At 44.9% G+C, this 72,089-nt stretch overlaps 2 protein-coding genes across 4 annotated transcripts in view; one reads left to right on the top strand and one right to left on the bottom strand.

Annotated features, from left to right (window-relative positions):
- LOC143925145 (protein mono-ADP-ribosyltransferase PARP14-like) overlaps nucleotides 1-6,061 on the top strand; it is a 316,169-nt gene extending 310,108 nt beyond the window's left edge. For 2 of the 3 annotated variants that reach the window (XM_077449763.1, XM_077449761.1), the window contains exons 8-9: nucleotides 3,041-3,183; nucleotides 5,460-6,061. In XM_077449763.1, the coding sequence (XP_077305889.1) occupies nucleotides 3,041-3,183; nucleotides 5,460-5,648 (332 nt within the window). In that variant the 3' untranslated portion in view covers nucleotides 5,649-6,061. The remainder of the gene's footprint in view (nucleotides 1-3,040; nucleotides 3,184-5,459) is intronic. The other variant, XM_077449762.1, reaches the window with a different exon arrangement.
- Nucleotides 6,062-32,539: 26,478 nt separating this feature from the next.
- On the bottom strand, nucleotides 32,540-66,222 carry MUC13 (mucin 13, cell surface associated). The gene is given in 13 exon segments (XM_077449754.1): nucleotides 32,540-35,082; nucleotides 35,531-35,729; nucleotides 38,331-38,418; nucleotides 39,561-39,598; nucleotides 41,574-41,691; nucleotides 42,991-43,128; nucleotides 43,773-43,921; nucleotides 48,175-48,233; nucleotides 49,214-49,314; nucleotides 51,236-51,358; nucleotides 56,575-56,967; nucleotides 66,097-66,178; nucleotides 66,181-66,222. Coding segments are annotated over 13 exon segments (1,557 nt in total). The 5' UTR covers nucleotides 66,208-66,222; the 3' UTR covers nucleotides 32,540-35,040.
- Nucleotides 66,223-72,089: the final 5,867 nt, after the last annotated feature.

Below are 72,089 nucleotides of genomic sequence, written 5' to 3'. Positions count from 1 at the left end.
CCTATCTCCTACTTTATTAGCTTTTAGACGATCCCTGAAAACACTTCTCTTCAGAGAAGCCTACCCTACCCCCACCCACACCTAACAACCTGATTTTTAATTTTTTCCATTGGCTCATCCCCCACAGTTATTACCATTTTTTTTTTTTTTCCAACTTGACCCTCCCTTCTAGATTGTAAGCTCTGAGGATCAGGGCCCTCTGATCCCTCCTGTATTGATTTGTATTGTAAGTGTACTGTCTGCCCTCATGTTGTAAAGTGCTGCGCAAACTGTTGGCGCTATATAAATCCTGTATAATAATAATTATAATAATAATTATAATAAATGTAATGGTTTGGCTGTTAAATCCCAGATTCTGAAGAAGTGTGGGCTGTCGGGTGCAGTGGTATTTACCTTTATTAATGCAGGGAAGCTGGATTCCGGAATCATAGATTAGAGTCTAGAAAGCATGTGTCTCCTGGTGTGAATCCAGAGGTTGGCACCCCAGGAAATACATCATAGGTAGAATCCTTGACTTTCTTCAAAGGCAAGGTTTCCACTTTCATAGTTAGTAAGGTTGAATAAAGACACCAGTCCATCCAGTTCAACCTCAGTGAGTGTCTACAATTGTCCCTATCCATGTACATTGCACACTCACATCGGTCCCTACCCTCAAGGAGCCACAATCCAAGGTCCCCATTCATATACTAGGGGCAATTTTGGACAGAAGCCAATTAACCTACCTGCATGTCTTTGTATTGTGGGAGGAAACCCACTCAGGCAACGTGCAAACTCCAGGCAGGTAGTGTCATGGTTGGGATTCGAACCAGCGACCCTTCTTACTGCTAGGTGAGAGCGCTAATCGCTACCCCACCTTGTCGGTATTATTTCCACAACCACTTTCTTCGCATTCTTTGGGTCATAGCCTATTCAGGGGGTAACTCGGCTTAATCCTCCGATTAAGTCACCCCTGAGCGTGAGTAGGTGCAGTCTACTTTCTCCATTACAGGTGGTGCTTGGCAGCAGCGGCATAGCAGGTGGAGAGAAAGTCAAGGGGAAGTTATCCAATTGGATGTTGCTGCCCCCTATGACTCTGCCAGCCATCTTGGGTCAGGCAGAGCCTATTTAAGGCCCTAGCTCCCAGGCTTGGCGCACTTTGTGAGTGGGTAGCGTAGGGACTAGTCCTCTGTCTGTGAGGGACGGTACTAGTGGCAGGGAAAGGTCCTTGACAAGGAGGGAAAACTTGGGGTTTTCAGCTTCTCTGGACATCTTCCCACTTAGGCATGAGACGGCCAGGCTGCACTCTGTCGCTCAGAGCAGGTGCTGTTAGTTCAGCTGAAACTTGCTCTCTACACATGGTTGGAATTCGTGAGCGTTCTCAGTGTGTGTGTTGTTGTCGCTGCACCCCACCTATACTCCGCAGATGCTCCAGCAGGCAGCCATCTTCCTTATCCTTCAAGTCCTAACACTGGTCTGGTGTAGATGCCTATGGCCTTGACTCGGGCCCCAAGAACTTGAGCCCTCCTCAGTGATATCCTCTATAGGCACCAACCTGACATGGATGGAAGACCTTTCTAGAAGGTTGCCCAAATATTTAACTTCTCCCCTCAACTCAAATCTCTGGAATAACACTCTGTGATTAGCCAAGGCAAAAAAATATTTACGATTGAAAGCAGTGGAAGTTCACCTCTCCAGAATAATTACCTTTCCTAAGGTCAGCTATCTCCACAGTCAAACAGGGTGCTGTCTCGGTTTACAACAGAGATAATAGAGAAAATTAATTGCTGGATAGCCGCACTCCAAATATTCACTTTTTTTTTTTTTTTTTTACCATAAATGATTTTAGTAAACAATTCACATTATACAGACGTGTGCAACAGGTAAAAATCACGTACAGAAAGTGCTGCCACGACTCTCTCGTATCGCGGAGCAGGTGTCATTATAACAAAGTTACATTGGCCGTGGTTACTAGGACACAGCTATATAAAGCTAGTCATAGCTTAACAACAAACGTATAACCGGTGTCATGATATATTAGAAGAGGCGCACTCACGGCATGTCAGGTAGTGCTAAATATGAGTGCCCAACCCGTGAGACCATTATCATCAGGTCTAACTTGGGTTCTGAAGAAGGTGTTAATCCTGGCCCTAAGCTTAGTGTGGGCATGAAGGCGGCTTCTTAAGTGCAGCTCTATGTGGTGAAAGTTTGGTTGAATATCCTAGGGGCGGGTACACTGTTTAGTTGGATAGGAGGGAAGGAATGGGGAAGGGAGGGGTTGGGGGAGGAAAGGATAGAGAAAGTATAAGGAGGGAAGAGGAAGGGAGGTGGGCGCCATGCAACCCCCCCCCCCCCCCCCCCGCCGTCACTGCACCCTTTAGTTTCGTGAATTATGCATCCCTGATTGAGGGGGGGGGGAGAATGGCTTGTATTTGTCTGTGGTTTGAAAGTGTTTCCAGCATGCCCAGATTGCCGAACATTTCTGTAGACATTCTTGAGTGGTGTAAATCAGCTCCTCCATCTCCTCTATCTTAGCAATTCTAGACAGCCATTCCCGAATAGAGGGGACATCAGTAGATCGCCAGTGAGTAGGAATACACAGTCTGGCTGCATCGATCATATGCATGGCTAACGATTTGTAGAAGGTCTGTTTAGGGAGAGTTGTATGATGGAGGAGGCATTGTGCGGGGTTATAGTTCAAAGTGTAAGTGGTGACCTGCAAGACGATGGAGTGAACTTCCTGCCAGAAAAGTTGTATTGAGGGGCACTCCCACCAAATATGTATCATAGAGCCTACCGCTGACTTGCATCTCCAGCAAGTATTGGGGATCGTGGGGAGAATTGGTGTAGCCAAATATTCACCTTTTTATTAAAAAGTTAAATCAAGGCATCAAAGGTACAGACTTACTGCACTGCCACTGACATGTTTCACACCAGGCACGGTGCTTAGTCAGGCAGTGGGCATATTCTTTCGTTTATAGCAGTCGGTTTATAGGAGATTGTGCACCAAGGTTTTACTTGTCGGGTTTCTCTTTGGGTCCTGACTGCTCATCTTATCTTTCAGATGGGAAATCTCATAAATTACCATCACACTGGACGCCAATGGATAGGACCCTTGTGATGGAAGTGGATGTTGCTCCAGGAACTCCTGAATACTCCTCTGTAGAAAAGAAATTCCAGAGAACCTGCCGAAACCAAATACTGAAGGTAACATCTCCAATACCTTGTGGTATATGTTGCCAGTGATGGCATTTTGAGTGGGAAAGATGGTGGACTGCTCACCATGTGGGGACTGGAAATACCAACATGGCACTGGAGATTGGTGCTGAATAAGTGCCATGTAGTAAGTGGACCCTCCATGCCACCAGGGAAAGATATTTGACTTGCCTGGAGAAGCAGGGTCACAGGATCATGCCACTGTTGGATGATGCCAAATAAATCCCCTGGAAGAGGCTCCTCTGGTGACTTCTGATACAGACTGAACTTTTGTAGAGTATTAGCTGTTAGAAGTTTGCCGGAGGTCCCAAGACACATCTGCAAACAAAGGACTGGAGGGCGCTTCAGCCATCTCTCAGGGAAACAATAATAGACAATATGGGAACAGAATCGGACAGGATGTACAGTTAAATAGTCAAGTAATCAGAAAAAGCTCAGCATTCAAATACTTAGTCAAAGTGTAACCATTATTAGGCAATAAGCTGGAGGTAAAACTCAGACTTAGTAGCCAGGCATGTAGGCCACATCCACTCCCTGTAGTCTAGTGCAGTGGTTCTCAACTTAAAGCGGAGGTCCACCCTAAAGTGGACCTTCCGCTCATTGGAACCCTCCCCCCTCTGGCGCCACAATTGGCACCTTTCAGGGGGGAGGAGGGTGCAGGTACCTGTACAGTACAGGTATCTGCACCCACTTCCGGCGTAGATTCTGCAGAAGCTACGCCCCTTTCCGAAGGTCCCCCGCTGCCTGCTGGTAAACGCACGGATCCCAGAGACAGCGGGGACCATCCTTATTGCGCAGCGCGACTCGCACGTGCGCAGTAGGGAACCGGGAAATGAAGCCGCAAGTTCCTGATTCCCATACCCAAGATGGCGGCGGCAGCACCCGAGAGACGATCGAGATCAGCTTCGGTTGCTGACATCACGGGTGCGCTGGGCGGGTAAGTGTTCTTATTTTAAGTCAGCAGCTGCAGTATTTGTAGCTGCTGGCTTTTAAAAAAAAATTAATGGACTCCCGCTTTAAGTCCTCAAGTACCCCCAACAGGCCTTGTTTTGGTAACTTCCCTTAGATAAAATAGCTCTTAGCAATACCATGTCATTGATATTGCTTATTGTGCAAAGTAAAGGAAAACCTAAAAACGTGGCCTGTTGGGGGTACTTGAGAACTGTAGTATGCTGCGTCTCCAGCAGGTGACAGCAGAAAGGGCAAACAACCTGCTGTAGAATGAGGAATCCACTAGAGGATGCATAATCGGGGTTTGGTTATGACAGTAGGAGGGAATACTTCATTATAACGTTAGCCGGTGGACCGAAATTATGATCTCATTACTTTTCTTCTTTCTTCTTTCTTCTTTCTTCTTTCTCTTCTTCCTTCTTTCTTCTTTCTCTTCTTCCTTCTTTCTTCTTTCTCTTCTTCCTTCTTTCTTCTTTCTCTTCTTCCTTCTTTCTTCTTTCTCTTCTTCCTTCCTTTCTTCTTCTCTTCTTCCTTCCTTCCTTCCTTCCTTCTTTCTTCTTTCTCTCCTTCCTTCCTTCCTTCCTTCTTTCTCCTTCCTTCCTTCCTTCCTTCCTTCCTTCCTTCCTTCCTTCCTTCCTTCCTTCCTTCCTTCCTTCCTTTCTTCTCTTCTCTCTCTTCTTCTTCTTCCTTCCTTCCTTCCTTCCTTCTTCTCTCCTTCTTCCTTCCTTCCTTCCTTCCTTCCCTTCTTCCCCCTTCTTCTCTCTCTTCTTCCCCCTTCTTCTCTCTCTTCTTCCCCCTTCTCTCTCTCTCTTCTTCCCCCCTTCTTCTTCTTCTCTTCTTCCCCCTTCTTCTCTCTCTTCTTCCCCCTTCTTCTCTCTCTTCTTCCCCCTTCTTCTCTCTCTTCTTCCCCCTTCTTCTCTCTCTTCTTCCCCCTTCTTCTCTCTCTTCTTCCCCCTTCTTCTCTCTCTTCTTCCCCCTTCTTCTCTCTCTTCTTCCCCCTTCTTCTCTCTCTATCTTATTCCCATCTCAGAAAGTTGGGAGGTGTGCTTTAGCATAAGCAAAGCTCATTTCCTCATCACAGTATGGTGCAAAGAACTGGGCACTCCAATTACAAAATAAAGACTGGCACTATGGACTGGGAAGACACAAACCTTCAATAGAATATTCCACCCATAATATCATGTTAGAGCTGATTGACTTGATCTGTCACTTTATTCTTCATAGACTATGTCCTGTATGGGGGGGGGGGGGGGGGGACACTCTGCAGTTTATCGGTAGAACATTGTATACATCTGAGCCTTTGTATGTCCCCCCAGATTCTGCGTGTACAGAACAGAGATCTCTGGCTCAACTACCAGATAAAGAAGCAGAAGATCGACTCCAAGAACGGTTCCACCACCAATGAGAGAGAGCTTTTCCATGGGACCGACTCCAACTCCATCCAGCGCATCAATCAAAATGGATTTAACATGAGCTACGCAGGGACAAACGGTGAGAGATTGTAGAGGAGAAATTAAAGATTACTGGTCGACTCTGTAAGGTTAAAAAAAATCTGGATGTCTTTCTAAATATAAAGAATGTAAGTGGCTGTTAATATCAAGAAGGAATAAGATGGTAGTCTGATGATCCAGGGAGTCGCAGAGAGCCTTAGGGGATTGGAAAGGATTTTCCCTGTTGTAGCAAATTGGATCCACAGAAAGGTATAAGCCCTTGTACACACGGATCGGACATTCCGACAACAAAATCCGACTAATTTTTTCCAAAACTGGTGTTGCATACACACGGTCGGACAAAGTTGATGGAAAATCCGATCGCTCAGAATGTGATGACGTTATTTCCCTACGACGGGACTACGTTCACGCTAGTAGCCAATAGCTTTGGTCTAGGAATTTGATCTGAGCATGCGTGGCACTTTGTCCGATCGGAATTCTCTACTAACGATCAGACAAAGTCTGTTGTCGGAAAATTTTATAGCCCAGCTCTAAAACTTTGTCGATCGGATATTCCAACGGAAACGGTCCGATGGAGCCCTACACACGGTCGGATTATCTGACAACACGGTCCGATCGGACATTTTCCGTCAGAATGTCCGACCGTGTGTACAAGGGCAAAGGCCTTTCTGTGGATCTTCTGCAGGTTCTGAGGATGCAGGATCTTCATTTTATTTATTTTTGTCTATTGGTTGAACTAAATGGACTTTTTTTTTTTTTTTTTTAAACCTAGCTAACTCTGTAGCTGACTTCATGCTGGGCACCATCGCTGACTTATATATATATATATATATATACACAGTCAGGTCCATAAATATTGGGACATCAACACAATTCTAATCTTTTTGTCTATATACATCACCACAATGGATTTGAAATGAAACCAACAAGATGAGCTTTAACTGCAGACTTTCAGCTTTAATTTGAGGGTATTTATATTCAAATCAGGTGAACGGTGTAGGAATTACAACAGTTTGTATATGTGCCTCACACTTTTTAAGGGACCAAAAGTAATGGGACAATTGGCTGTTCAGCTGTTCCATGGCCAGGTGTGTGTTATTCCCTCATTATCCCATTTACAAGGAGCAGATAAAAGGTCCAGAGGTCATTTCAAGTGTGCCATTTGCATTTGGAATCTGTTGCTGTCAACTCTCAATATGAGAACCAAAGAGCTGTCACTATCAGTGAAGCCATCATTAGACAAAGAAAATACAAAACAAACCCATCAGAGAGATAGCAAAAACATTAGATGTGGCCAAATCAACTGTTTGGAACATCCTTAAAAAGAGAGAACACACCGGTGAGTTCAGCAACACCAAAAGACCCGGAAGACCACGCAAAACTGTGGTGGATGACGAAGAATTCTTTCCCTGGTGAAGAAAACACCTTTCACAAGAGTTGGCCAGATCAAGAACCCTCTCCAGGAGGTAGGTGTATGTGTGTCAAAGTCAACAATCAAGAGAAGACTTCACCAGAGTGAATACAGAGGGGTCACCACAAGGTGTAAACCATTGGTGAGCCTCAAACACAGGAAGGGCAGATTAGAGTTTGCCAAACAACATCTAAAAAAGCCTTCAGAGTTCTGGAACAACATCCTCTGGACAGAGGAGACCGAGATCAACTTGTACCAGAGTGATGGGAAGAGAAGAGTATGGAGAAGGAAAGGAGCTGCTCATGATCCAAAGCATACCACCTCATCAGTGAAGCATGCTGGTGGTAGTGTCATGGCGTGGGCATGTATGGCTGCCAATGGAACTGGTTCTCTTGTATTTATTGATGATGTGACTGCTGACAAAAGCAGCAGGAGGAATTCTGAAGTGTTCCAGGGAATATTATCTTCTCATATTCAGCAAAATGCTTCAGAACTCATTGGACGGAGCTTCACAGTGCAGATGGACAATGACCCGAAGCATACTGCGAAAGCAACCAAAGAGTTTTTTTAAGGGAAAGAAGTGGAGTTATGCAATGGCCAAGTCAATCACCTGACCTGAATCCGATTGATCCTGCATTTCACTTGCTGAAGACAAAACTGAAGGGAAAATGCCCCAAGAACAAGCAGGAACTGAAGACAGTTGCAGTAGAGGCCTGGCAGAGCATCACCAGGGATGATACCCAGCGTCTGGTGATGTCTACGCGTTCCAGACTTCAGGCTGAAATTGACTGCAAAGGATTTGCAACCAAGTATTAAAAAGTGAAAGTTTGATGGATGATTGTTAATCTGTCCCATTACTTTTGGTCCCTTAAAAAGTGGGAGGCGCATATAAAAACTGTTTTTTAATTCCTACACCGTTCACCTGATTTGGATGTAAATTCCCTCAAATTAAAGCGGAAAGTCTGCAGTTAAGGCGCATCTTGTTAGTTTCATTTCAAATCCATTGTGGTGTATAGAGCCAAAAATATTAGAATTGTGTCGATGTCCCAATATTTATGGACCTGACTGTGTGTGTGTGTGTGTGTGTGTGTGTGTGTGTATATATATATATATGTGTGTGTGTGTGTGTGTGTGTGTGTGTGTGTGTGTATGTATGTATGTATGTATATATATATGTGTATATATATATATATATATATATATATATATATATATATATATATATATATATATATATATATATATATATATATATATATATATATATATATATTATTATAAATCTCATTCCATAACGTATCTCCACTAGGTTTTGTCTCTATCTGTGACCCTGTTGAGGAAGTTTGTGTCTCACTTCCAAGCATGGTGACACCGTATTACTCCTCGGACACATAGGTTTTCACCAAACGAGGGAATGGTTGCGAAATCTGCACAAGAGTGGCACAGACAGTAATATAAAATGTTGAATTGGGAAAGCAGAAAACGGCACCGTGAGACCTCTAATAGCCCAGATCGAGTTTGAGTTGTAGCGCTTTATAAGAAAAGTGCGACGCATTTCAACGGTGTAAAGATCCACTTTATCGGGACTTTATACTTTTAGCTAAAGGGGAATCTGGCTCCAAGAGAAAAAATCCTGTTACCAGTGATTGGAGCAGATTCATATTTTATTGATTTTTTTTTTTTTATTATTATTTCTGATTCAGATTCAATTTGGCTTAAAGTCTAAAGCCTTGATAAAGGGGCTCTTTAAACCCCCAAAACATGTTGGAGTGTTTTTTTTTTTTTTTTTTCAAATGAACTCTGGACGATTAAAAATCTTGTGGCTCTCTTATTTTTCTTTTTAAAGACTGCTAGACCCCTTTCACACTGGGGCGTTTTTCAGGGGCTTTAGCGTTTAAAAAAAAAAAAAAAAAAAAACCTCCTGTAAAGCGCTTGAAAGAAGCCCCATCTGCAGTCCCAATGTGAAAGCCCAAGAGCTTTAAGAGCCCTTTCACAATGTCAGCGCCCGAAAAACGCTCGTAAAGCGCCGCTTAAACTAGCAGCGGTTTTCGAGCGTTATTGGGGCGCTTTTAACGCCTGCTAGTGGCCAAATAAAGGGTTAAAAGCGCCCACAAAACGCTGCTGCCAATAGCGTTTTTCAGGCGCTTCCCATTGATTTCAATGAGAAGGGGCGCTTTAGGAGCGTTGTATTCACCGCTCCAAAAACGCAGCACTTTTTTTTGATGCCCTGCCAGCGCAGCGCCTCAGTGTGAAAGCACTCGGGGCTTTTACATTGGGATTGCAGTTGCAGCTTCTTTTCAGGCGCTTTTTTTAACGCTAAATCGCTTGAAAAACACCCCAGTGTGAAAGGTGTCTTAGAGCCCTTTCACAATGTCAGCGCCCGAAAAACGCTCGTAAAGCGCCGCTTAAACTAGCAGCGTTTTACCAGCGTTTTTCGAGCGTTATTGGGGCGCTTTTAACCCCTGCTAGTGGCCAAATAAAGGGTTAAAAGCGCCCACAAAATACTGCTGCCAATGGCATTTTACAGGCGCTTCCCATTGATTTCAATGGGAAGGGGCACTTTAGGAGCGTTGTATTCACCGCTCCAAAAGCGCTGCAAAGAAGCTGTTTGCAGGACTTTTTTTGACGCTCTGCCAGCGCAGCGCCTCAGTGTGAAAGCACTCGGGGCTTTTACATTGAGATTGCAGTTGCGGCTTCTTTCAAGCGCTTTACAGGCGCTTTTTTTAACGCTAAAGCGCCTGAAAAACACCCCAGTGTGAAAAGGGGTATAAAGGCTAATTTCCCTAGCTCACTTATATACTTACCTATACATAAAATAAATGATTAAAAACCTTTTATCTCTGTGAATCAAACCATGAAATTACGAACGAATGATACATGTGTGAAAAGGATAACAATCTAATTTATTTAAACATACTATAGTACAGAAAAGAAACGTTAGAGAGCACCCCATAGTGTGGAGGGTACAACCTTAAAAACAAGATGTTACCAAATATTGCTATAATGGTCATACACATCCTTTCAAGGGATTAATATTATATTAGAGAGAGATTTTACATGGACATCCTGTCTCCCCGATGGTCTGGAACTGAACAGGCCATCAGCTAACTCTCGTCCTATTTTATATGCATTCTCGGCCAATCAAAAGATGGAACGCACCCATTGGCTCTGAGTTTGCATTAATCTCTGGTTGATTCTGAAGTCTAAATGCTGATTGGTTCAAGATGGCTCGCACTCCGGCTAATTCTGAAGCTCCCGGAAATGTCCATGTTTCAGGTCTGAACATCCGGTGCCATTCCGTCTATTAATTACTGAACCACCTCCTTTTGATCCTTAAGCCCAAACCGTTCCGGCATTAGCATGTTAATGTCCCCTGGGGAGATGGAGCCTCAATGTCTGCAAAGATGATTGGTATTCACTTAACACCGGGGACATTCAATGGTTCCCATGAGATAGGAGACATTTCTGTATTAAAAGCTCTGCCCACATAAACCTGAAAATATGAAGTCATACATTCAGAATGGTTTCCTTTAAGCTCCTTGCTATAAATTATTATCTTTCAAAATCTCCACCACAAGACTCTAGCCCAGTGTTTCTCAACTCCAGTCCTCAGGCCCCCCCCCCCCCCCCCAACAGGTCATGTTTTCAGGATTTCCCTCAGATTAAACGGCTGTGGTAATTGCTAAGGCAGTGAAACTGATCAAATCGCCTGTAAAAAATATTGGAAAACCTGAAAACATGACCTGTTGGGGGGGGCCTGAGGACTGGATTTGAGAAACACTGCGTCTAGCCCAACAACTCAGCCTTTAGCTGTAGATTACTGCCTGGATCCTAGAAGGTTTCCCAAACCCTACAGGTATACCTACCTCTAGTATAAAAGAGTGCAGGACCTCACAACCTTGTTACCCTATCGGATATTAAAAAAAAAAAACAGATAGAGGCTATTACCATCCCCCACACTCCATCCATAACTAAGCCGGGCTCTATTATCTCCCTAATACCGGGAGTTAACACCGCGTGTAGTACAGTATGACCTCCCGATCACGTCCTGTGAGGTGCAACCTAAGGCCCGTTTTACCGTGTCCATTAGGGTTGCCACCTGTCCAGGATTCACCCGGACAGTTCGGGTTTGGAACCATGCGTCCAGGTTTCAGACTGCCTGAAACCCGGACACATTATTCAGACTGGTCTATGGCTTCCCCAGCAGGGTTACCGGCTGCAGTTATCTAAGCTGAGAGTGTCTGTTACACCCTCTTTCACACTGCCTAAAGCAGAGGGCTTGATCTGTATCTCTTACTCTCTTAATTAGAAGTCCAGCAGCCTCAGATACATCTGGGTGAGAGGTGCTGACTGCCAAGGGGTGAGTGAGCTCACCATCCATCCCTGTCTGTGACTGAAGTCTCCCCCTTCTCTCTCCTGCCTAAGAGAGTACACTTAGGTAAATCGCTCATAAAGCGCCGCTTAAACTAGCAGCGGTTTTCGAGCGTTATTGGGGCGCTTTTAACCCCTGCTAGTGGCCAAATAAAGGGTTAAAAGCGCCCACAAAATGCTGCTGCCAATGGCATTTTACAGGTGCTTCCCATTGATTTCAATGGGAAGGGGCACTTTAGGAGCGTTGTATTCACCGCTCCAAAAGCGCTGCAAAGAAGCTGTTTGCAGGACTTTTTTTGACGCTCTGCCAGCGCAGCGCCTCAGTGTGAAAGCACTCGGGGCTTTTACATTGAGATTGCAGTTGCGGCTTCTTTCAAGCGCTTTACAGGCGCTTTTTTTAACGCTAAAGCGCCTGAAAAACGCCCCAGTGTGAAAAGGGGTCTAAAGGCTAATTTCCCTAGCTCACTTATATACTTACCTATACATAAAATAAATGATTAAAAACCTTTTATCTCTGTGAATCAAACCATGAAATTACGAACGAATGATACATGTGTGAAAAGGATACCCACAAAACGCTGCTGCCAATAGCGTTTTTTCAGGCGCTTCCCATTGATTTCAATGAGAAGGGGCGCTTTAGGAGCGTTGTATTCACCGCTCCAAAAACGCAGCACTTTTTTTTTGATGCCCTGTCAGCGCAGCGCCTCAGTGTGAAAGCACTCGGGCAGCCTCCAGCAGCCTCAGATACATCTGGGTGAGAGGTGCTGACTGCCAAGGGGTGAGTGAGCTCACCATCCATCCCTGTCTGTGACTGAAGTCTCCCCCCTTCTCTCTCCTGCCTCAGAGAGTACACTTAGGTAAATCAGGGTTCTCAGATCACCCTTTACATCAGAGTTCCCCTTTTACACCAAAGGGCACAGTGTTCCTTCTTACATCAAAGTCCTCTCCTTACATCAGAGTTCTTAGTGTTCCCCCTTAAATCAGGGTTCCCAGAGCATCCCTTATGTTAGAGTCCCCAGAGTTCTCCCTTACATCAGAGTCTGCAGAGTCTCCCCTTACAGTGAAAGGGAACTCTGCAAGTTCAGATGTAAAAGGGGAACTCTTGTTGTTAATGTCATAAGAATAGAAATGTTATTTAATAGCAAAATATATCTATAGTTTATACTATAAAAAAAAAAAAAAAAAAAATGCCGTGCACCGATAAAGTGTTCGGTTTGACTTGAAGAAAAGGTGGCGACCCTAACTGTCCATAGAGCTGCATTTCACAGGACCGACACTACACCAGACTGAAACCTATTACATTCCAATTCTTCCACACCAATGTTCTACATGAAACTTGAACATTCTGAATTTAAATGCTGTGCAACACGGTGGGATTCCAATCTCCTCTCCACTCGCACCTCCTCGTCCTGCTGCGCCCCTTTCTCTGGGACTCTCCCTTTTAAGTGATATTAACGTTTTTGACTTTTTTTTTCTTTCTTTTTGAACAGCGACTGCTTATGGTAATGGAACTTCTTTTGCAGTAAATGCAAATACCGTTGCTGGTGCCACATTCTCCAAACCTGATGGAGAGGGCCACATGTACCTGGCCCGGGTTCTCACCGGACTCTACTGTGCTGGACGACAAGGGATGATGAAACCTCCAGCCAAAACTACAGCCAACCCCACCGACCTCTATGACAGCGTGACGGATGACCTCCAGAATCCATCAATGTTTGTGATATTCAATGACCTCCAGGCCTACCCCGAATATCACATCATCTTCCAGTGATGATCTATGACTGTGTCCGGGGATCACACAAATCTCCGGGACAGAGACGCCTGAGAATCCCGGTATTGGTGTCACTTGGTCTTATTGGCAGGGCTGTTAGAAATGATTGGGCCCCGCACAGCCTACCTGTCAGGGTCCCCCCCCGTAAAAATATCAATATTTGTACTAAAATGACATGAAAATCATTATTGGAGGACACAAAAATAACTTACAAAATTCCTGATAAATCCAAAAGATAAATCTGTATTGAGTAAATAAATAAAGCTCTGTGTGTGAAGGAGGTGTTGGGGCTCATTCACATGGGCACTGCGTCCTGTACAGAGGGGAATAATCTGTGTTCGTTTTTTTTTTGTGTTTTTCAAATGTGACCATTGCTCCTCCCAGGGTGAAGATGACAAACTGCCCCCCCCCCCCCAAGTGTGGGTATCTGGTCTCCGCATAAATCCCTCACACTCAAAAAAAACAAGCACACATCCTCTTCTTCCTAAATCTTCCCCCTCTCTCCCACCCCTCAAGCACAAATCCTCTCTTCCTAGCACAAACATTCCCCCCCTCAATCCCCCTTCCTGGCTCAAATCTCCAAAAAAAACCCTCCCCAGCACAAATCCCCCCCCCCAGCACAAACTTAATCCCCCCCCCTTGGCTCAAATTTCCCAAATCCCCCCTCCCGAGCACATATCCCCTTCTCCTGGCACAAACATCCCCCCCTCCCCAGCCCAGTTCCTGGCTCAAGCCTCCCAAACCCCCCTTCCAGCACAAATCCCCTCCCTCTAGCACAGACATTACTCCCAATCCCCCCTCCTGGCTCAAATTTCTCAAAAAACCCTCCCCAGCACAAATCTCCTCCTCATAGCACAAACACTCTCCTCCTTCCCAGCCCCCCCAAATTATCCCTACTGGTTTAGATTTCCCAGCCAGCACAGAAAGTTGCCCATCTCCCCACTTCCACAAAAGCACATGCTATTATTCCCCCTCTGTGTATAATTTGCCTGTAAGCTCAAACCCCCCCCCCCCCCACCCCACCCCAACTTACAGGGGGAAGCCACAAAAATGCCAGGTGGTGGTGCGCTGTGTTGTGCAAATGAGACATGAGACAGGAGCGCTCTTAGATTACAGCGGAGTTTGATTACCGCCCCCTACCCACATTTCCTGTTGCTGTGAGATGAGCAGCCTTGGAGGAAATGGGGGGCGGTAATCAAACTGTGTGTGTGTGTGTGTACAGTCCGATGCGATCTATGAGCGATCCTGTCTCATGACAGGAGGGGAGAGGCCAGAGAACATAACACAGCGCACCTCCTCCAGCTCTCTCTTCTCTGCCTCTTCTCCTTTCACTGCTCCAGGCTGCCATTCCCATTGTCCTGTTTTGAGGAGGGGAATGTCCTAGCCTCCCATTGTCTATATTCTCTGGGATCTCCATGGCTCATTGCTCCACAACTTCTCATGTGCTGCACTCATTCTCTGGGACTCCGATCCTCGTTCTCTGGGGCTCTCTGATCCTCGTTCTCTGGGGCTCTCTGATCCTCGTTCTCTGGGGCTCTCTGATCCTCGTTCTCTGGGGGGCTCTCTGATCCTCGTTCTCTGGGGGGCTCTCTGATCCTCGTTCTCTGGGGGGCTCTCTGATCCTCGTTCTCTGAGCCTCAGATAGGGGAAAGTCGTCTACTTCTGGCCGGGGAGGGGGAAGGGAAGAGGGTGGAAGTGAAGATGTAGACAATCAAGGTTGGCCCCATGGCATCACCAGTTGCACATTTCCGATAAGTTTATTATAGGTGACATGGTGGTTCAGCAGAACTTCATCCTCCTCTGGATACCATGTGACCAGGGGCAGACTGACCATTCGGGCACTCGGGCACCGCCCCATGCCACTAAGGGGCCCCATCAGGTTTGCCAGCCTCAATAAAACCAGGGACAGAATGTAAAAATCTGTTTTGTTTTTTTGTTTGTTTTTTTTAAATCCCAAGATTTTAGCTGCCCCACCTCTCCAGTACCTATTCTGTGTGGCCCCATAATCTTCTCCTATTGCCCGGGGGCCCCATGAGTTGTCAGTCCGCCCCTGCATGTGAATACACAGCACCAACTCCATGTTGCCAATATTGATAGGAAAGAATGCATGGAGGAGCCATGATGGACCATCAGTCTTCTGTAGAATAGTCATGGTTGGGGGTTGTCTCTTCTCCCAGCCAATCCGAGCCATATCAGTGATGAGATGGTTCACCAATGGACGGTGACAACAGATAAAGTGCTATTTATTTGGTTTGTGCCGTGAGTGACCACACATCGCTCTTTGGGCCCAATAGATGAAGCTCCGATGGGAGGTTCTCTCACCCTCTCAGCTCCTCCCATTATTTGGAGAACCAGTGACTCCGCCCTCAGACCTCTCCCAGCTGACATCAGCCGATGATGGTTTTCTCCTCCATGTATCCGATCTACTGAGATATATCCATCCCCCACACTGCAGACACTACACTTCTTTATTCCACTCCTCCTCTTTAGACTGTAAGCTCTTTGGTGCAAGACTCATACACCATATATAAAAAGCCTTTTCAATTTAATGGAGGGCATTACAAATAATACGTGTCCTTTAGACTAAGATTTTCTTGGATCCTCTGGAAAGAATATCCAAGTTTCGAAGTGCAATTATTGTTTGCAGCCTTCAGGGCCTTCAGGGCCTGGTCACACAATTTTGCTGCAACACAGACAGTTTGTGTGTCCAGATGCAGTGCAGCCGGTTGCATTAACCAAACTAAATATAAGGAATGGGCTGTAACCTACCCGAATGGCAGAAAAATTTGCCATGCTGCATTTTGCAATACAACACAAGCGCTGTGGTACATTCTAAAGGTGGGTTGAGGTGCCATTAAAACCAAACACGTGTGTGCTGAGCTTCTACAATGTGCCGGAGGGGGTGAGCCCTGAGAAGCATTAAGAAGGCTCCATACGGGCAGCTATTGGGGTTTTATTTATACTGAGGAAAGGGGGGGGGGGGGTGGTTCCAGGCAGTTTCTATGAGCCAATCAAATTGCAACTTTCATAATTCCCCTATCAATTTTCAGCACAGGTCTGAATTTGGTTGCCATGAGTTGTTGTCTGCAATGGCTCTTTCTATACATGACCCCTCAGTCTGCTACAATGTAACAAGATGAATGGAAATTAATAAAAGGGTTACAAAGTTGTGTTTTCTGATCATTTAATTTCATATTTACATGTCAGATTCTGATCACATTATTCTGAATATTAAAATGCAATACTAATTCTGGGGACCAACGACCAACCAACCAGATGTTTAGGATAAGATTTAACAACCCAGATTATTTAGAGTTAATGGGGGGATTGTCCAAAGAGCACTCTGCATTGTGTATATAATGGTCCTATGGGGTATATTGATACAGAATGTTACACTCACCAAATACCCCCTGGCAGTGAATCTTCCTGGTGAGTGGGTTTCCCAATACAGTGATTGATGTCTACACTGGTCTGGTGACACTGGGACTGGTCCTGCCATTATCAAGTACATTGTTGCTGGAATGAATGCACTGGTCTGATAATACTGGGACTGGTGTGGCAACAATCATGCACACTGTTGCTGGCTTGTACCAGTCTGGTGACATTAGGACTGGTGGTGACTATCAGGAATACTATTGTTGGCTTACACTGGTCTGGTGACCCAGAGACTTGTGTGGCAGTGATGTTTTACACTGGTCTCTTAACACTGGGACTGGTGTGATGGTGATCAGGAACACTGTTAATGGATTACACTGGTCTTATGCAGGGGCGGATCCAGGGGGGGGGGCAACAGGGCAATTGCACCCCCGAGAAAATAGTGAGCGGGTGAGCCAGTGGGTGACTGAACAGGCCAGGGGGTGAGCGAGCGGATGGGCAATCATGTCGGCGGGTTGGCGTGTCACAGAGCAAGCAGACAGGTGTTGTCAGGAAGCCGCTGCTCATCTGAATATGTGACTGAAGGGACATTGCGTTGCGGCCATCTTGGTATTCCCGCACTCGTCGACAGTAAGCCTAGTGTTGTAAGTCGGCAAACGGACATCTTTATACACCCACCGGAGTATTGCTTTTCCCAGGTATTTTTAAAAGTAAATTCAACTTATATTTCACTAAATAAACTGAGTTTACTGTTAAAAATAACTGTTAAAAGCAAGACTCCGGTGGGTGTATAAAGATGTCCGCTTGCTGACTTCTAACTCTAGGCTTACTGCAGACAAGTGGGGGTGTACCAAGATGGCCGCGACGCAACGTCCCTTCAGTCACATATTCAGATGAGCAGCGGCTTCCTGACAACACCTGTCTGCTTGCTCAGCCGCAAGTGACAATTCACATCTGGTGGCAGGGGATGTGGCAAGTGACAATCTGCATTTGGTGGCAGCCAATGGTGGCAAGTGACATGCTGCATCTGATGGCAGGCAACGTAGAAAGTGACATGCTGCATCTGGTGGCAGGCGACGTGGCAAGAGACACGCTGCATCTGGTGGTAGGCGACGTGGCAAGAGACACGCTGCATCTGGTGGTAGGCGACCTGGCAAGAGACACGCTGCATCTGGTGGTAGGCGACGTGGCAAGAGACACGCTGCATCTGGTGGCAGGCGACGTGAAAAGTGACACGCTGCATCTGGTGGCAGGCGACGTGGCAAGAGACACGCTGCATCTGGTGGCAGGCGACGTGAAAAGTGACACGCTCAGGGCTCCCACTGATTTTACATTATGGTGAGCTGAACTATTTAATTTTATATTACAATGTAATAATAGAAATAATACGCTTCAATCATCCTGACACTATATTAATCATGGCGCTGTGATGATTGAAGCGCCAACACCAGCCATTGCCCCAACAAATTGCCGCAAAATTTTCTGGCAGTGCCCCTCCCGAAACTAGGCTCTGGATCCGCCCCTGGTCTCATGATACTTGGACTGATGTGGTGGAAAACAGAGACCCTGTTGTTGGTGTACACTAGTCTGGTGACACTGTTACTTGTGTGGTTGCAACCAGGAACACTGTTGTTGGCTGTACTGGTCTGATGAATTTGAGACTGGAGCGGTGGTAATCAGGAACACTGTTGTTGGCTATGCTGGTTTGAGGACTTTGAGACTGGTGGGGTAGCGATCAGGAACACTGTTGCTGGCTTACACTGGTCAGGTATGGCGGGAACCAGGAACACTGTTGTTGGCTGCACTGGTCTGGTATGGTGGCAATCGGGAACACATGCTGGTTTACTCTGGTGACACTGGGACCAGTGTGGTGGTGTTTAGGGACACTGCTGTTGGATTGCACTGATCTGGCAACACTGGAACAACTGGTGTGGCAGTGATCAGGAATGTTTTATGGCTTACACTGGTCTGGTGACCCTGAAACTGATGTTGCGGTGGTCAAGAACGCTGTTTAAGGTTTGCACTAGTCTGGTGACACAGGGACTCATATGGTGGCAATCGGGAACACTGTTGATGACTGCACTGGTCCGATCACTCTGGGACTGGTGCGGTGGTGATCAGGAACACTGTTGCTGGTTTATACTGGTCTAGTGACAATGATCAGGGACACTGGCTGGTTGCACTAGCATACAGTCTCCTCATCTGTATCATGAGCCACCCTACTTAGGTGTCACCATAGTAGCAAGTGGTTAAAAAGAATTGTCACCCAATGTAAATCTAATGTCAATCACGTCTTCCAGTTGTATAGAGCAGCAACAATGACAATGAGCGGTGCCTCAACGATCTGCCACCATGACTATGCTACCCCATTGCTCTTTCTGTGGCAATTGACAGTATTGACATGTCTGGTCAATGATGTCACTTTTGATCCCCAGACACACGATCGGACATTGATCAGACATTTCGACAACCAAATCCAAGGATTTTTTTCTGACGGATGTTGGCTCAAACTTGTCTTGCATACACAGTCACACAAAGTTGTCAGAATTTACAAACGTCAAGAACGCAGTGACGTACAACGCGTACGATGGGACTAGAAAGAGTAAGTTCATTACCAAATGTGCCACTCTTTGGGCTCCTTCCGCTAATCTTGTGTTAGTAGAAGTTTGGTGACAGACTATTTGCGCTTTTCAGCCTCCTGCTTTTCCGATCGTTCCTGCTCTTCAGTTTTTGCTTGTGGGTTCGTGTTTCTATTGCGTATTTGATTTTCAGTGAATTCTTGCTCGCTCGTATCTGATTTTCAGCTCCGGCCTATATATCAGACATGAGTATATCCAAACTGTGTTGATATTGCCTTCTTCATCAGATGGGGTGATGTCACCCCTGTAAAAGCCAAATGTTGAAGATGCACACAAATCGGGATTCAAAATGGGAATTTCCCTCCTGATCCCATGCCTAATGTCAACATGTGCTAGCTCCCATCATGGGGGGATCGATGGATGTGTTTTGGGGGTGCAACCTCTTCCTTTCAGCTACTTTAGTAGCGATGAAGGGGTTGCACCCACAAAACGCATACCTTGATATCCCCTGATGGCAGATGGCACATGTTGACACACACTGTGTGCATCTTCAAAATTTGACTTTTAAAATACTTTTAAAACTTTTTTTTAAAACCAAAAATACACGACAAAAATAGAAAATTGTACCATACTTACCGTAATTTTCTTTTCCTGGTGCCGCCATGGCAGGATACCTGTGACAAGCTCCGCCTTGGCTCCTCCCTCAGGACTAGTGAATATTATAAAAGAAATGTTTAGCGCAGCCCCCGCATTCTCCGTATTGTATAATACCGAAGGTGGGATTGTATGCTGCCATGGATAGGCACAAGGAAAAGAAAATTACGGTAAGTATGGTACAATTTTCTGTTTTCCTGGTGCCTCCATGGCAGCATACCAGTGACAAATAACTAGCTGATTCGGGTGGGATGATGCTTAGAAGTTTATTTTAAAGAAATTATTATTTAGACGAAGCGAAGGCTGATTTGACCGCCTATCTGCCAAACTCCACCGATGAGAGAGCTCCTGGGTCCACTCTGTAATGTTTCAGAAATGTATGTTGGGACTACCAAGTCGCTGCCCTACAAATAGTTTCAATTGACACATTCGCTCTTGCCACCCAAGAGGCAGAAACTGCTCTGGTGGAGAGCGCCCTGACCGTCGAAGGGGGTTCCAGTCCTTTTGTTCTTTACCTTGTGGATGAGTTTAACGATCTATTAGGCAATCTTTCTTGCTGACGCCTCCTTGCCTTTTGTTTTTTACCCCAGGGAATAATAAACAACCTGGTAGAGTCCCTGAAGGATGCTGTGGCCTGCAGATAGCGTCTCAAAGTGGAGGCAATGTCCAGCTCGTGAAGAGAACCCGAGTCCTGATTTGAAAATGTTGGGAGTGCTCAAGGTTCCGACATGTTCAAGGATGATGCGACCTTGGGGATAAATCCTCGCACTGTTCTGAGTTCCACTGTGTCAGGATAGAATATGATATGATTATGATCTGCTCCTAAAGCTTGGAGCTCTGAAACCCTTCTGCCAGAAGTTATGTCTATCAATAAGGTTAGCTTCAAGGTTATATTCCAAAGCAATGCCAACTCCGAAGGGGCAAAAGGTGTATTGGCCTCTAGGTCATCAGAGGAGTCCCCCTGAGATGGCATTTTCTTCCAGATGTTTGAGAAATTTCACTTTTGGACGGCCCGGGAATGGAAGCCTCAGCCGTTTGCTCCTGAGGAGGAGATGCCGGTTGTTGCGGCGGCATTGTGGCTACCAATTCCACAAGGGAATCCTTTACTGCTTTCTTATGTAGATCTGCCACTTGCAGGCCTTCGGACTCTCTGTCCGCTGCATAGTCCCTGAGGCAACTTCGACAGATTCGTTTGTCTGGAAGTGGGGTGGCTCCACAGGCCTGACATCTTGGAGAGCTAGGTCTTGGGGAGCGTGAATGATGGAGTTTTTTGGCCGATGATTTCCTGCCACTCCTATAATCCCCATGCCTGGAGGACCTGTCCCTGCTGTAACTAGAGTCACCATTGTCTTCATGACGCCTTGAGGTCTTTTTATGCCGCATGCACACGACCGGACTTTCTGGCAGACTAGGTCCGACGGTCTTCCTACGGACTTTTCAGCAGAGTTCTGACAGACTTCAGAACTAACGGACTTGGCCACACGCGAATGGACTAAGTCCATTCGAAAGTCCGTTCATTTTGAACGTGATGACATAAGACTGGACTAAAAAAAGAAGTTCTAAAGCCAGTAGCCAATAGCTTCCCTTGCGTCGTATTTGGTCCGTTGGACCAGCATACAGACAAATGGTTTTCCCGATGGGAATTGAGTCCGTCGGACAGATTTGAAACATGTTCCAGGTCCATCTGATTTTTTATAACTAAAAACGATCGGATTAGCCCACACACGATCGGATTGTCCGGGCTGATCCCGTCGGACCTAGTCTGACGGAAAGTCTGGTCGTGTGTGCGCAGCATTAGACGTTCTGGTGTACAGGACTGAAATACATAAGCGTACCTGCCTCAGTGCACTCTTTTTTTTTTTTTTTTTTTTTTTTTTTTTAAAACATATATTAACTTACCTGGAAGTAGGTCCTTATCTCAGATGTAGAGTAGGATCTTGTATGGGAGGTGAATGGCTCATGCCAGGTGGCTTAGCAGAAGTAGCAGAAAGAATAGAGGAGAATCAACTGGCCAGGTCCTGATTTGGCTAAGGGAGATTTACCTCTAAAATTGGTGTGTTTTCTTTTTTTTCTTTTTTTTTTGGGGGTCCAAAAATATGAATATATATTTTATACATTATATATCTTTCTCCTTTTTTTTTTTTTTTCTCCTTTTTTTTTTTTTTCTCCTTTTTTTTTTTTTTCTTTTTTTTTTTAAATACCTTTTAACTAAAAATAAAAAAAAACCTTAATAAACATTTCCCCTTTCCTTTCTTTCTTTATTTTACTTACCTGAAGAGAGAGTTTTTCCTCCCTGCGGCTCTCAGAATGTGCTGTTCTTCGTGCAGCCACAGGCGTCCTACTGAGGCCACCAGGGAGATAAATAGAGAACAGGAGAGGCAAGGAACGCCCTATGCCCTGACATCGATTTGCCTTGATCCAAAATGGCCGACACGGCCGCCGGATCCGTCGCGCATACGCCGACCGGCGGGATGAGAACCCGGAAGACCCGCACCGCCGGTGCATGCGCAGAATGTGGCGGGAGATGCCATAAGTAAATAAAATGCCGGCGCTGAGTGCGCGCAGCTCCTAAGGATCTGGAAGGGTGACAGGGGCTAAAATAGAAAGGAAAAAATTAGAGGACAAGAGAAAGAAAAGCTGGAGAGGAAAAAAAAACGAAGAATAGGGTGAAGAGAGACAAAGGGAGAAAAAAAAAAGAAACGGCAGAGATAGCTGCTGCCTCCGTTGTCAGGACTGAGCTAATGCCTGAAAACAATTTTGCAGATAAAGCTAGGATAAAGATCCTACAGAAGGGACTCCCAACCTTACAAGCGTGTCCGGAAGAGGCTTGAACCCAGACGGAAGCTGCCGAATGCAGAAGGTAAGGTTAGGACGTTCATCCAGAATTCGCTGCCATGAGGTATGAGGGAAAAAAGGAAAATGCTGGGGCTGCGCTAACCATTTCTTTTATAATATTCACTAGTCCTGAGAGAGGAGCCAAGGCAGAGCTTGTCACAGGTATGCTGCCATGGAGGCACCAGGAAAAAAGGGTGATATTTTTGTGTGTTTCAGATTCTCCCTAAAACATCAATGATGTTCTTCATTTTTTGTTGAACATCATTGATGTTTTGTTTTAGATTTTCTAAATCGTGATTGCACCCCATTCTCCCCCCCCCCCCCGATGAGGATCTGGGCATTTTCGCTGGTGAAATGAGATTCTTCTTCCACAACATCCACATCACCTAAAACAAAAAAAACACACCATGTATTATAAATATGCAGGAACAGATATCTTATCTAAAACTGTGGTCTCAGACACTCACCTGTTGTGGTGATAATTTTTCACACTTCCAAAATGTCTCCCTCTTCCTCTGCTTGTGTTTTGGTGACTTCCCCTTCTTTCAGAGGTGGGGGGGTCCCTGGTGTCCTCAAACATCCCGAGTTCCAAACTGAAGACATTTTTATTTAACTTCCAAAGCTGGAATACTTCCCTATTTTGTACACACCTTTTACACATGGAGACACCCCTAGTACTCCTGGAGCCCCTGCGTGGGACACCACAAAAAGTTTGATTCTGGTGTCCCACACTAGTGCTCCTGCGTCCAGATGTGTAATCGGATGCTGAGTGTCCTCTCCTTACACTGAATCAAGTTTGCATTTCATTCTAGTTACAAACCTGTCTAGACAACAAACTTAATTGAATACAAATAGGCAGGAACAAATGTAGTTAACCTCCCTGGCGGTACGATTATTTCGGATTTTAGGTGCTAAAAGCGGTACCATTATTTTGCATGAAAATTTGGCGTTTTATATTGTAGTCCTGCAATTCTTAGGAATAACTCTCTTAAATCTGTCCAAACCAGAGTCTAGCAGACATCCCGGGTATGATAAAGTTTGAAAAATGAAATCATAAATTATAATATAAGAAATAATTATAAATAATTGTACCAAATAATAATATAACAATAATAAAAATTATTCAATAATGTAATCACATCAAAAACACTGAAATTTGCTCAGTTGCAGAATTGTCACTGTCATTACTTTTCAGTATTTGATGACGAATCTCCCCACAAATCGCTATCGCTCAATTCTGCGAGTGATTCTAATTTATTATCGCTGTTTTCTAGCTGGTGTAAAATCATTTTTGATGTACAGTGACAGTTTTGGTTGCTATGGACAATCTCCAGTTTCCAGGCATAAAGAACAGTTTTTATTATATAAAACTGCATGCAGGACACTGGGCAGACCACTAGGGACAACGGGGATGTGAAATATTTACATACAGCAATGTAATCTGTAAGATTACATTATACTGTATGTTTACTGTTTATTTCACTTTTTGAATTTGGCGCCGATCTCCGTGCCCGTGCGTCGCAACGCTCGCAGGGCACGGAGATCGACGATGTGATAGATCGAGCGAGACACGGCTCGCTCGTACAGCGGGGAGACGACGCTGGATCCGAGGGAGAAGGTGAGTATTCCTCCTCCTGGAGCCAGCGATGCAGTCCCGAGTCTGACTCGGGGATACCGCTCTTGGTATAAAAAATCCACCCCGAGTCAGACTCGGGAAAACCGTCAGGGGGGTTAACCAGTATCTGCCTAAAACATCTTATAAGTGGGCGAACGAACGATGTTTCCTATGACCAACTACTGTGCCCTTGAACATGAAAGTTGCCATTTTAAAATGTACAACAGTAAAGAAAAGCACATGGAGCAGCACGCAGGTTAAGAAGAAGAATAGCAACGCACAACAAAATACGTACTTTTTTGCAGCACTCTCTTGATTCTTCTGTACTGATCCTGCTCCCTTAATTTGAGGTCTGACCATCGTTTTCCTCAGTTGATCCTTGGATCGCCGTACCCCAAAATTCCTGTGCAGACTCTTCACAACTTTAGGCATGATCTTGGCCTTTCTCACATTTGGGTTTGAGTAAGGTACATACTTCCCATCATAGTTGGCCCTCTTGAAGATGTCCACCGTCTCCACCATCTCTATAAATGCCATAATGGAGGCCTTAAATCTCCTCCGTGATCTGGAGGTTCAGGGCCTTTTGTCTTTGCCGCTCTCCTCTGCATGCAGCTGTTGTCTCTCCGCCGTGTGCTCTCCCACTGTGCCGAAAGAGAAGGGGCGGGGAATAGACTAGAAAGAATGTCATGGGCGGGCGGAGTTTCACACATGTGCAGTGTATATAAAGCGGAACACACATGCGTCGTATGTATGATCTGTGAACGGGTGACGATCATTATAATTACATATAGTAAATATTGGTGCTACATTGGCTTTTCTACAATCAGCTGGTACCATTCCAGTCAGTAGACTGTCAGTAAAAATGAGGAACGATGGCCTGGCAATTACTTGACTGAGTTCCCTAAGTACCCTCGGGTGCAAGCCATCTGGTCCCAGTGATTTATTAATGTTAAGCTTACCAAGTCTAATTCTAATTCTGTCCTCTGATAAACATGGAGGTGCTTCCTGTGATTTGTCATGAGGATAAACACTGCAGTTTTGGTTACTGAAGCCCCCCGATTCCCTCGTGAAGACTGAGAAGAAGAATAAATTCAATACCTTCACCATCCCCCCATCCTTTGTAATCAGATGTCCTTCCTCATTCTTTATGGGACAATATGATCTGTCCTCCCTTTTTTACTATTAACATACTTAAAGAATTTCTTGGGATTTTGTTTTGCTCTCCTCCGCTATGTATCTTTCATGTTCTATCTTAGCTGTCCTTGTTGCACCCTTACATGTCTTGTTGCATTCTTTATAACGTCTGAATGCTGATGATGATCCCCTCAACCTTGTAGGCCTTCTCCTTTTGCTTTTATATGCATTTTTACATTGGAGTTAAGCCATCCAGGGCTAATGAAGGTACAATTTTAAGTTGGTGCATCAGTGGCCTATACTGCTTATAAATTGAGGATTATATTGGGTCAAGATTAGGAGAGTTTCGCCTGACATTAGGGTTTTGTCTTGTGTTGTGTCTTGCAGAGAAAATTGATCTATTGGATGATCAGGACTTTATCCCCATATTCTTTGATATGTACAGGGAGCTGCCCTGTCTGTGGCATGTAAACCACCCCTTTATAACAGTTAACCAAAGAGGAAGGCAGCGCTGGATCAAGTGCTGAAATTTGTGAAGCCGGTGATCCCCCATGGCAGACATCCCCTATTTGAAGGCCCTAATTGGTGGCATGAGGAGGACTTCTATTAGGAAGCTCAAGAAGGTGCAGGATTCCCTGAGATCAGGAGCTGCAGCAGATTGTCCCCAGTCTGTGGTACTATGACAGACTGCATTTTCTGGCAGGCCAGACTGAACCCAGGCCAGCACTCTCCAGTCTTCCTTAAAGGTCCCCCCCCCCCCCAGCTGAGGCTTCCGACGACCAACCTGGGCCTTCCAGGCAGCAATATGTGGAGGAGCTCAGCTTGAGTCCGGTATAGCATTCTTCAAAATATTTCTGTTTGTCAAATTAATGATGTTTAATATATGTTAATTTTGATAACTAATTTCTGATTTCCCAAAGTGTTTTACATATCAATAGACAGTAGTAGCCACAAATGATTGTGACAAGAATGAAAAATGTGGGGTCAGAATGATAGCATTTTCTATTTATTAAGTTCAATTTGCAACAGTCATGAGCTGAAAATTGTGTGTGATTGATGAACCAAAAACGAAAACTACAGTGCCTTGCAAAAGTATTCGGCCCCCTTAAACTTTTCAACCTTTTGCCACATTTCAGGCTTCAAACATAAAGATATAAAATTTTAATTTTTTGTGAAGAATCACCAACAAGTGGGGACACAATGTGAAGTGGAATGAAATCTATTGGATTTTTGAAAGTTTTTTTAGCAAATAAAAAACTGAAAAGTGGTGCGTGCAAAATTATTCGGCCCCTTTACTTTCAGTGCAGCAAACTCACTCCAGAAGTTCAGCGAGGATCTCTGAATGATCCAATGTTGTCCTAAATGACTGATGGTGATAAATAGAATCCACCTGTGTGTAATTAAGTCTCTGTATAAATGCACCTGCTCTGTGATAGTCTCAGGGTTCTGTTGAAAGCGCAGAGAGCATCATGAAGACCAAGGAAACACACCAGGCAGGTCCATAATACTGTTGTGGAGAAGTTTAAAGCCGGATTTGGATACAAAAAGATTTCCCAAGCTTTAAACATTCCAAGGAGCACTGTGCAAGCGATCATTTTGAAATGGAAGGAGTATCAGACCACTGCAAATCTACCAAGACCTGGCCGTCCCTCTAAACTTTCAGCTCAGACAAGGAGAAGACTGATCAGAGATGCAGCCAAGAGGCCCATGATCACTCTGGATGAACTACAGAGAACTACAGCTGAGGTGGGAGAGTCTGTCCATAGGACAACAATCAGTCGTACACTGCACAAATCTGCCCTTTATGGAAGAGTGGCAAGAAGAAAGCCATTTCTCAAAGATATCCATAAAAAGTCTCGTCTAAAGTTTGCCACAAGCCACCTGGGAGACACACCAAACATGTGGAAGAAGGTGCTCTGGTCACATGAAACCAAAATCCAACTTTTTGCCCACAATGCAAAACGATATGTTTGGCGTAAAAGCAACACAGCTCATCACCCTCAACACACCATCCCCACTGTCACACATGGTGGTGGCAGCATCATGGTTTGGGCCTGCTTTTCTTCAGCAGGGACAGGGAAGATGGTTAAAATTGAGGGGAAGATGGATGCAGCCAAATACAGGACCATTCTGGATGAAAACCTGTTGGAGTCTGCAAAAGACCTGAAACTGGGACGGAGATTTATCTTCCAACAAGACAATGATCCCAAACATACAGCAAAATCTACAAAGGAATGGTTCACAAATAAACGTATCCAGGTGTTAGAATGGCCAAGTCAAAGTCCAGACCTGAATCCAATCGAGAATCTGTGGAAAGAGCTGAAAACTGCTGTTCACAAACGCTCTCCATCCAACCTCACTGAGCTCCAGCTGTTTTTCAAGGAAGAATGGGCAAGAATTTCAGTCTCTCGATGTGCAAAACTGATAGAGACACCCCAAGAGACTTGCAGCTGTAATCGCAGCAAAATGTGGCTCTACAAAGTATTAACGCAAGGGGGCCGACTCATTTTGCACGCCCCACTTTTCATTTTTTTATTAGTTAAAAAAGTTTCAAAAATCCAATAGATTTCGTTCCACTTCACAATTGTGTCCCACTTGTTGGTGATTCTTCACAAAAAATAAACATTTTATATCTTTATGTTTGAAGCCTGAAATCTGGCAAAAGGTTGAAAAGTTCAAGGGGGGCGAATACTTTCGCAAGGCATTATATGTCCCTTTTTCATACACAGGAAGTCTCAGCCAGTAGGAGGCCGTGGAAAGTGGCAGCCAGGAGGTGGCCAGGCCCAGTAGCCTGCCTGAATCGCAGGTGACTCCCCTCGACCTTCCACAAAGTGCCAGGAAGAGGAGTAACCTGCCGGAGGCAGCAATTGGCCTATTTCTGAAATGGAGGAAGGCCAACTCCTCTTATGTGAGGAAGTGATCTTGCAAGCCCTAAAATAAGGGGTTGAGGGGCGAACTCGCAATCCAAAGCTACATTTGTGAGTTGAACCATGGTCCTCCTCCTTCGCCACCTCCTGCCACAACTCAAACACCAGAGCCACAGCCTGGAAGGAAGCGTGTAAGGAAGACCAGAGAGTGATGGCCTGGGGTTCAGTCTGGTCTGATAAAAGATGCAGGCTGTTGTATGACTACGGCCTGGGGACAGATTTTGTCATCTGCTGCTGTTCCTGATCTCTTGTAGTCCTGGACCAGATCGTGATCACTATTATAAGGACTCTTTAGGCCACCAATTTTGACTGTAAAATAATTGATGTGTGCCCTGGGGTACAAAGGCTTCGCAAAAATTTCACCAGTTTCTCCAGCGTTGCCTTCCTCTTTATTTTGTTATGACCCAGAATAAATGGATATTTATTTTTATATTTTTATTTATTATGATATTTATTTTAATACTTGCTAAAAATACTTGTTTTACTTCAAAAAGGGCAGTTTGTTTGTGAGTAGGCAGGTACATTTCAAAAATACAATGGCAAATTAACAAGGGGACACCAACCTCCTTGAGGTAAATAAAATAAAATACAATATAATTATGGTGTTGTCCCACATAATTAATTTTGTGGATTAATGAATCTGCTATTGTTTTTATTACTTTTGAGACAATGCTATTTTTTTTTATTCTCTTCTAATATATACAATTCACTTGTATTTCTATGTTTTACAACTTTATACTCAATAAAATATTATTGCAAAAAAAAATAATGGTGTTGTGGTAACTTGACACACAAAACGGAATTTCCGACAACAAGCTGCCATCGCACATTTTCTGTCGGAAAGTCCGACCGTGTGTATGGAGCATAAGTGTGTTCGTCCGATACACTAATACACTGCCCAACAAGAATTCTCCTACCTTTTGTGGCTGTGTGTGGGGAGGAGTCTGAGGATGAGCTTATATTTGGATATATATATTTCCTCTTTGGCCCCCAACAAATCCCAGAGCTCCGCTCAGGGTAAGGATTTTTACTAAATATGTATCTTCTCTTCTTTATCCCCTGAGAAATCTGGCCTTCATCACTTCTGTGGCCCCCAGGCTCTGATCAGGGCAAGGATGTTTTTGTTTTTTTTAGTCTCTCTGGGCCCCACTTGTAATTTGCCCTTATCTCTTTTGTGGCCCCCAGGCTCCAATCAGGGCAAGGATGAGCTCGGTTTTTTTAAAACATGATACATATTTATATATTCTCTTTATATAATAGTACTTATCTTATCCCCTGAGGAATCCCTGAGCGCCCCTTACTGACACTCACAAGGGTGACCTCGGGCGTGTTAACAAGTCAATGTGCCCGAGCGAGCTATGATTCTGACAGCACGCAGCGCCACTGCCAATCACCGCCGCCAATCACCGGCACTGAGTCACTGAGAGCTCTGCAGCGGTGGAAATGACTTGGTGTCTGTTATTGGCGCGGCGCGCTGTCAGCTTTCCAACGGGCTTTGGAACATGCCCCAGCAACACCTAGCAACACGCCCCAGCTTATCAGCGAGAGGCGCTCAGGATTTCTCAGGGGCTAAAAGAATATATATATATATGTATGTATGTGTGTGTGTGTGTGTGTGTGTGTATATATACACAGTGCCTTGCGAAAGTATTCGGCCCCCTTGAACTTTTCAACCTTTTGCCACATTTCAGGTCTTCAAACATAAAGATATAAAATGTTTATTTTTTGTGAAGAATCACCAACAAGTGGGACACAATTGTGAAGTGGAACGAAATCTATTGGATTTTTGAAGCTTTTTTAACTAATAAAAAAATGAAAAGTGGGGCGTGGAAAATGATTCGGCCCCCTTGCGTTAATACTTTGTAGAGCCGCCTTTTGCTGCGATTACAGCTGCAAGTCGCTTGGGGTGTCTCTATCAGTTTTGCACATCGAGAGACTGAAATTCTTGCCCATTCTTCCTTGCAAAACAGCTGGAGCTCAGTGAGGTTGGATGGAGAGCGTTTGTGAACAGCAGTTTTCAGCTCTTTCCACAGATTCTCGATTGGATTCAGGTCTGGACTTTGGCTTGGCCATTCTAACACCTGGATACGTTTATTTGTGAACCATTCCTTTGTAGATTTTGCTGTATGTTTGGGATCATTGTCTTGTTGGAAGATAAATCTCCGTCCCAGTTTCAGGTCTTTTGCAGACTCCAACAGGTTTTCATCCAGAATGGTCCTGTATTTGGCTGCATCCATCTTCCCCTCAATTTTAACCATCTTCCCTGTCCCTGCTGAAGAAAAGCAGGCCCAAACCATGATGCTGCCACCACCATGTGTGACAGTGGGGATGGTGTGTTGAGGGTGATGAGCTGTGTTGCTTTTACGCCAAACATATCGTTTTGCATTGTGGGCAAAAAGTTGGATTTTGGTTTCATGTGACCAGAGCACCTTCTTCCACATGTTTGGTGTGTCTCCCAGGTGGCTTGTGGCAAACTTTAGACAAGACTTTTTATGGATATCTTTGAGAAATGACTTTCTTCTTGCCACTCTTCCATAAAGGGCAGATTTGTGCAGTGTACGACTGATTGTTGTCCTATGGACAGACTCTCCCACCTCAGCTGTAGTTCTCTGTAGTTCATCCAGAGTGATCATGGGCCTCTTGGCTGCATCTCTGATCAGTCTTCTCCTTGTCTGAGCTGAAAGTTTAGAGGGACGGCCAGGTCTTGGTAGATTTGCAGTGGTCTGATACTCCTTCCATTTCAAAATGATGGCTTGCACAGTGCTCCTTGGGATGTTTAAAGCTTGGGAAATCTTTTTGTATCCAAATCTGGCTTTAAACTTCTCCACAACAGTATTACGGACCTGCCTGGTGTGTTCCTTGGTCTTCATGATGCTCTCTGCGCTTTCAACAGAACCCTGAGACTATCACAGAGCAGGTGCATTTATACAGAGACTTGATTACACACAGGTGGATTCTATTTATCACCATCAGTCATTTAGGACAACATTGGATCATTCAGAGATCCTCGCTGAACTTCTGGAGTGAGTTTGCTGCACTGAAAGTAAAGGGGCGGAATAATTTTGCACGCACCACTTTTCAGTTTTTTATTTGCTAAAAAAGTTTAAAATATCCAATAGATTTCGTTCCACTTCACAATTGTGTCCCACTTGTTGGTGATTCTTCACAAAAAATTAAAATTTTATATCTTTATGTTTGAAGCCTGAAATGTGGCAAAAGGTTGAAAAGTTCAAGGGGGCCGAATACTTTCACAAGGCACTGTGTATATATTATATATATATATATATATATATATATATATATATATATATATATATATATATAAAAATATATAAATAAATATATATATAATTTTTATTTATTTTAAACCTGGCTCATCCATACCCTGTGTGGAGCTTGGGGGCCACAATAGTGATAAAGGCAAACTGCAAGTGGGGGGGCCCGCATAAAACCGGGCCTGTGGGCTGGACTTTGGACATGCCTGGCCTAGATGATTTTTGGCCAGAAAATTGCATGGGGGGGAGGGGCAACCCACCCTTATGTACCGCCTAATATCTCTATATTTTTATGTGGAATATCTCTGAAATGATGTGAGATCTAACATTAAAACCACTCACCGGATCTAACGAATATCTATTAGCCTGAATGATTTTTGGCCAAAAAAAATTTTTGTTAAGGGGGGGCCAGCCCCCCCCCCCTCCTTAATCACTTAATAAGCCTCTAATTATGTTAGATTTAACGTTAAAACCACTTGATCTTACCGGATCTAACAAATAGCTTCCAAAATAGCTAACTGTTTGGTCAATTTTTTGATAGGGGGGGGGGGGGGCTGATGACGGGTTAGCCCCCCCCCCCCCCCCCCCCCCCCAGCAAATAACTGTTAATATTGCTTCTTCTGTGTGAGATCTAACGCAAACAACGGCTGATCTAACCAGATTTAACAAAGATCTAACAAACTGCATAAGATTTTTTTCAAAAATATGGGGGGCTAACCCAGCAGAGGTATTAATTCTGGATGTGTCTGCACTTCTCCTGGTTGGTATATTGGGGGTAATAGGAAGTGGTTTCTCTGTATGTATTGTACATGGTGGCCGGAGGCTGATATTTTCCAAGACTGGTGATTCCAGACCACATCATAAAGTACAACATTTTAATTTATATAATATAATATAATACATCTGGGATTGGCTCAGGATAGATGCAGGTATGGAGACCTGAGTGGAAGCGGCTGACAGCCCAGTAAATGACTCCACAGAAAACAAAATGACGAACATTCGATGTACAATAATTTATTTAGATAAATGTAAATGGCTCAGACATGAACGAGGTCTATTATTACAAGACTGAGATTCTTTATCCTTATTATATACAAACTGTAACTAAGTCATAGCAGATTTCACTATTATCGGCAGTGGTAATCTTTATGACGTCATAGAAGGAAATCTATATACAGAAGAAGGTCTGATGGGTCAGCACATCACCTTTGTCCAGGTATGGAGACACCTTGCAGGGAAATTGTCCTGAGCGGGTTCATATTTGGGACAAAATGTCAGAACTGATATATAAAAAAGTAGAAATAACAATCTGGTCTTGTATGGGTGGCCGCTGAGGCTTTGTACACACGGGGGCGCTGTACACACGGGGGCGCTGTACACACGGGGGCGCTGTACACACGGGGGTGCTGTTCACGGGGGTGCTGTTCACGGGGGCGCTGTACACATGGGGGCGCTGTACACACGGGGGTACTGTACACACGGGGGCGCTGTGCACACAGAGGCACTGTGCACATGGGCGCTGTACACACGGGGGCACTGTACACACAGGGGCGCTGTGCACACGGGCACTGTACACACAGAGGCGCCATTTTTCAAAAGGGTCAGGGACTTTTTGCCCCGTCTTGATCGCTTTGAAATGAATGGGTTGTCCTACATGCCAGAAATGAACAGTGAAGCTGTCCTGGGGACCCCCCGGTTTAGCTGATGGGGCCTTGGCCCAGTATAACAGGACCAGTTGTACTGCCTTATCAGTGGCCCAGCTCCATGTACACATAGGCTCTTATCAGACTTTAGGAGCAGCAGAGGCAGTGGTGGCTGGTGCTTAATATTTGGGGGGGCAGCAAACAAGCCTGCTCCCCTCACTCATACAGATACCCCCCCCCCCCGATGGGGGTAGTGATTAAACCATAAGGCCGCGAGCGATCAGTCTGGTCTTACCTTAAGAGGCCGCTCCCCCCCCCCCCCCCCCATGGGAGGCAGGTGGAAAAGCAGCGTTCGGACGGGAAGGTGGCAATCAGTCCAGCCTTACCTTAGGAGGTTGCTCCTCACTCCAGCTTGCCAAGGGAAGAGCCGGGGATGCTGCTCCTCCTCCCAGGCAGAACAGTAAGGAGTCCTGAGTCCCGATTGGCTGGGAGTCCTAAGATTCCCTGGCCAATCAGGTCTCAGGACCCGTTTTTTGATTGGCTGGAAGGAAAAGCAGGAAGATATTGGTGAATATTAATTTGCTATTGTCACACAACTGGGTGGGCTCAGGACGCAGTGCTCTGTGCCCTGGTCCCACCCTTTTTTGGAGCCAAATAGGGCCTCGGGCTCTAATCATGTGCTTAAGAAAAAAAAAAACATGTATGTAGATTAGGGGCCAGGCACATGGATTAGGGCGGCGGCGCCCCTGTGGCCCTAATGGAGTGGCCACCACTGAGCAGCGCTTAGGGGCAGTTAAAGGTCCCTCTCATGAATGCAGAAGAATTGCGTTTAGGAGAGGAACGGTTTGGCAAAAAACATAAATGCAACAAAAACACGATGCCTCTTTTTTGCCGCATTTAACGTTTTTCTGCTGCCAGGAGTTACATTTAGGAGTGGCCGGTGTACACGTAGTCTGACAGCAGAGGGCGATGTTTATTGTATTAAATAACTGTTTGTTTTGATTTAAGAATCAATTTGATTCTCCAAATGAAGTTCTGATACAATGTAGCGATATTCCTTCATAAGATTGCCGGGAAAATGACAAATGTATCGAATGATTTGGTGTCTCTTTTCTATCCACACGTAATGTAGATGTTTTGGATGTCCTTGATGTCTTCAGGTAGAAGTATATAAGGAAAGTTCTAAAGACATTCTGTCATTATATTCATTTTTACAAAACTACAAAGGTGATTGATAATTTGTTAAATCTTCTGGATTTCTACATTTCTGGGTTGTGATGAACGGAAGGTGAGAGGAACATAAATAATGGTGCCATGGAGTCAGGGAGTCATATTATAAAATCTATATATTATTATTATTATCATTATTAATATGAATATTATTATATTAAAGGACGTGTAATGTCAGTTACTAAAACCAGCTGCCTGTAAAATGTCTGCCACCTGACAATGAAAGTGTTTTACAAAATCTTCCTCTGAATTCCCTTCGAATGGCGGCATTGCTGCACCACGAGGCTCAGAATCACATTAACTGGAAATAATTGGTTTTATCCAAACAATGGTTGCTGCCATTTGAAATGACAAATAAAAATAAATTACTGGGAGGATCATATCAGTTCCTTTACATGTAGAAGGACTGTGGTCTTCACATTATTCGCAGTGCAGTGATTGGTCCCAGCAGAGGTGTGGAGACTTGTGCTCACATTCCCCGTACAGCAGGCTCAATTAGCGGTACTGATGTTCCTTCATGTCATACCCACTGTACGGACTTATTGTACCCGCCAATAAGCTCAGTGCACACAGAAGACCATCAGAGAACATGTTGTTATTCATGGTGGGGGGTCGTCGTCATGCTCCTAGTAGTTCCTGTCCTTCCTGTCCATCTCATACCATGGATTCTGCAGAGGAGAAAGGCAAAGATCAGAATATTCCTCCAAGAACCTTAGAATTTACACCATGTACAAAAATATCTCCAGTAACATCAAAATAGCAACCCTCCCCCCCCCCCCCCCCCCCCCTAAATGAGACCCTCAAAATGGATATTTTAGTGGTGAGAGTCTGTCTGGGGGCTCCCATGATGGACATATTCCCTTCTAGTGGACGAACGTATCCAAGATGGACTTGTGTTACACCATGAATTGTATTCTCCCAAACCTTCTACAGATTATGTGGCCAGTATGAGATCTACAATGGTGGGCCCAGGATTTGTAGAAGATACCAGCTCTATGGGTCACACAGAAGAAGAAGAATGGGGTGTTTTTAGTCTCTTTCTGGATATATGTTTAAATTTTTTCCTTGACGATTCCCCATCTGCTGTAGTTGGCGCACGCACTCTCTCCTCCTTACCTCATCGTAATCCCGTTTCGGTATGGAGCGCCTGTACTCCTCCTCCTCATCCTCATATACCTTGGAAGCTCGGTTCACCTGGCCCATATCTGACTTCATCTGGACTTTGGGGAACAAACTCCCCGGACTTGGGCTGCTTCTTCCTAGCTTGTCATCGTCAATCAGTTCTGCCCGCTCGCCACTCTTTCCTCTCCTGGACCTGCAACGCACAGGGCGAGAAATGGAATCACCATCACATGTACCATGAAAAGACTTATGATGGACATATATTACAGGAAAAGTCTCCATCCACAATTGTACGACTCCAAAGTCGTGACTTTGGAGTGCAATTTTGGTGAAACTATTTTGACACTTGTGCGACTTTTCATGCAACAGTGGACACTAAAGTCACATGACAAGTCCCACTCGTTGTTTTTCAATGACAACCATTTAAATGTGTGTGACTTAAAGCCGCAGTGACGTTAAACAGGTTCCTGCACTACTTTGTTTTGATTTGCATGCGACTTGCGTGCCATAGATTCAATGTAAACTCTCAAAAGCCGCATTAAAGTTGCACCTGAACATTATACATACAACAGTTGTTCATTATCATTGGTCAAAGCCAAAGTCGCATCCAACCAGTGACGGCCGCTGCATTAGGGGTGCCGCCCCACAAATTCATCTGCCAAGCCCCTAATCTACATGCAGGGCAGGGACACATGGATTCCAATGGAGGGGTTTTCTTTTTTGAAGCACATGAGTAGAGCCTGAGGCTATAATTGATTTAAAAAAAAGGTGGGCTCGGGTCGCAGAGCACTGAGCCCTGAGTCCACCCATTTGTGTGACATTAGCGAGTTAATATTCGCTAATGTCTTTATTCTTCTCCTCCTGGCCAATCAGGAAGCAGGTCCTGAGACCCAATTGGCCAGGGAGTCTTATGCCACGTACACACAATCTGAATTCTCGTCAGAAAAGCCTTGGATGTTTTTTTTTCAACGGCATTCCGCTCAAGCTTGTGTTGCCTACACATAGTCACACCAAATTCCGACCGTCAACAACGCGGTGACATACAACACTACGACGAGCCGCGAAAACTAAGTTCAATGCTTCTCAGCATGCATCGAATTGTTTCTGAGCATGCGTCAGAATTTTGCACGTTGGAATTGCCATAGACGATCGGAATTTCTGATAGAAACTTTTTCCGTCGGAAAACTTGAGAACGTGCTCTCAATCTTTTGCTGGCTGAAATTCCACCAGCAAAAGTCCGATGGAGCGTACACACGGTTGCATTTTCCGATGAAAAGCTCACATCGGTCTTTTGCTGGCAGAATTTCCGATCGTGTGTACGCGGCATTAGGACTCCCGGCCAATCGGGTCTCAGGACCAACTTTCTGTTTGACCGTGGGGAGTAGCAACGGCCCCTCGGCACTGATCACCTCCTTCCTGAGCCCATCCTCTTAGCAGAGTCAATATTGGCCACTGAGGAGGAGATTGCAGCAGCAGATGGGAGAATGAGCAGGAGCTGGACCAGTGTGAGTACCGAAACCACCCCGGGGGGGGGTGGTTGAGGTGGCATTATGTGCGAGTGAGGGGGGCAGGTTTGTTTGCTACCCCCCCTCAAAAAAATATTGAGTACCAGCTGCCACTGCATCCAAGTTGTACCCATCCAGGTTGTGCTCCAAAATTTGGGCAACTTTAACACAACTTTTGATGGGTGCAACTTGGATGCGACTTCAAACATATTTAAACAGTTGTCATTGGGTGACTTGTCATGTGACTTTAGTGTCCAAGTTCGCATGACAAGTCGCACAAGTGTGAGTGAAGCCTAATTGCTTCATACTATAGTTATTACATAACGACCCTAACAGGCGGGATACCACTCCCTACTCCCTAAGGGTTTATCGTTGAATCTTATGAAGGAAAGGTGTGGAGGATATTTAGGGTTGAGCAATTGGTGATGGTCAGAGAATGGGAAAGCCCATATGCTGGGCAAGGCTTGGACACAGCAGAATGGTGGAGATGGGTTGGGGGGGTTCAGGCCCACAGGAGGACCCCAAGAGAAAGACTGCTGGTAGTGCTGAGTAGGCAGTATTCAGGTCCAGATTCCCCAACAAACTACCCCCTCATTGGACCTAATGCAGAACATCACCCAGAAAGTCCTGTGAGCGTTTCAACTGGGTGGAGTCTGTCATCGGTCAGACACCCGGCCGGGGGTTACTCCAACGTTATTCTTACCCAGGATACAAGGCATAGTGTAGTAAAGAGAGCTACTGACTGGTGTCTATTGTCTATGTATTAGCCCCTGGGGAGGGCACTGTGGAGGGTAGGGGGGGCTCTCTGCTGAGATCACACAGAACTTCATCCTAACTGGAACCAATGTTGTGACAATGTGCAACAATTGCAGGTAACAGCTCATAAAAATTCTTTCTTTCAGTATGTTTCCTTTCCATAGAAATGTTATATTTTCTTGCAATGTCCTTCTGAACATGCTACATAATTTGACTACGTTAGGAAGAGTCAATTTCCTGGCACAGACCCCTCCATTCTTGGATATCATAGCCCTCTCCTCTTCTGTATGTCTAATTACTGTCTGTGCTGGCCCATCTCCTCTGTCCCTCCCCTCATTTCCCTTACAAAACCTTTTATGTAGCTGCAGGGGGGAGTGAAGAGGAATACTATAGAGTGAAATTTGTGTGACAGCCCTGCTGGGCCTTACAGGTACTGTATATAATGCAAAGAAAATATTTTGGTCATCAACTTAACATGCTTTCTGGTTGGGAAATATTAACATTTCAGTCCTTGTCATGGCTCGTCTGCTCACCTCACTGACACCCCAATAACGGCCCCCAGGAGGCCGAGCACAATGGCCCCGAGAACAGCCCCAACGATGACCAGGATCAGCAGGTAGTCTGTGGAGAAAAGGAATCACTGAATAATAAAACAATATGACACATGAGTGGCTGGTGGGGGGGGGGGGGGGGGAGTTCCTACCTAGTCCCTATCTAGGGGTGTGAGGACTAGTGGGGGTGCTGGGGACATCCAGGAGAGGACTGGAGAATGGAGCCCACAGACAGCCAGGGGTGGACTAGAAGAAAAGACTGCATACAGCTGGGGAAGGACTGGAGAAAGAGAGCTAGGGGCATTCAAGGGAGGACGGAAGAAGGGGGCGGGGGGGCATTCAAGGGAGGACTGAAGAAGAGGGGCTGAGGACATCTAGGAATGGGAGGACTAATGGGGTGGTGGGACTGGGGACATCCAGGAGAGGACTTAAGAAAGGGGGCTGCAGACATTCAGGGGGAGACTGAAGAAGGGGGGCTGGGGGCATTCAAGGGAGAACTGTAGAAGAGGGGCTGAGGACATCTAGTAGTGGGAGGACTAATGGGGGGGGGGACATCCAGGAGAGGACTTGAGAAAGGGTGCTGCAGTTCAGGGGAGGACTGAAGAAGAGGGGCTGAGGACATGCAGGAGTGGGAGGACTGATGGGGGGTGGGACTGGGGACATCCAGGAGAGGACTTGAGAAAGGGGGCTGCAGACATTCAGGGGAGGACTGAAGAAGGGGGGCTGGGGGCATTCAAGGGATAACTGGAGAAGAGAGGCTGAGGACATCTAGGAGTGGGAGGACTAGTGAGGGGGGGGACTGGGAACATCCAGGAGAGGACTTGAGGAAGGGGGCTGCAGACATTCAGGGGAGGACTCAAGAAGGGGGGCTGGGGGCATTCAAGGGATAACTGGAGAAGAGAGGCTGAGGACATCTATGGGTGTGAGGTCTAGTGTGGGGTGGGGGCTGCAGATATTTGGGAAGGACGGGAGAAGGGGGGTCGTAAAGATTTAGAGGGGAGGGCAGGAGAAAAGGGCACCCAGAGGAGGACTGGTGATTGGAGGATGGGGGACATCCAGGGGTGGGAGGACTAGATAAGGGGGAGGGCTGGGGATATCCTGGATGTGGCTGCATATAGAGGGGGCTACAGACTTCCAGTGGTGGGAGGGGACTGATGTCACTGCACTGTCACGACTGCCACCTATTATAGCATTCAGCTGATGGAAACTTACTGTCTTTGCATTCCTCTCCAGAATATCCAAAATCACATCTGTAAGAAAAGAGAATAAAGGGACATCAGACAAATGATAGGATTGGCCAAAAGAAGTTCTAAAAGACCCCAAATCTCTCCCCTACCTTTGAAAGCAAATGATCAGGAAAAAAAATGTTATCTTTTGCTTTAAGGAAAAAAAAATCAACATGTTTACATGGCCCGAGAACTAGACGTGACACCATGACGTCACTCCGGTCCTCCCAGGGCATATTAATGAGCGGTGGTCATCTTGTCATCGCTTATCTCTATGACAAGCGACCGCCGGTTCCTGGGCTCAGCAACCAGTAATGTGGGACCACTAGGAAGCGGCAGGAGGGCGGGGTTTAACCTCCCCCACTGCTTCTAAAAGTGATCACACTGGGAGTGGGGCCACTTTTATCTAAAAGCCAGCCACCTAAGGGAGAAGAAAATACTGGGGTTATGGCATCTAGCTGCAGCCCTAACCCCGGTATTTAACGTCAAAGTAATAAAGTAAATTCCCAGTTAGGTGGTCGGCAAGCATTTCTGTCCCCGGCTCCCAGTTTTGGTGTGCGTTCTATGAGTGGGCAGAGTTGGGAGAGGTACCCTGCCTCTTAGGGACAGTGTTAGCGGTAGGGAAAGGTTCCTGATGAGCAGGTAAAGCATAGGGACTGCATCTCCCTGGCCTGGACGTCTTCCCGATTGGGCACGAGAATACCAGGCTGCATTCTGCCCTCCAGCTGAGCGTCGCTCCATTCTCATTGTTAAAAATCGTGACTGCACCCAGTTGGGTGGTCTTCCCTCTGGGTTCTGTGGTGAACTGTTTTTGCGTACTTCAATACACCCGTATTTCACCCGTTTTGCACCCATCTCCGTGAATTATTGCTGAAGAAGCGGGGCTGAGGACATCTAGTAGTGGGAGGACTAATGGGGGGGCTGGGGACATCCAGGAGAGGACTCAAGAAAGGGGGCTGCAGACATTCAGGGGAGGACTGAATAAGGGGGCAGGGGGCATTCAAGGGAGAACACACCCCACCTGCAAGACTCTTTGGCCAGCATTGCTTTTCGACAGAGTGAAGATCCAAGACAAGACACGGGTGGTGGGATGGGTGCCCGTGGTCTTCATATACAGCTTTAAGGACCCGTTCACACCTAGCGGTCTATTGTAGGCAGGGCCACTGATATGGCAGTACAGCTAGTCCTGTTGCACCAGGCCCGGGCCCTGTCAGCTCAACAAGGGGGCCGGGCACCTTCACAGTTCGTTTCTGCAAAATACAAGACAAAGCTCTCTAAAGCCCCATAGGTGCAGCAATCTCACTTTGATCAGCTGCTTTGGAGGCTAGAGGAGAGATCTAATAGACCCCAGATCTTTCCATAAAGAGGACCTGTCATGGCTTATGCTATTATATGTTCAAAGCTGGAACAAGGGAGGGGCCAGGGGTGCGGTCAAAGTTGGGTCAAAGGGGGTCTTGAAAGTGAGGGTGTATGGGGCCCCATGATTACTAACAGTGACCTTGCTTGTAGGGCATTAGCACTTGTTATGACGGCATTAATGTGCATTGTGCTAAGGCGGTCCAATCATTCAGTCGAGCTGCCAATGCACAAAAGCCGGACATGCGTTATTTTTTCTGATGCAATGCACCACAACGCAGAGTGAGGCATTGCTTTCCCTTGTGGTGCACTGCAACCGCGTGTGCATTGGAGGAGCATTGCTCTGGTATGTTAGGGTTCCGCCGAAAATGCACCACATTGGACGGGTCTGAATGGGCCCTAAAGATGTTCCTCTTCCCCATTGCAAGGAGTAGGCTGACATCTCCCTGATCACATGATTCAGATTAGTAATGCACCTTCCTGTGCACCAGGGGGTGTCAGTGTGTCAGTTAGCAGTTGTCGGGGGTCTCCCTGCTCTCCAGTATTTATATCCTCAGGTAAGTGACAGTTGGTCACAGTCATTACCCTGATGATTGGAGCACAGAGGGCCTCTCATTGCAGGTCACATGGTGTCAGGACTTACTTTTTACATCCGCCATCCTTGGATTTATAGCCCGGCAGACAGACACACTGGGGGGTGGTACCGGCGCCTCCTTGCTTGCATTGCTGCCCAGAAGATGACGTGCAGTCCGGAGCACATTCTGCAACACATGAATGAAGACATTGCGTCATGCGTGATGTCACAGTGACAGTCGGCTACAAAAGGTCCAGGATCTCTATAAATAATTTCTCCCCATTAACAAGGCCTAGGAATTCCAGAAATATGATGCCCCCATTAACAAGGTTCAGGATCTCTATAAATCATATGCCCCCATTAACAATGTTCAGGATCTCCAGAAACATGATTTCCCCATTAACAAGGTCCAGGATCTCCATAAATCAGATGTCCCCATTAACAAGGTCCAGGATCTCCAGAAATCATGTGCCCCCATTAACAAGGTCCAGGATCCCCAGAAATCACAGACTCCCGTTAACAAGGTCCAGGATCCCCAGAAATTAGACACCCCAATTTACAAGGTCCAGGATCCCCAAAAATCATACACCCCCGCTAACACAGTCCAGGATCCCTAGAAATCAGACATTCCCGTTAACAAGGTCCATGGCCCCCAGAAATCAGCCACAGCCACTAATGAGGTCCAGTATCCCCAAAAATCAGACACCCTCATTAACATGGTCCAGGATCCCCAGAAATTAGACATCCCCAATAACAAGGTCCATAACTCCCAGAAATCAGACACCCCCACAAACGAAGTGCAGGATCTCCAGAAATCAGACACCCCATTAAGGAAGTCCAGCATCTCCAGTAATCAGGCACTTCCATTAACAAGGTCCAGGATCCCCAGAAATCAGACTACCCCATTAACCAGATTCAGGATCCCTAGAAATCAGACACCCCCATTAAAGAGATCCAGTATCCCCGGAAATCAAACACCCCCATTAACAAGGTCCAGAATCCCTAAAAATCATACACCCCCGCTAACACAGTCCAGGATCCCCAGAAATGAGACACCCCAGTTAACAAGGTTCATGATCCCAGAAATTAGACACCCCCCGTTGCAAGGTCCAGCATCCCTAGAAATCAAACACCCCCATTTACACAGTCCAGGATCTCCAGAATTCAGACAACCCCATCAAGATGGTCCAGGATTCCCAGAAATCAGACACCCCCAATAAAAAGGTCCAGGATCACCAGAAATCATACACCCCCATTAACATGGTCCAGGATTCCTATAAATCAGACACCCCCATTAACACCAGGATCCCCAGAAATCAGACACCCCCATTAAAATGGCCCAGGATCCCTAGAAATCAGGCACCCCCATTAACAAGGTCCAGGATCCCCAAAAATCAGACACCCCAGCTAACATGGTCCAGGATTCCCAGACACTGTGTATAGGGTACCCCCCTGTGATAGTTTTGTATCATTACATGTATCTTACCTCTGCAGGTGGTGACGGTCAGCTGTGAGGAATATAGCCCAGTTTTACATGTACATTTAGCGTATTGTCCGGAACTGTATTCTGCACATGTCGTTGTTGCATCATCACAGTACACCCCAGAAGAGCAGATTGTTTGATCTGGGAGAAGATGAGATGAATCAGTTTATCATTCCATGATGAGCTCTGTGCAGTCTACATTATAAAGGATAATATTCTGGGTATGCATATCTTGGAACTTGCTGCATTTAACTGGAATTTAACTCTGGTTTCCAGGTCATTAACGGATTTCGTACACAAAAGGGGATGGTGGAAGCCCCATGCAGGGAGCAGGGGGATAGTTGGGGAGAAGGAGAGAACAGGATGGTCTGTGACACTCCTTTATTAAGGAGGATATCATGACCCCAACAGGAAGTCTTCGTACACTTCAGTTCAAGAGGTAGGCAAGTAGTGGTGCAAAGTCCTGAACACTTATGCCGATTAAAAGATAACATGTTTGTTGTTTTAAATAAGTTCATAAAGCTTGAGCCAACAAGTTTTAGGGATTATACTCCCTTCTTCAGGGTTTGTGCCGTATCAGTAAAAGCTTTGGATATTGTTTTATTAACTTTTATATACCAAGAATCACAATATATTGCTTTAACTTTTTTTAGATGTCTTTTCACTGCACTCCTCACTTACCTCCATAACTCATCTGGGCCCGTAGAGGTTCTCCACAGATCACCCGCCACCAACAATGTGCAGCACTACCTCACCAACCCATGACAAACATTTCTGACACTTACTAGTATATGATCCAAAATTATTGTTTTTCGCGACGTAGTCATTGACGGCTTTATCTACAATATCTTTGGTTACAGCGCCCTGTCCAAAATAGTTTGACACCTGCGTGACCACTGTGTTGGTGTTTCGAGCATTTTTTGTCGTAGTCTGCCTGGAAAATAGAATAATGATGTCAGAGGTATACGAATGATGTCAAGGTTATGTCAGAGATATATAGATGATGGTGTCAGAGATATATGGGTTATGTCAGAGATATATAGATGATGTCAGAGATATATGGGTTATGTCAGAGATATATAGATGATGTCAGAGATACATAGATGATAGTGTCAGAGATATATAGATGATGTCAGAGATATATAGATGATGTCAGAGATACTTATATGATAGTGTCAGAGATATATAGATGATGTCAGAGATATATAGATGATATCAGAGATATATGGGTTATTTCAGAGATATATAGATGATGTCAGAGATATATGGGTTATGTCAGAGATATATGGGTTATGTCAGAGATATATAGATGATGTCAGAGATATATGGGTTATATCAGAGATATATAGATGATGTCAGAGATATATGGGTTATGTCAGAGATATATAGATGATGTCAGAGATATATAGATGATGTCAGAGATATATGAATAGTGTCAGAGATACAGTGGATATAAAAAGTCTACACACCCCTGTTAAAATGTCAGGTTTCTGTGATGTATAAATAAATAATTTCAGAACTTTTTCCACCTTTTAATGTGATCTATAAACTGTACAACTTGGGGGAACAGCAAACTGAAATCTTTTAGGTGGAGGGAAGTAAAAATAAAAAAATAAAATAATCTGGGTGCATAAGTCTGCACACCTTTACACTAATACTTTGTTGAAGCCCTTTTTGATGTTATTCCAGCACTCAGTCTTTTTGGGGATGAGTCTATCGTCATGGCGCATCTTCACATGGCAATATTTGCCTGCTCCTCTTTGCAAAAACATTCCAAATCTGTCAGATTGCGAGGACATCTCCTGTGCACAGCCTTCTTCATATTACCCCACAGATTTTCCATGGGATTCAGGTCTGGGTTCTGGCTGGGCCATTCCAAAACTTTAATCTTCTTCTGGTGAAGCCATTTCTTTCTTGATTTGGATGTATGATTGGGGTCATGCTGATAGATATAGTTCCGCTTCATGCTCAACTTTCTGGCAGAAGCCTGAAGGTTTTGTGCCAATATTGACTGGTATTTGGGACTCTATCTTGACTAAAGCCCCTGTTCCAGCTGAAGAAAAACAGCCCCAAAGCATGATGCTGCAACCACCATGCTTCACGTTGGTGTATCTGGATTTTGCAAAAGCATTTGACACAGTTCCCCATAAACGTTTACTGTACAAAATAAGGTCCGTTGGCATGGACCATAGGGTGAGTACATGGATTGAGAACTGGCTACAAGGGCGAGTTCAGAGGGTGGCGATAAATGGGGAGTACTCAGAATGGTCGGGGGTGGGTAGTAGGGTCCCCCAGGGTTCTGTGCTGGGACCAATCCTATTTAATTTGTTCATAAATGACCTGGAGGATGGGGATGGGGGAAACGGCTCAATCTCTGTATTTGCGGATGATACTAAGCTAAGCAGGGCAATAACTTCTCCGCAGGATGTGGAAACCTTTCAAGAAGATCTGAACAAATGAATGGGGAGAAGGGCAACTACATGGCAAATGAGGTTCAATGTAGAAAAATTTTAAATAATGCATTTGGTTGGCAAAAATCTGAATGCAATCTATAGACTGGGGGGAGAACCACTGGGGGAATCTAGGATGGAAAAAGACCTGGGGGTCCTAGTAGATGATAGGATCAGCAATGGCATGCAATGCCAAGCTGCTGCTAACAAAGCAAACAGAATATTGGCATCAAAAAGGGATCAACTCCAGAGATAAAACAATAATTTTCCCGCTCTACAAGACTCTGGTCCGGCCGCACCTGGAGTATGCTGTCCAGTTCTGGGCACCAGTCCTCAGAAAGGATGTACTGGAAATGGAGCGACTACAAAGAAGGGCAACAAAGCTAATAAAGAGTCTGGAGGATATTAGTTATGAGGAAAGGCTGTGAGCTCTGAACTTATTCTCTCTGGAGAAGAGACGCCTGAGAGGGGATATGATTTCATTATATAAATACTGGACTGGTGACCCCACAATATATAAATACCGGACTGGTGACCTCACAATATATAAATACCGGACTGGTGACCCCCAATATATAAATACCGGACTGGTGACCCCACAATATATAAATACCGTACTGGTGACCCACAATAGGGATAAAACTTTTTCGCAAAAGGGAGTATAACAAGACTCGTGGCCACTCATTAAAATTAGAAGAAAAGAGGTTTAACCTTAAACTACGTAGAGGGTTCTTTACTGTAAGCGCGACAAGGATGTGGAATTCCCTTCCACAGGCGGTGGTCTCAGTGGGGGGCATCGATAGTTTCAAGAAACTATTAGATAAGCACCTGAACGACCACAACATACAGGGATATACAATGTAATACTGACATATAATCACGCACATAGGTTGGACTTGATGGACTTGTGTCTTTTTTCAACCTCACCTTCTATGTAACTATGTATGGTGATCTTTTGGTGATGCGCGGTGTTGTTTTTGTGCAAAACATATCTTTTGGATTTGTGGCCAAAAAGTTCAACCTTGGTTTCATCAGACCAGAACACATTTTCCCACATGGTTTTGGGAGGCTTCAGGTGTGTGTTTGCAAAATTTACCTGGGCTTCGTTGTTTTTCTTAGTAAGAAGTAAGAAAAGAAAACTCCACCCCATAGCCCAGATATATGAAGAATACAGGAGATTATTGTCACCACACAGCCAGTACTTGCCAGATATTCCTGTAGCTCCTTTAATGTTGCTGTAGGGCTCTTGGCAGCCTCCCTGATCAGTTTTCTTCTCATCTTTTCATCATTTGTGGAGGGATGTCCAGTTCTTGGTGATGTCACTGTTGTGACATATTTTCTGCACTTGATGATGACGGTCTTCACTGTGTTCCATGCTATATCTAATGCCTTAGAAATTTTTATGTACTCTTCTCCTGAGTGATACGTTCTAACTATGAGATCCCTCTGATGCTTTGGGAGCTCTCTGAGGACCGTGGCTTTAGCTGTAGGATGCGACTAAAAAAATTTCAGGAAAGACCTACTAGAACAGCTGAACTTTATTTGGGGTTAATCAGAGGCACTTTAAATGATGGCGGGTGTGTACTGACTCCTATTTACCATGAGTTTGAAGGTGATTGCTTAATTCTGAACACGGCTACATCCCCAGTTTTAAGGGTGTGCATACTTATGCAACCATTTTTTTTTTTACTTCCTTCCCCTAAAAGATTTCAGTTTGTTTTTCAACCAAGTTGTACAGTTTATAAGGTGGAAAAAGTTCTGAAATTACTTATCTTTGTCTAATTTTTTTACATCACAGAAACCTGGAATTTGACCACCCGGGGTGTGTAGCCTTTTTATATCCCCTATATATATGGGTATTGGAGATATATGGATGATGTCAGAGATATATAGACGATGTCAGGGATATAGGGATGGTGTCAGAGATATGTGCATGATGTCGTAGATATATCGATGATGTCATATATATATATAGATGGTGTCAGTAATATACGGATGGTGTCAGAGATATATGGTTGGCGTCAGAGATATTTGGATGATGTCAGAGATATATGGATGATGTCAGAGATATATGGAATGTGTCAGAGATGTGTGGATGGGCGAAATATTTTTTTTTTTTGCTAATTCAAATCATTTACATCAGATCTACCCAATCCAACAAAAGCAGATGAACAAAAATACCCCCCCCCCCCCCCCCTTGGATTCTGCATGTGCCTGCCTTTCTTAGGATCCAGAATGTGCCTGCCTGGGGACCTGCTTCCATTGACCATCCTGGTCAAGCCTTCTGTCATGCAGACCATGTCTTTAGTGTGAGTTCCTGAACCTTCCTGCATTTCCCCTTTGATGTGCACTATTGCTACTGAATGGACTGTGCTGTGCCATATTACTGCCCTGAGGGTCACTTCCCCTATACTATGCCATATTGCTGCCCTTCCACTGAACTAAACTGCTCATCCTTGCTGTACCATAATACTGCTTGGTAGACTGTGGACCCTTGCTATACCATATAGCTGCCCTGTGGGCTATCTCTCTGTGCTGTGCCCTGTCACCCCTCCTGCATACCCAAGCTCCCCAATAAACACCCACACATCGGGGCTCGCTCTATCCTAATAACCACCCTCAGTACTTTAGTACTCCTGTCCAGGAAATGCCTCACCATGCAGTGCTCTGTGTTCTACCATCCTCTAATATCCACCCTGTACAGATCAGAGAGGATTGAGGAGAAGTCCACACTCACCTCATTTCCAGGATCGTGGTGCTCAGATAGTCAGGGAAGTTCTCAAAACATGTCCGAAACTGGAGAGGGAACAGAAAGATTTCAGTATAGAGAGCCAGTACATCACTACAGGGCGACAGTGTACAGAGTCACAGTACACAGAGGTACTAGCACAGTCCAGGGTCACAGTACACAGAGGTACCGGCACAGTCTTGGGTCACAGTACACAGAGGTACCGGCACAGTCTTATGTCACAGTACACAGAGGTACCGGCACAGTCCAGGGTCACAGTACACAGAGGTACCGGCACAGTCTTAGGTCACAGTACACAGAGGTACCGGCACAGTCTTAGGTCACAGTACACAGAGGTACCGGCACAGTCTTAGGTCACAGTACACAGAGGTACCGGCACAGTCCAGGGTCACAGTACACAGAGGTACCGGCACAGTCCAGTGTCACAGTACACAGAGGTACCGGCACAGTCCAGTGTCACAGTACACAGAGGTACCGGAAAAAAGTCCAGTGTCACAGTACACAGAGTTACCGGAAAAAAGTCCAGTGTCACAGTACACAGAGGTACCGGCACAGTCCGGGGTCACACTACACAGAGGTACCGGCACAGTCCGGGGTCACACTACACAGAGGTACTGGCACAGTCCGTGGTCACAGTACACAGAGGTACCGGCACAGTCCTGGGTCACACTACACAGAGGTACCGGCACAGTCCTGGGTAACACTACACAGAGATACCGGCACAGTCCAGGGTCACAGTACACAGAGGTACCGGCACAGTCCTGGGTCGCACTACACAGAGGTACCGGCACAGTCCGGGGTCACAGTACACAGAGGTACCGGCACAGTCCGGGGTCACAGTACACAGAGGTACTGGCACAGTCTTAGGTCACAGTACACAGAGGTACCGGCACAGTCCGGGGTCACAGTACACAGAGGTACCGGCACAGTCCGGGGTCACAGTACACAGAGGTAATCCAATGTATGAAGACACCAGCATAACGGTGATATAAAGTTATATAACAAAATAGCATTAATAAATACTCACATTGTCTATCACATATTTATAGACAGCTGCGTATTGTGGAGATGTTGAGTTTGAACTGAATTCTACACCGGTAATTGTCACCTCACCATAGAAAGCGTCACCTACAACCAAACCAAATTAGATATTCAAGTTTTATGTTCTGTAAAAGAAAATCATTTCTACATCTCTGATTTGGGGATTGTTTATTCCCCCAGTTCAGATTTGCTCAATTGTGAGATGGTGAGGAGGAGGAATGAATGCACAATGTAGGGGAGTGAGGACCCCACAATGTACCACAGGGTTTCCCACTGACAGCATTCATCTTTTTAGCTATCTGTAAGGGGAGAATTCTTCCCACCGACCTCCACACTAATGTATCATGAGCTGTAGATACAGCAATTATTAGCGGGGGGTTCCCTGAGATGGGAAGGTTATTTTAAGGGTTGTAAAAGTTTGAGTAAAGCTGAGGTAAGAGGATCCCACAATATAAAGGTATGAGGATCCCACAACATAGAGGTATGAGGAACCTATGATGTAGAGGTATGAGGGCCCCACAATGTAGATGTACAGGGGCTCCACAATGTAGAGATAGGAGAGCCCCACAATGTAGATGTACAGGGGCCCCTCAATGTAGAGGTATGAGGACCCCACAATGTATAGGTATGAGGACCCCACTGTGTAGATGTACAGGGGCTCCACAATATAGAGGTATGAGGATCCCACAATGTAGAGGTATGAGGACCCCACAATGTAGAGGTATGAGGACCCCACAATGTAGAGGTATGAGGACCCCACAATGTATAGGTATGAGGACCCCACGATGTAGATGTTACATGGGCCCCACAATGTAGAGGTATGAAGACCCCATAATGTAGATGTACAGGGGCCTCACAATGTAGAGACCTGAGGACCCTGCAATGTAGATGTTACATTGTAGAGGTATGAGGCCCCACAATGTAGAGGTATGAGGACTCCATAATGTATAGGTATGAGGACCCCACAATGTAGATTTTACAGGGGCCCCACAATGAAGATGTATGAGGAACCCACAATGTAGATGTACAGGGACCCCACAATGTAGATTTACAGGGACCCCACAATGTAGATGTACAGGGGCCCCACAATGAAGATATATGAGGAACCCACAATGTAGATGTACAGGGACCCCACAATGTAGATGTACAGGGGCCCCACAATGAAGATGTATGAGGAACCCACAATGTAGATGTACAGGGACCCCACAATGTAGATGTACAGGGGCCCCACAATGAAGATGTATGAGGAACCCACAATGTAGATGTACAGGGACCCCACAATGTAGATGTACAGGGGCCCCACGATGTAGAGGTATGAGGACCCCACAATGTAGAGGTGTTAGGTTACCCACCATATCCACAGATCTTTGTGGCCACATACTGCGACTGTCCAAATAATAACATCCATTGTGAAGATTTAGGAAATAACATGTAATATGGGACAGCCGAGTACAATCTGGGCTCTGGTCATGTGTGTGGTTTAGATTTAGCCTCTTTTCAGAGTCCTTCTTTAAAGCGGAGTTCCACCCAAAAATGGAACTTCCGCTTTAAGTGTCAGTGAGCCTCTGGCATTCCTCATTTGGTATGTAATTTTTTCGGGGGGGCGGGTACCCTGTTTTTACAGGCCCCCACCTCCCACTTCCTCCCCTGGTGACAGAAGGAAGATCACCTCTCCCCCCTCCCTCCCTCCCTGCAATCTTCTAGAACACGTCACAGGTCCCAGAGGATTGCTCGACCAATCACAGCGCACAGCTCACGCATGCACAGTTAGAATGCCGACGCCGTGGAGAGGAGGAGGAGGGGAGCCAGGCTTTGTGCCCTCCCCCCCATCACTGGACACTGGGACAGGTGAGGGTCCGATTATTAAAAGTCAGCAGCTACACTTTTTGCAGCTGCTGACTTTTTAATGGGCGGAGCTCAGCTTTAAGTCGGTTGCCCCTCCGTATTGTGAGGTCACATTGGCTGGGAATGTGAGAAGTCTGATGATTCGATCGTCTGACAATCTTACCTTGACGGCACGACAAAGTCGAGTTGATAAAAGCCAAGCCCAGCGGGCAGCGGCAGACGTAATCACTGGAGAGCTGAACACACTCCACGTCCCCACAGGGTTTGGATGAGCATTCCCTGGGATCTGTACAGATAACATGGACCCGATTAATACAAAGTAACAATCTCAGGAACAATGTATATACACCAGACAACAATGCCCGGAAGAGCCCCTCCCCCTCATGTTTATTACGGATTAGTCTACGAGTGTCTAGAAATATTTAAACAATATAAAATGAAAGTGTTTGCTACCCCAGCATTTCATATTCCTGATAAGTGGCTCCTGTCCCATGTCCTGGTATGAAGAAGTCTCCTCTTCTCTTTGTATTGCTTCCTTTGATCCTGGTGATCCTGCCAGTCCCTCTGCTTTCCTATTAGAAACTGACCGCACTAAGCAGGAGAGCACATTGTGGTGAGTTCTCTAGCTATGCTGGGAACTCAGGCTGCTCTCCTCCAATGATCAGACTTGTCCTGACACCCCCCCCCCCTCTCTCCTGCACAGCCATTCATTGGGAAGCTCAGTTTGCTGCTGCTTCTCCTCCCCCCAGCTCTTATGCAGCTGAGAACAGAGGGGATGTGATCACTTATAACAAAGGAAAAAAAGCTCATTGTAATTTTTCTTCTATATATCTATACAAAAAATGTTTTGCCCCTTTATTTCAGTTTCAAACTGAATGGATTGTTTTGCAAGGCGATCGTTTACAGTCACTATAAAGATGTTGTAAAGGCAGAAGGTGCATTCTGTGCATTAAGATAAAACGCCTTCTGTGTGCAGCACCTCCCCCACCCAGCCCCCAAATACTTACCTGAGCCTGTCTTTATCCAGTGATTTCGGGGGGGAGGGGGCAGCAGATGGGCCTGACCATGGACCAGCCGTTGATCCAGCACCCCACCACGACGCACCAGACCCCCCCCTCCCCCCGTCACTGGCTCACTTACCCTGTGCAGCTCAGCAGACACACAGGGAAGGTGTGGGGGTGGGGATGCCTGCTGCTAGTGAGGAATGAAGCCAGGCAGAGCAGGGAGGAGGAGAGCGGCTCTCCCCCGTGCTTGAATCCATTGGCAGCGGCTCCCCCCCATCTCCTCCGTGTCCCCCCCTTCATCTTCTCCTCCCAGCCAATGGGGTCTCAGAAGCTGATTCCTGATTGGCCGGGAGGAGAAACAGGAAGATATTAGTGAATATTAATTTGCAAATGCCACACAAGTGGGTGGGCTTGGGGCACAGTGCTCTGCGAGTTCCGAGCCCACCTTTTTTTGAAGCCAATCACGTGCTTCTAAAAAAGCGAACAAAAAAACATTAAAATCCATGTGTTCAGCGTCCTGCATGTAGATTAGGGGACCAAATGCATAGATGGGGGCGCCCGTGCGCCCCCAATGGACGGGTTGCCACTTCTGTGAGACACTATATAAAATAATGAATAAAATAAATGTATTTTTAAAGAGCGCCCATCCCCCCCCCCCCATACTCATGTGAAAAGGTGAACACATATGTAGGTTAAGCACACATATTTACATGTAAATGATCTTCACACCACAAATATGGGGCATCGCCATGAATGTTATAGGAGGAGTGATAATTCAGACCTCCTGTGTAGCTTTAATCTGATAACCTGTACAGGCTTATAAAGCTTCCCTATGAAGAGTTTTTAGAGCCATAGTTTGGTCGCTGTTCCAGGAATGTGTGAAATGTTAAATGTCTATTTACTCGCCACAACATCATCTTTTATACTTTACCACACAATTGGCCAATATATTGTGTTTTTTTGTGTGTTAAAATTCACTAAAGTGTACTTTTTCCTTAAACAATCGCATTTGAAAAACCGCTGCACAAATACCATGTGACCAAAAAATTGCAACATCCACCATTTTATTCTCTAGGGCCTCTGCATAAAAAGTATACAATGTTTCGGGGTGTTCTAAGTAATTTTCTAGCAAAAAAAAACAAACTGTAGATTTTTACATTCATGTGAGAAGTGTCAGAACTGGCCTGACGCTGAAGGGGTAAAAGACGCAGAGGGTCAGATAAACTCTCCATGGGGCAGCATTATAATAGTGCAGGTTGTTACATTTATATTAGTGAGACAAATAAACAATGATTCACAACGGAAGTCCCTGTTCCATGCATTGTGGGTGCCAATTGTTGCAGTTTTTTTTTACGCGCTATAAAATTGGGTGGATGTTCTTTGGAGGCACAGAAAAAAGCGCATTACTGTTCCTAACAATAGGTGGCGCCAGAGTCCTTATGAACGCTAATCACTGCAACATAATAAACAACTTTATTTCTATTTTCTATTTTTTTTTTTTTCCCAACAATTTTGAGCCATAATTTCCCTGTTTCTCTCTTTGCACAATTACCGGTACAAGTTTATCAGGTCCACCGTCTTTAACCACTTCAGCTCCGGAAGATTTACCCCCCTTCATGACCGGGCACTGCGTTACTTTAACTGACAATCGCGCGGTCGTGCGACGCTGTACCCAAATAAAATTTACGTCCTTTTTTTCCCCACAAATAGAGCTTTTTTTTTGGTGGTTTTTGCGTTTTTAATTTTTTTGTACTATAAACTAAAAAAAAAAAAAAAAGACTGACAATTTTGAATAGAAAAAACAATATTTTTTACTTTCTCATATAAAACACATCCAATAAAAAAAAAAAACTAGAATAAAAAATTGAATTTCTTCATGAATTTAGGCCAATATGTATTCTGCTACATTTTTTTGGTAAAAAAAAAAAATTCCCAATAAGTGTATATTGATTGGTTTGCGCAAAAGTTATAGCGTCTACAAAATATGGGATATTTGTATTGAATTTTTATTTCTTACATTTTTTTACTAGTAATGACGAATCGGGACGTTTTAGCGGGACAGCAACATTGCAGCGGACAAATCAGAGACAAAGTGACACTTTTTGAGGACCAGTTACGCTAATATCGTGATCAGTGCTAAGAAAAAATGCACTGAATTAATTACACGGTCAGGGAAGGGGTTAACATCAGGGGCAATCAAAGGGTTAAATGTGCTCCTAGGTGCTTTCTAACTGTGGGGGAGGGGCTTTGACTGGGGGGGGAAAGCAGAGATCCATGTTCCTGCTTAGCAGAAACACAGGATCTCCATCTTCCCCTCTCACAGAACGGCGGTCTGCCTTGTTTACAAGTCTCCAGACCGAGCTCCTGAGGGTAGGGACCGATGTGAGTGTGCAATGTACAGGGATAGGGGCAATTGTAGACACTCACTCAGGTTGAACTGGATGGACTGGTGTCTTTATTCAACCTAACAAACTATGAAACTATGAAACTATGAGTCCACGAAATCCCTTACAGGTATGTGAGGAGGGCTGCTCCGCCTCAGTATATCTGCATGGGGTGGTCCATAACAGGTTAAAAGATACAGAGGGCCCTATATACTATCGGCGGTGCACCATTATAATAGCGCAGGTTGTTACATTTACACTACTGTGCCAAATAAATAACAAATCGCAATGCGAGTGCCTGCGGAATGCGGCGCGTACATCAGAAATAAGAAAATCCCTCTTTGCCACATTTTGCAGAAATGTTGCAGTTTGCATTCCATGTAATTGAAAAGATTTCATATATTTCGGACGCACAGAATAAGCGCATTCATGTGGTCAGCAGTAGGTGGCGCTGGACTCATAAATATAAACTATAATCACTGCAACATTGTAGATCATTTGTTACAATTCTTTTTTTTTTGTGACACTTTCACCCATAATTTCTCATTCTAGTCACCAATAGGCAAGTGTTACAGATTGGTTGATACAAATTCATTTTATTAAAACACAGGGAAAAAACAAAGCTTCAAAATGTCACTTCTGATTGGTTCTCGGCCATCAACAAAGGTTATATAGATGACTAAACTCTGCTCTTAAAGTGGACCTGTCATTGAATCTCACACTACCGGAGTCGATAGGTCAAGTGGCAGCAGTACGTTTTGGCCACCAACATTGCTGCTCTATCTGTCCTTTCTAGCAGTCTGCGCTCTGAAATTTGACATTTCTTAATAAATACGACTGTCATGGAGTTTAGAATGGATGAAAATCCATGTGAGAGTTTCAATGTATAAAAGCCCCAATGAGGGCAAAAAAATGCCCCCAAAACATGTCATATAATTCTTTCTATCAAAATAAAGTACCTTTGAATGAAAACCTTGCCTGCCCCTCCTGCTTATTGCTGAGTGCTTCCTCTAGTATTTTTCTTGTTTTAATTGGTCTCGGGTCACCTCTGGAGCTCATTGAGTCCTGGGCTACCTTTGGAGCTCAGTGAGTCCTGGGCTAATGCTGGAGCTCAATGAGTCCTGGGTCACCTCTGGAGCTCATTGAGTCCTGGGTAACCTCAAGAGCTCAGCAGTCCTGGGTCACCTCTGGAGCTCAAGGAGTCCTGGGCTACCTTTAGAGCTCAGTGAGTCCTGGGCTAATGCTGGAGCTCAATGAGTCCTGGGCCACCTCTGGAGCTCAGCGAGTCCTGGGTCACCTCTGGAGTTTAGTGTGTCCTGGACCACCTCTGGAGCTCAAGGAGTCCTGGGTCACCTCTGAAGCTCAAGGAGTCCTGGGTCACCTCTGGAGCTCAATGAGTCCTCGGCTAACTCTGGAGCTCAATGAGTCCTGGGCTAACTCTGGAGCTCAATAAGTCCTGGGCTAACTCAGGAGCTCAATGAGTCCTGGGCTAACTCTGGAGCTCAATAAGTCCTGGGCTAACTCTGGAGCTCAGAGAGTCCTGGGCCACCTCTGGAGCTCAGCGAGTCCTGGGTCATTTATGCAGCTCAGTGTGTTAGGAGTCACCTCTGGAGCTGAGTCCCTGGTGATTTCTGGAGCTCACTTAGTCATGGGTCACCCCTTTAGCTCGGTGAGTCCTGGGTCACCTCTGGAGCTTAGTAAATCCAGGGTCACCTCTGAAGCTCAGTGAGTCATAGAACACCTCTGAAGCTTAAGGAGTCCTGCTCACCCCTCGAGCTTTGTGAGTCCTGGGTCACCTCTGGAGCTCAATGAGTCCTTGACCACCTCTTGGGCTCTGTGAGTCCTGGCTCACCAGTAGAGCTTAGGGAGTCCTGGGTCACCTCTGGAGCTCAGCAAGTCCTGGGTCACCTCTGGAACTCAGAGAGTCCTGAATCACCTCTGGAACTTAGAGAGTCCTGAATCACCTCTGGAACTTAGAGAGTCCTGAATCACCTCTGGAACTTAGAGAGTCCTGAATCACCTCTGGAACTCAGAGAGTCCTGAGCCACCTCTGGATCTCAAAAATCTGTACCTGGTAAAGAGATATAAACACAACTCTAGTCTTTTATACTCACTGGCTGTTGTTGTGGTCACTGCCACCGGTGTGGTGCTTAGGCTTGGCGTGGTATCATTTGGGTTGCCTGTGATTCCTGTATCATTTGAGCTGCTTGTATCCTGAGTGCTCAGGTTGGTGGTGTCCTCTTCTGTTGTGTTTCCACTAACACCCGGAGGCGTGGTCACATTGTTGTTTGTAGCATTAGTGCTTGTTGGGGCAGATACAGTGGTGGCGGTAGTAGTTGATGTGGTAGATACAGTGGTGGTGGTAGTAGTTGATGTGGCAGATACAGTGGTGATATTTGTGTTAGATGTAGCAGGCTTCGTGGTTTCTGTAGCACCAGGTGCCGAAGAATTTGAGTTGACTGTAGTCACATTAGCACTAATGGTGGATGTAGGTACAACAGTGGTGGCTGGAACAAAAGACAATAAATATTAATGGAACATTATGTTTATTTCCTCTTATCTATGTAGTCAGTCACACCGCCCTATAGACCAGACCTGCTCGGCCTGTAGCTCTCCAGCAATTAAGGAACTACATATCCCAGCATTCCAAACGCCTAAGTCGTGGGGAGTTCTGGGATTTGTAGTTAAATATACAGCTCTACAATTACAAATGACTTCTTATAGCATGAACACCATAAACATCTCTTCTACCATCTAGACCAGGAGTCTCCAAACTTTCCACACAAAGGGCCAGTTTACTGTACTTCACAATAGAAGGGGGCAGACTGAGGCCAATGGAAGTAGAAAATGTCATTGGTGGGAGTATACGATTCGCCAAACATGTTGGTCAGTGTGAGGAGGAATAGTGGAATTAGTGGGTAGAATAGTGCCCCGGCATTGGTATCAGTGGGAGGAATAGTGCCCCATCATTGGTAACAGTGGGAGGAATATTGCCCCATCATTGGTATTAATGGGAGGAATAGTGCCCCATCATTGGTATCAGTGGGAGGAATAGTGCCCCATCATTGGTGTCAGTGGGGGGAATAGTGCCCCATCATTGGTGTCAGTGGGAGGAATAGTGCCCCATCATTGGTGTCAGTGGGGGGAATAGTGCCCCATCATTGGTGTCAGTGGGAGGAATAGTGCCCCATCATTGGTGTCAGTGGGAGGAATAGTGCCCCATCATTGGTGTCAGTGGGAGGAATATTGCCCCATCGTTGGTATTAATGGGAGGAATAGTGCCCCAAGGGCTAGATATGTAAGCAAAGGGCTACATCCGCCCCACAGCGGGCCACAGCTTGAAGACCGCTGATCTAGACAAAATCTAACATTTTCCTCTGTGGAACCTTCTTCAGACCCCAGAAATATTTCAAATACAAACCTTTGACTTGTTTTGGGGATAATGTTTTTATTTTCTGTTTTATTGTTTGTTTTTTGTTGGTTTGTTTATTTTATGTGTTTTTTTTTTCCTTCTGTTTGTAAATAGTTCCCTAAGTATCAGATTCTCCCTATAGAAGATCTCCACGGAGCGCGCTCAATATCTGAATAATTTATATCTATAGAGATCCAGGATATTGAAGGCCAATTCACCACGAGTGACGCTCCTCCACTTTGTGTTCCCAATCAATTTACAGCCTCTCTCTACCTTTGTAACAAAAAGGAACGCTTTACATGAGAGAACATTAATAAAGCTAATAATCATTATATTATAAATATATATATCTACAGATCACCAGATAATAAGTATGAACAGTTCATTGTTGATAGAGGAATGAATAATAAAATGAGGAATGTGACAGACTTGCCGTATTTGACACCCGGGGCCCCTCTACACAACAAAATAATTTTCAGTAATATTAATAAAATGAATGAAATCTTTTTAATGCCGGCAATGAGATTGTACTGCTAGTTTAAATTGATGATTATTAGAAAAGTGACTCCTTTATTGGTGATCAGTGAGAAGAATGTCCCTTACATTGGTGGTCAGTGGGAAGAATGTCCCTTACATTGGTGATCAGTGGGAAGAATGTCCCTTACATTGGTGATCAGTGAGAAGAATGTTCCTTACATTGGTGATCAGTGAGAAGAATGTTCCTTACATTGGTGGTCAGTGGGAAGAATGTCCCTTACATTGGTGGTCAGTGGGAAGAATGTCCCTTACATTGGTGATCAGTGAGAAGAATGTTCCTTACATTGGTGATCAGTGAGAAGAATGTTCCTTACATTGGTTATCAGTGAGAAGAATGTTCCTTACATTGGTGATCAGTGAGAAGAATGTTCCTTACATTGGTGATCAGTGAGAAGAATGTTCCTTACATTGGTGATCAGTGGGAAGAATGTTCCTTACATTGGTGATCAGTGAGAAGAATGTTCCTTACATTGGTGATCAGTGAGAAGAATGTTCCTTACATTGGTGATCAGTGAGAAGAATGTCCCTTACATTGGTGATCAGTGGGAAGAATGTTCCTTACATTGGTGATCAGTGAGAAGAATGTTCCTTACATTGGTGATCAGTGAGAAGAATGTTCCTTACATTGGTGATCAGTGAGAAGAATGTTCCTTACATTGGTGATCAGTGGGAAGAATGTTCCTTACATTGGTGATCAGTGAGAAGAATGTTCCTTACATTGGTGATCAGTGAGAAGAATGTTCCTTACATTGGTGATCAGTGAGAAGAATGTTCCTTACATTGGTGATCAGTGAGAAGAATGTTCCTTACATTGGTGATCAGTGGGAAGAATGTTCCTTACATTGGTGATCAGTGAGAAGAATGTTCCTTACATTGGTGATCAGTGAGAAGAATGTTCCTTACATTGGTGATCAGTGGGAAGAATGTTCCTTACATTGGTGATCAGTGAGAAGAACGTTCCTTACATTGGTGATCAGTGAGAAGAATGTTCCTTACATTGGTGATCAGTGGGAAGAATGTTCCTTACATTGGTGATCAGTGAGAAGAATGTTCCTTACATTGGTGATCAGTGAGAAGAATGTCCCTTACATTGGTGATCAGTGAGAAGAATGTTCCTTACATTGGTGATCAGTGGGAAGAATGTTCCTTACATTGGTGATCAGTGAGAAGAATGTTCCTTACATTGGTGATTAGTGAGAAGAATGTTCCTTACATTGGTGATCAGTGAGAAGAATGTTCCTTACATTGGTGATCAGTGAGAAGAATGTTCCTTACATTGGTGATCAGTGAGAAGAATGTTCCTTACATTGGTGATCAGTGGGAAGAATGTTCCTTACATTGGTGATCAGTGAGAAGAATGTTCCTTACATTGGTGATCAGTGAGAAGAATGTTCCTTACATTGGTGATCAGTGAGAAGAATGTCCCTTACATTGGTGATCAGTGAGAAGAATGTCCCTTACATTGGTGATCAGTGAGAAGAATGTTCCTTACATTGGTGATTAGTGAGAAGAATGTTCCTTACATTGGTGATCAGTGAGAAGAATGTTCCTTACATTGGTGATCAGTGAGAAGAATGTTCCTTACATTGGTGATCAGTGAGAAGAATGTTCCTTACATTGGTGATCAGTGGGAAGAATGTTCCTTACATTGGTGATCAGTGAGAAGAATGTTCCTTACATTGGTGATCAGTGAGAAGAATGTTCCTTACATTGGTGATCAGTGAGAAGAATGTCCCTTACATTGGTGATCAGTGAGAAGAATGTTCCTTACATTGGTGATCAGTGAGAAGAATGTTCCTTACATTGGTGATCAGTGAGAAGAATGTTCCTTACATTGGTGATCAGTGAGAAGAATGTTCCTTACATTGGTGATCAGTGAGAAGAATGTTCCTTACATTGGTGATCAGTGGGAAGAATGTTCCTTACATTGGTGATCAGTGAGAAGAATGTCCCTTACATTGGTGATCAGTGAAAAGAATGTTCCTTACATTGGTGATCAGTGAAAAGAATGTTCCTTACATTGGTGATCAGTGAGAAGAATGTTCCTTACATTGGTGATCAGTGGGAAGAATGTTCCTTACATTGGTGATCAGTGAGAAGAATGTTCCTTACATTGGTGATCAGTGAGAAGAACGTTCCTTACATTGGTGATCAGTGAGAAGAACGTTCCTTACATTGGTGATCAGTGAGAAGAATGTTCCTTACATTGGTGATCAGTGTAAGAATGTCCCTTACATTGGTGGTCAGTGAGAAGAATGTTCCTTACATTGCTGATCAGTGGGAAGAATGTTCCTTACATTGGTGATCAGTGAGAAGAACGTTCCTTACATTGGTGATCAGTGAGAAGAACGTTCCTTACATTGGTGATCAGTGAGAAGAATGTTCCTTACATTGGTGATCAGTGTAAGAATGTCCCTTACATTGGTGATCAGTGAGAAGAATGTTCCTTACATTGGTGATCAGTGAGAAGAATGTTCCTTACATTGGTGATCAGGGGGAAGAATGTTCCTTACATTGGTGATCAGTGAGAAGAATGTTCCTTACATTGGTGATCAGTGAGAAGAATGTTCCTTACATTGGTGATCAGTGAGAAGAATGTTCCTTACATTGGTGATCAGTGAGAAGAATGTTCCTTACATTGGTGATCAGTGAGAAGAATGTCCCTTACATTGGTGATCAGTGGGAAGAATGTTCCTTACATTGGTGATCAGTGAGAAGAATGTTCCTTACATTGGTGATCAGTGAGAAGAATGTTCCTTACATTGGTGATCAGTGAGAAGAATGTTCCTTACATTGGTGATCAGTGAGAAGAATGTTCCTTACATTGGTGGTCAGTGGGAAGAATGTTCCTTACATTGGTGATCAGTGAGAAGAATGTTCCTTACATTGGTGATCAGTGGGAAGAATGTTCCTTACATTGGTGATCAGTGAGAAGAATGCTCCTTACATTGGTGATCAGTGAGAAGAATGTTCCTTACATTGGTGATCAGTGGGAAGAATGTTCCTTACATTGGTGATCAGTGGGAAGAATGTTCCTTACATTGGTGATCAGTGAGAAGAATGCTCCTTACATTGGTGATCAGTGAGAAGAATGTTCCTTACATTGGTGATCAGTGGGAAGAATGTTCCTTACATTGGTGATCAGTGAGAAGAATGTTCCTTACATTGGTGATCAGTGAGAAGAATGTTCCTTACATTGGTGATCAGTGAGAAGAATGTTCCTTACATTGGTGGTCAGTGAGAAGAATGTTCCTTACATTGGTGATCAGTGAGAAGAATGTTCCTTACATTGGTGATCAGTGAGAAGAATGTTCCTTACATTGGGGGTCAGTGAGAAGAATGTTCCTTACATTGGTGATCAGTGAGAAGAATGTTCCTTACATTGGTGATCAGTGAGAAGAATGCTCCTTACATTGGTGATCAGTGAGAAGAATGTTCCTTACATTGGTGATCAGTGAGAAGAATGTTCCTTACATTGGTGGTCAGTGGGAAGAATGTTCCTTACATTGGTGATCAGTGGGAAGAATGTTCCTTACATTGGTGATCAGTGGGAAGAATGTTCCTTACATTGGTGATCAGTGAGAAGAATGTTCCTTACATTGGTGATCAGTGAGAAGAATGTTCCTTACATTGGTGATCAGTGAGAAGAATGTCCCTTACATTGGTGATCAGTGAGAAGAATGTCCCTTACATTGGTGATCAGTGAGAAGAATGTTCCTTACATTGGTGATTAGTGAGAAGAATGTTCCTTACATTGGTGATCAGTGAGAAGAATGTTCCTTACATTGGTGATCAGTGAGAAGAATGTTCCTTACATTGGTGATCAGTGAGAAGAATGTTCCTTACATTGGTGATCAGTGGGAAGAATGTTCCTTACATTGGTGATCAGTGAGAAGAATGTTCCTTACATTGGTGATCAGTGAGAAGAATGTTCCTTACATTGGTGATCAGTGAGAAGAATGTCCCTTACATTGGTGATCAGTGAGAAGAATGTTCCTTACATTGGTGATCAGTGAGAAGAATGTTCCTTACATTGGTGATCAGTGAGAAGAATGTTCCTTACATTGGTGATCAGTGAGAAGAATGTTCCTTACATTGGTGATCAGTGAGAAGAATGTTCCTTACATTGGTGATCAGTGGGAAGAATGTTCCTTACATTGGTGATCAGTGAGAAGAATGTCCCTTACATTGGTGATCAGTGAAAAGAATGTTCCTTACATTGGTGATCAGTGAAAAGAATGTTCCTTACATTGGTGATCAGTGAGAAGAATGTTCCTTACATTGGTGATCAGTGGGAAGAATGTTCCTTACATTGGTGATCAGTGAGAAGAATGTTCCTTACATTGGTGATCAGTGAGAAGAACGTTCCTTACATTGGTGATCAGTGAGAAGAACGTTCCTTACATTGGTGATCAGTGAGAAGAATGTTCCTTACATTGGTGATCAGTGTAAGAATGTCCCTTACATTGGTGGTCAGTGAGAAGAATGTTCCTTACATTGCTGATCAGTGGGAAGAATGTTCCTTACATTGGTGATCAGTGAGAAGAACGTTCCTTACATTGGTGATCAGTGAGAAGAACGTTCCTTACATTGGTGATCAGTGAGAAGAATGTTCCTTACATTGGTGATCAGTGTAAGAATGTCCCTTACATTGGTGATCAGTGAGAAGAATGTTCCTTACATTGGTGATCAGTGAGAAGAATGTTCCTTACATTGGTGATCAGGGGGAAGAATGTTCCTTACATTGGTGATCAGTGAGAAGAATGTTCCTTACATTGGTGATCAGTGAGAAGAATGTTCCTTACATTGGTGATCAGTGAGAAGAATGTTCCTTACATTGGTGATCAGTGAGAAGAATGTTCCTTACATTGGTGATCAGTGAGAAGAATGTCCCTTACATTGGTGATCAGTGGGAAGAATGTTCCTTACATTGGTGATCAGTGAGAAGAATGTTCCTTACATTGGTGATCAGTGAGAAGAATGTTCCTTACATTGGTGATCAGTGAGAAGAATGTTCCTTACATTGGTGATCAGTGAGAAGAATGTTCCTTACATTGGTGGTCAGTGGGAAGAATGTTCCTTACATTGGTGATCAGTGAAAAGAATGTTCCTTACATTGGTGATCAGTGAGAAGAATGTTCCTTACATTGGTGATCAGTGGGAAGAATGTTCCTTACATTGGTGATCAGTGAGAAGAATGTTCCTTACATTGGTGATCAGTGAGAAGAACGTTCCTTACATTGGTGATCAGTGAGAAGAACGTTCCTTACATTGGTGATCAGTGAGAAGAATGTTCCTTACATTGGTGATCAGTGTAAGAATGTCCCTTACATTGGTGGTCAGTGAGAAGAATGTTCCTTACATTGCTGATCAGTGGGAAGAATGTTCCTTACATTGGTGATCAGTGAGAAGAACGTTCCTTACATTGGTGATCAGTGAGAAGAACGTTCCTTACATTGGTGATCAGTGAGAAGAATGTTCCTTACATTGGTGATCAGTGTAAGAATGTCCCTTACATTGGTGATCAGTGAGAAGAATGTTCCTTACATTGGTGATCAGTGAGAAGAATGTTCCTTACATTGGTGATCAGGGGGAAGAATGTTCCTTACATTGGTGATCAGTGAGAAGAATGTTCCTTACATTGGTGATCAGTGAGAAGAATGTTCCTTACATTGGTGATCAGTGAGAAGAATGTTCCTTACATTGGTGATCAGTGAGAAGAATGTTCCTTACATTGGTGATCAGTGAGAAGAATGTCCCTTACATTGGTGATCAGTGGGAAGAATGTTCCTTACATTGGTGATCAGTGAGAAGAATGTTCCTTACATTGGTGATCAGTGAGAAGAATGTTCCTTACATTGGTGATCAGTGAGAAGAATGTTCCTTACATTGGTGATCAGTGAGAAGAATGTTCCTTACATTGGTGGTCAGTGGGAAGAATGTTCCTTACATTGGTGATCAGTGAGAAGAATGTTCCTTACATTGGTGATCAGTGGGAAGAATGTCCCTTACATTGGTGATCAGTGGGAAGAATGTTCCTTACATTGGTGATCAGTGAGAAGAATGCTCCTTACATTGGTGATCAGTGAGAAGAATGTTCCTTACATTGGTGATCAGTGAGAAGAATGCTCCTTACATTGGTGATCAGTGAGAAGAATGTCCCTTACATTGGTGATCAGTGAGAAGAATGTTCCTTACATTGGTGATCAGTGGGAAGAATGTTCCTTACATTGGTGATCAGTGAGAAGAATGTTCCTTACATTGGTGATCAGTGAGAAGAATGTTCCTTACATTGGTGATCAGTGAGAAGAATGTTCCTTACATTGGTGATCAGTGAGAAGAATGTTCCTTACATTGGTGATCAGTGGGAAGAATGTTCCTTACATTGGTGATCAGTGAGAAGAATGTTCCTTACATTGGTGATCAGTGAGAAGAATGTTCCTTACATTGGTGATCAGTGGGAAGAATGTTCCTTACATTGGTGATCAGTGAGAAGAATGTTCCTTACATTGGTGATCAGTGAGAAGAATGTCCCTTACATTGGTGATCGGTGAGAAGAATGTTCCTTACATTGGTGATCAGTGGGAAGAATGTTCCTTACATTGGTGATCAGTGAGAAGAATGTTCCTTACATTGGTGATCAGTGAGAAGAATGTTCCTTACATTGGTGATCAGTGAGAAGAATGTTCCTTACATTGGTGGTCAGTGAGAAGAATGTTCCTTACATTGGTGATCAGTGAGAAGAATGTTCCTTACATTGGTGATCAGTGAGAAGAATGTTCCTTACATTGGTGATCAGTGAGAAGAATGCTCCTTACATTGGTGATCAGTGAGAAGAATGTTCCTTACATTGGTGATCAGTGAGAAGAATGTTCCTTACATTGGTGGTCAGTGGGAAGAATGTTCCTTACATTGGTGGTCAGTGGGAAGAATGTTCCTTACATTGGTGATCAGTGAGAAGAATGTTCCTTACATTGGTGGTCAGTGGGAATGCTCCCGAAAAAGTATTTGTTGGTCAGTGAGTATTTGAGAAGCAGAAAATAGGAGAACTGTCATTGGGAAAGGCTCATCTAAGAGATCCAACAATGTACAATAACAACTAATTCCCTCTTAATGCCCCGTACACACGAGCGGACTTTTCAACATCCAAAGTCCGAAGGACTGAGTCCGTCAGACTATCCGATCGTGTGTGGGCTGCAACGGACTTTTGATTCGCCAAAGTCTGACGGACTTTAGAAATGAAGCATGCTTCAAATTTTCCCGAAGGAACTCCGCCGGACCCGGTCCCCTTCGAAAACTCCGCTCGTGTGTGTGCTACTCCGACGGACTAAAACCGACGCTAGGGCAGCTATTGGCTACTGGCTATGAACTTCCTTATTCGAGTCAGGTCGTACGTCATCACGTTCGAATCCGTCGGAGTTTAGTGTGATCGTGTGTGGCCAAGTCCGTTCGGCCGAAAAGTCTGTCAGAACTCCGTCGGAACTCCGGCGGAAGTCTGTCGGACATAAGTCCTCTCGTGTGTACGGGGCATTAGTGTCGCCATTTGCAGGAACAATCCTACATATCAAGGCGTTGTCCCTGTCTGCGTCAGCAGTGATATTAATAATGACCAGCAATGCCCTATCCGCATCAGAGTCCCACCCCACCAACACCATGTCTGGTAATAGATTTGGAGCACCCATCTTACCTCCTACATAAGCCAGTAGAAGTCCGCAGGTCACACAGATGGACAGAATCCCCCTCATGGCTCCTCTCTGACTCCTCGCTGAGAAATGATTCGATTTCCTGGGATTTTCATCTTTAAGCTGCGCTCTCAGGTCCAGAGTCCGCTCATTGACGTCAGATGCTAATTGGACTCCGGTTGATAATTAATGTCTGTGTATGGAGGAAGTATAGATTGTCTCTGCTGGGGAAGGTGTGGCAGAGGTGAAGCAGATTGCCAAGACTCTCTGAGCCCTGTTGGTTTGTCAGTTGTCGGGTTTTGGATTGTGGGATATGAGTGTAAAATCCCATAGCAACCAATGAAATGATCCGTTTTTATATTTTGCTACTTATATTATATAAATAGAGTTCAGAAAAATGGCAGCAAGGTCTATAAGAGATGGAGCTTCTGTGAAGATGAATGACGAATACACAATATTGTATCCTCATCTACCTGACACATCCCATGTCATCAGTGGAGCAGCAGTGTCACTTCTGCAGTCGGCCTCCTGCTCTGTACTCTGATAATTACTCTGGAAGAGCTGTTCTCTCTCTGTATTACTTAGCTGTCAGTGTGACATCCTGGTCCTGCATAGTGCAGGAGACAGCCAGGCCATGCATATACAAGAGAGGCTCCTATCCCAACTGGCCCCACCACCACAGCATCTGAGGCCTGACCCCATGTGGACTGAAAACTAACTGTGGCATCCAGGGCCCTTGTTAGTCCCAATAAGCGATGGGACAAGGTCATCCAGTGCCCAGAGGAAAGATGCCAAATTGCACCCCCCCCCCCCCCATCATCTCCTATTGCCCGGGGGCCCCATGAGTTGTCAGTCCGCCCCTGTAGGCAGCGCTTTACAAGTCATTCATTCCTCCATAAAATCATTCTAGCCATGACAAATACATTGTAACTAATTACAATGTAACTCTGAAGCAGAACGTTTTGTTACATGGATGATTATTACAATGTATTTTTCACAGTTACAATGATTTTACTTGCAATGCTCCTTTATGGATACCAGTGATCATTTTATTGTATTTATTTTATTCTATTCATATAAATGCAATGGATTATTTTAGTGGCTTAATACAAATTTTATTTCTACTGAATCGCTTTATCTTCGGATTTAATACAGTCTCTGTATATTGTAGTCAACAAATGAAGAGGCACATTGCAGGAGAATAGAAATCAGAACACAGCGGGGGGAGCATTCAAAATATGTGACCTGATGAAGCTCAACCGTCCCCAATACAATCAGCAAATGAACACAACGCACGGTACATACCTGAAAATGCAAATATTTTATTAATGTCAACACAGAAAAAAAAAAAAAACAATCTTTAAAATCAATGACATACAATACAAGCAATAACATACATACTAATAAAACACCATGAATGGCCGACTCTTGTAAGAATGTTGATTAGTCCACAAGTGCAAATAGTCCAAATTGTTGTGAATTGAAGTATGGCCCTACAGAGGAATGCATGGGTATATATATGTATACAGCACCGTGGTGTGTGGCTAGTATTCCTACAAATGAAATTTGTGCATCAAGGATCCTGTATAATGAATGGCTTAAGCTGAGTTTCAGGTTCCAGAGAATGTTCAAAGGAGACGCACACAATCCAACTTAGAAAAGAACACAATGGAATAATGATAAGGTAGTTGAGTATATTCAAAATGGTAGCCGTGGTCCAAAGGAGGTCCAGTTATCAGTAGGGGCAGACTGACCATTCACCCACCCGGGCACTGCCTGAGGGCCCTGGGCCACTAGGGGGCCCCATCAGGGTTGCCAGCCTCAGTAAAACCAGGGACAGTATGTAAAAATCTGTGTTTTGTTTTTTTTACATGTCTCTGAAATGTCCCTTATCAACATCCTTTTGGTCTAAAAATCCAGAGATTATAGCTGCCCCGCCTCTCCAGTACCTTCTCAGCCAATAGAAACATGTCTGTGTATACTGTGTGTACATGTATGTGTATACTGTGTGTACATGTCTGTGTATACTGTGTGTACATGTATGTGTATACTGTGTGATTGTATACTGTGTGTGTATACTGTGTGGCTCCATAATCTCTGCTTGCCTGGGGTCCCCATAATCTCCTATTCCCTGGGGGCCCCATGAGTTGTCAGTCCGCCCCTGGTTATCAGGGTTTGAGTTGAATGACATTAACCACTTCCCGACCAGCGCACGACGATGTATGTCGGCAGAATGGCACGGGCAGGCATATTGGCGTACATGTACGTCCAATCTTCAATGCCGCCCTGCCATCGGGAGCGCGTCGCCGGCGGCGCGCTCCCGCGCCGGTCGGGACCCCCATGAGTCTGGTCGCGGGACCCGCGGACTCGATCGCCGCGGGCATCCCCGCGATCGTCTCACGGGACGGCTGAATGGAGGAAATGCCGTATAAACAGCATTTCTCCATTCTGCCTAGCAACTAGTGACACTGATCTCTGCTCCATGTGATTGGAGCAAAGATCATTGTTCACTAAATGAAAGCCCAACCCCCCCACAGTTAGTAACACACCCCTAGGAACACTTAACCCCTACACTGCCACCCACTGGTTAACCCTTTCACTGCCAGTGTCATTTACACAGGAATCACTGCATTTATATAGCACTGATTGCTGTATAAATGACAATGGTCCCAAAAATGTGTAAAAAATGTCCGATGGGTCCCCCACAATATCGCAGTCACAATAAAAATCGCAGATCGCCGCCATTACTAGTAAAAAATAATAATAATAAAAAATTATTAATAAAAATGCTATAAAACTATCCCCTATTTTGTAGACGCTATAACTTTTGCGCAAACCAATCAATAATCGCTTATTGCGATTTTTTTTACCAAAAATATGTAGAAGAATACGTATCGGCCTAAACTGAGGGGAAAAAAGTTTTTTTATATATTTTTGGGGGATATTTATTATAACAAAAAGTAAAAATAATGCATTTTTTTCAAAATTGTCGCTCTATTTTTGTTTATAGCGCAAAAAATAAAAACCGCAGGGGTGATCAAATACCACCAAAAGAAAGCTCTATTTGTGAGAAAAAAAGGACGTCAATTTTGTTTGGGAGCCACGCCGCACGACCGCGCAATTGTCAGTTAAAGAGACGCAGTGCCGAATCGCAAAAAGTGGTCTGGTCTTTGACCAGTAAAATGGTCCGGTCTGTAAGTGGTTAAATGGATCCTTCCACAAAACCAACTTGTAGAACACTCCATGTCCTGAACTACCTCCCTCACACTGTATAGTCGGTTCACATAACAGAAACAAACAACCAAATCCGGCCCCATAGGACCATTTGTGATCCAGAGTGGAGGTGCCCATAAATGAAGCAGTTCCACATCCAATAGAATGTAAATATACCAATCGGGTCCCGTAATACACCGTTATCCAGAGTTTTTCTAGAAGGTTTTGGTGTCGATCTGGATGACAAAATCGTCACAACACAAGAGGTGGTCAGTGAGATGGCCTGATTGGATTCTCCGGTCTCTGCCAGCTGCTTCAGAAGCTCAATCAAGTACGGCCCTGCCCCTAAAATACTCGATTGAAGCAATGGAGGAGAAATGAGGGACAACAGAGGAGGAAAGAGGGACGATGGAGGAGAAATGAGGGACAACAGAGGAGGAAAGAGGGACGATGGAGGAGAAATGAGGGACAACAGAGGAGGAAAGAGGGACGATGGAGGAGAAATGAGGGACAACAGAGGAGGAAAGAGGGACAATGGAGGAGAAATGAGGGACAACAGAGGAGGTAAGAGGGACGATGGAGGAGAAATGAGGGACAACAGAGGAGGAAAGAGGGACGATGGAGGAGAAATGAGGGACAACAGAGGAGGAAAGAGGGACGATGGAGGAGAAATGAGGGACAACAGAGGAGGTAAGAGGGACGATGGAGGAGAAATGAGGGACAACAGAGGAGGAAAGAGGGACGATGGAGGAGAAATGAGGGACAACAGAGGAGGAAAGAGAGACGATGGAGGAGAAATGAGGGACAACAGAGGAGGAAAGAGAGACGATGGAGGAGAAATGAGGGACAACAGAGGAGGAAAGAGGGACGATGGAGGAGAAATGAGGGACAACAGAGGAGGAAAGAGAGACGATGGAGGAGAAATGAGGGACAACAGAGGAGGAAAGAGGGACGATGGAGGATAAATGAGGGACAACAGAGGAGGAAAGAGAGACGATGGAGGAGAAATGAGGGACAACAGAGGAGGAAAGAGAGACGATGGAGGAGAAATGAGGGACAACAGAGGAGGAAAGAGGGACGATGGAGGAGAAATGAGGGACAACAGAGGAGGAAAGAGGGACAATGGAGGAGAAATGAGGGACAACAGAGGAGGTAAGAGGGACGATGGAGGAGAAATGAGGGACAACAGAGGAGGAAAGAGGGACGATGGAGGAGAAATGAGGGACAACAGAGGAGGAAAGAGGGACGATGGAGGAGAAATGAGGGACAACAGAGGAGGTAAGAGGGACGATGGAGGAGAAATGAGGGACAACAGAGGAGGAAAGAGGGACGATGGAGGAGAAATGAGGGACAACAGAGGAGGAAAGAGGGACGATGGAGGAGAAATGAGGGACAACAGAGGAGGAAAGAGGGACGATGGAGGAGAAATGAGGGACAACAGAGGAGGAAAGAGAGACGATGGAGGAGAAATGAGGGACAACAGAGGAGGAAAGAGAGACGATGGAGGAGAAATGAGGGACAACAGAGGAGGAAAGAGGGACGATGGAGGAGAAATGAGGGACAACAGAGGAGGAAAGAGAGACGATGGAGGAGAAATGAGGGACAACAGAGGAGGAAAGAGGGACGATGGAGGATAAATGAGGGACAACAGAGGAGGAAAGAGAGACGATGGAGGAGAAATGAGGGACAACAGAGGAGGAAAGAGAGACGATGGAGGAGAAATGAGGGACAACAGAGGAGGAAAGAGGGACGATGGAGGAGAAATGAGGGACAACAGAGGAGGAAAGAGGGACGATGGAGGATAAATGAGGGACAACAGAGGAGGAAAGAGAGACGATGGAGGAGAAATGAGGGACAACAGAGGAGGAAAGAGGGACGATGGAGGAGAAATGAGGGACAACAGAGGAGGAAAGAGGGACGGTGGAGGAGAAATGAGGGACAACAGAGGAGGAAAGAGGGACGATGGAGGAGAAATGAGGGACAACAGAGGAGGAAAGAGGGACGATGGAGGAGAAATGAGGGACAACAGAGGAGGAAAGAGGGATGATGGAGGAGAAATGAGGGGCAACAGAGGAGGAAAGAGGGATGATGGAGGAGAAATGAGGGACAACAGAGGAGGAAAGAGGGATGATGGAGGAGAAATGAGGGACAACAGAGGAGGAAAGAGGGACGATGGAGGAGAAATGAGGGACAACAGAGGAGGAAAGAGGGACGATGGAGGAGAAATGAGGGACAACAGAGGAGGAAAGAGGGACGATGGAGGAGAAATGAGGGACAACAGAGGAGGAAAGAGGGATGATGGAGGAGAAATGAGGGACAACAGAGGAGGAAAGAGGAGCGATGGAGGAGAAATGAGGGACAACAGAGGAGGAAAGAGGGACGATGGAGGAGAAATGAGGGACAACAGAGGAGGAAAGAGGGATGATGGAGGAGAAATGAGGGACAACAGAGGAGGAAAGAGGGACGATGGAGGAGAAATGAGGGACAACAGAGGAGGAAAGAGGAGCAATGGAGGAGAAATGAGGGACAACAGAGGAGGAAAGAGGGACGACGGAGGAGAAATGAGGGACAACAGAGGAGGAAAGAGGGACGATGGAGGAGAAATGAGGGACAACAGAGGAGGAAAGAGGAGCGATGGAGGAGAAATGAGGGACAACAGAGGAGGAAAGAGGGATGATGGAGGAGAAATGAGGGACAACAGAGGAGGAAAGAGGAGCGATGGAGGAGAAATGAGGGACAACAGAGGAGAAAAGAGGGACGATGGAGGAGAAATGAGGGACAACAG

Source organism: Lithobates pipiens, unplaced genomic scaffold, assembly GCF_037356315.1.
Source record: "Lithobates pipiens isolate NorthernLeopardFrog02 unplaced genomic scaffold, aLitPip1_a1.2 Scaffold_22, whole genome shotgun sequence".
Classification (NCBI taxonomy): Eukaryota; Metazoa; Chordata; class Amphibia; order Anura; family Ranidae; genus Lithobates; species Lithobates pipiens.
Note: the sequence above shows the minus strand (reverse complement) of the source record. Positions and strands in the feature narration are given on the sequence as shown.